This window comes from Lycium ferocissimum, unplaced genomic scaffold, assembly GCF_029784015.1.
Source record: "Lycium ferocissimum isolate CSIRO_LF1 unplaced genomic scaffold, AGI_CSIRO_Lferr_CH_V1 ctg4105___fragment_5, whole genome shotgun sequence".
NCBI lineage: Eukaryota > Viridiplantae > Streptophyta > Magnoliopsida > Solanales > Solanaceae > Lycium > Lycium ferocissimum.
In genome coordinates this window covers 1-61,645 of record NW_026725569.1, presented here as the reverse complement: position 1 = coordinate 61,645, position 61,645 = coordinate 1, and the positions used below count along the sequence as shown (strand labels likewise).

The window sequence follows — 61,645 nt, the reverse complement described above, 5'->3', positions numbered from 1 at the left end:
GGAATAATCATGATCTTCATGTCTCACCCTTGAAGGAACTAGCATTATGAGGTGAGACTATCAATGAAAAATAACATCAAGAGAAAACATATAATAAGGTCATAAATCTCATAAGGCGTCAATTCATATACTTTGGAATCTTTAAAAATAGTCATCATCCATGAATAAAATTGAGAAATCAAGAAATAGCTCAACATTCTTATATCGTCACTGAAATCATAACCTTGGGACCTTTAAACACAGAATCCTCATCATCATAATCATCATAGGAAAATATTCTCATTTTTTTTGGCATCATTGTCATCATGATAAAACGTGTCCATCATCATTGTCATAAGAGCTTACGAAATCATAAACCTCTGTTTTGGAAAAATACGGACATTTTGGAAAACATTTACGGGTTATCAGGAAAGGAATCATGCCTTGGGATCATAGACTTCTAACTTTTGAAAACAAGAAGTTACGGAAGCATTTATGAAATCGTAACATAGGAATCATGCCTTTGAAAGAAAGGGACGAGCCTTAACATACATGTTCAACCTCCTATTAGCTACGCTTATGAGTCCGAGCTCGTAAGTCTAAATTTAAGAGGATTTACGCTAACGTTAGCCTCTTTATCGCACACTTATTCCAAGTTTCAAATGAAACTATTCTATATTTTGCCGAAAAATCGGAAGAAAGATCTCCCCGTTTTATATGCCTAGCCCGAATTCTCAATTCAACAACCAACAACAATCACAACAATACCAACATTAACCATAATATTTCCAACTCCAAAATACTTCATAAACATCCCATATGGTGTTTGTCCCATATTTCCATCACAGAATCATTTTATAACAATTTTACAACTCTTTCTCCGTAAATAAGCCAAGATTAACGTTAATAGCAAGAGATTCATACCCTTCTTTCGATAAGAATGATATATCTTCACTCCCCCACCTTGATCTTAAGCCATAACGCGTTAATACACAATTTTTTAGTTGCAACTATACGCCGTCTGGATAGGGATTTGGGAATTATACCTGGTTTCGGGCTAAAAAGTTGAGCTTTGGAAGGTTGGGGAATTTTCTGGAAAATTTGAGGGGTTTTTGGTGTGTTTGGTGTGAAAAAAATAAGGGGGCAACCCCTTTATATAACGGTCCAGGCAGACCTGGACCGACATGAAATTCCTACAACGCGATCGCTCCCTCTTTGGGCGCGTTCGCGCAGGCCAAATTTTTCTGACTGCGCGTTCGTTCAGTAAAAAGGTCATAACTCTTGATCTGGTATCGTGTGAGGGCCCACGACCTATGGTTGGAAAGCTAATTCAATTATCTACAACTTTTATTCTTAGTGTTTTTCCAAATTCCGAACTTATAATATCGTTTTGGCCCCTCCAACTCAGATCATCCGAAAATATTTCCTTAAATCATCCTTTTGGAGGGCTTATGCCCATATTTGGCTTAAGGGTCCTTCTTAGGACTTGCTCAAATTTCCATGTACTTCTCATATATCTCTTCATATGTCCTTTATAAAAGTCCCGGCGTGTGGGCCCCACTTGGCTTACAGTGACAAGGGCTTTTCATCAAGCAACATATGGACCGACTCACCCCCTATGGTCTCCAAATGTCATACATATATGTGTTCTTATAATCAGATCATCTAATCCTCATCCCTAATCCTTGTATAACTTTTTACTCTTTTCCGAGCTCGTACCACGCCGTACGATCTTGTAGAGCGAAATTTTCGGTGTAACACCGCGTTCATGCCGCGCAGTAAACAAGGGAGATGGATCGCACCCATAAGTACGCTTTGCTGATTGTGCAAAGAGCACTCCACTTGTTCCGGAGTTGCAGTTCAACTTGGTATGATTCTTTTATGTATATATGGGCATGGAGGGTCCTGTCCCGTCCGTATTATGTTACGTATTCCAGTAAAGGCTCGTAGACAGATATGTCCTGATAGACGTTCTAGGGGCATCTTGGTTATCTTTGTTATATCATTATCTTTGGTTGTTACATCTTGGAAAATTCGAGTCGTTTGAATCATGAGTAGACTAACGCGAGCCTAAGGTAGACATGAAGTCCTTATGAGATTAAGGAGAGTATTTGATAAGTTTAAGTGCGTACCATAAGATTTTGAAGTCATATGAATCGGTAGGATTAAGTTCGTCGAAGGGAGTAGAATGTGAGTCATGTTTGGGAAGATTTCACAACAATTGAGTTATACTTTGTTTAGTAATGACTTGAGGAGGAGCTATAGGGCCCCTTAGATGGTTAATGAAGTGTTATATAAGTGCCAAGAAAGTTCCATAAGGATTGAAAGTCAAACGAATCGAAGGGAGCAACTTATCGGAGGTGAGCAATTTGACGGACCGTAGGGGGTTTGACGGCAGTCAAATGCGGAGCTCCACCGAAAAAACGCTCACGAGGCACGCTTAGTCAAGCTTTAACGGTCCATTTTGGCCGACCATAGGAATTTTAACGGTCCGTCAAAGTGGGCGTCAAAATGCCCGACGGGTTTTTAAGTGACGCTTTATATATTTCGTTTTACCTCATTTGGATTCTTTATTTTCCCAAATCAGATCCTAGAGTTCTCTAAAACCCTCTCTCCAAGTCTATAAACTAATCCAAGCTAAATCCAAGAGAATCAAGAGATTTAAGTGCTAAGAAGCTTGCCAGGGTTTGTGAAACTCAAGATTTCCTTTGGTGTTGATGTTGGAGACTTCACTTTAGTGGAGAAAGTTGTTCCAAGACTTGTTCTTGAGTGATTAAGGTAGCGATTAAGGTAAGTTTTTACATCTCTTGCATATGGTTAAGGTTGTTTGATTGTTGTACCATTTGGTTGAAGGAAGAAAAAGTGAAAAGAGAGTTCAAGTGTGAATTTGAGGATATTATGAGCTATAAGTTAACTTGAATTATGATTCTTGGCGTGTTATGAGTATAATCTTGATGTGGGGTGGTACTAATGATGTTGAGGAAGTGTTGTATACAAGTGTATATGGAGTTGTGTTGAAATTATTATTATGAATGATTATGAAAAGGGGTTGTGGGGATTGAATAGAGCCTAATTTGCATGAAGTCTCTTGATTATGGTATTATTAATAATGTCGTTGTTGATTGGGAATTTTCTTGGAATTCGGTAGAAGTAGATGAAATAGGGGAAATGCTGCCCAATTTTCGCTAACTCATGAATTATACTAGTTTGAACTTAAGAGTGTCTTTGAGACCTAACCTTGGTATGAACCCTCTTGAATGTAGATTTCTTGGGCTTCGGAGGTGAACATTAAGTAGTAAGAAGACATAAAGGTATGTAAGGCTAACCTTTCTTTCTTAAGGCATGATCCCATTGTTGTATACCTATACCTGAAATCCATAATGTCTCCCATGATGACTCAATTCCTAGAAGCGCTAAGGCTCATAGTTCTTGATGCTCTTATGATATCATAGATCCCATCCTATGACAGTTGATCATCTAAGAAAAGATATAGTGATAACAATGATAATGATGTTACTTGGGTATGAATAATACCGAGTCCCATTGTGGCTGGGTATGCTTTACACTGAGTCCTATTATGGCCGGGTACGTTACACACCGAGTCCTGAAAAGGCCGGGTACATTATAATGATGATGCTATTTATATATGTATGTATATGTATATGTATAAAAGGTCTTCTTTAAAGAAAGGGGTAAGTAAATACAATGAACGTCTCAAGAGGTGTAAATGGCTTTCCTATCTCATGACTCTTCTATCTCATGTTATCCTTCATACTTTTATCATGTTATTGCTTGTGCCTTGCATACTCAGTACATTGTTCGTACTGACGTCCTTTTGTTTGTGGATGTTGCGCCATGCCCGCAGGTGGATAGGGAGACAGACTTGATCCTTAGGCTGCTTTATCAGAGATTGTCTAGAGGAGCTCCATTTGATTCGGAGCTGCAGCCGTTGATACTATTCTTTTGTGCATTTATACGGGTATGCCGGGGCCGGGGCCGGTCCCGTTGTTATGATGTTACATGCTCTTTTCTAGAGGCTCGTAGACAGTCATGTATAGCTAGATATCTTTCAGCCTTGTCGGCTCATATTTTGTATATCATTTTGATAGCCTTGTCGGCTTGTGTATATATATCTATGGGCATAGTTGTTGATGTTGATATAAAAGTGTCTTAGCCCGATGGAAATTGTATTATTGATGCATAGAGATTATGAGTTGACCATGTGGCTCACCTAGATATGATTGTGGAAGTATGATGAGAGGTGCCCAGTGGATTAGCTCCAGGTGCCCGTCATGGCCCTCCGGTTGGGTCGTGACATTAGTAGCCTTGACGGCTTATATATTTAGGTTCAATTTGATTACGTGTATATATATGGCATCTATTAGTTAGCAATATGGTCCACTCAGGTATGATCATGTAACGCATGCATGTCATGTAGTGCTCGATAGGTTAGCTCCGGGTGCCCGTTATGGCCCTTCGGTTGGGTCGTGACAAAATGTCTGAGTTTTTTTTATGGTGTGTTGTGCACTACACTTATAAACAGGAGGCTGCAGGGCATTAAAGAAGATTGTCCTTCTTTCTTATCTTAGATCGTGCGTTAGAGCTGTACTAACAGGATTTCTTTCTCATGACGTATTGCGCTTTCAGATATGCCTGTGATATGAAGAGTTTCATCTAGCCAGAGAGCTAAGATGGTAATGGGATCAAGTGTGAGTTACTCTATTGAAGAGGACCCGTCCGAGATTGTGCCCTCTGCTGAGGAAGATCCGTCTGAGACCAGGATGAGTTATCCTCTTGAGTGTCCCCGACTCCAATGACATTAGGAGAGCTGAAAGGAGCCCTGGTATCACTAGGACCACCAGTTCTACCGCTGGGCCATACTGGCCAGGAGGTGGAAAGAGCAATACAGTTATCGACATAGCCGGTGGCTTCCCAGACTCAGCACCTTACCAAGATACTAGATTGTCATAGATCTTCTGAGGGATTGAGAAGTCCGCAGTCTTGGAAGTGCGTTAATCAGGACTCGCCGATTTTTACAAGACATGATACAGATGAGGAAGGTAGACAGTCCAAGAGGAAAAGAGTAGTGGATAATTACTAGAAACCACCAAACGGCAGCAGGCCGCAAGGTTATGGCCAGCAAGATAGGTTATCCTCACAGTCGGTGCCGGATTAGGGCCCTCAGGTAAGGCCATGGCAGGGGTTGCAAGCATCAGAATCCCAGGGCCAGAGTAATTAGGTTCAGATGAGGCCTCATCGCAGTCAGTGTGGCCGGACACATGTCGAACTATGTCATTTGAATATGGGAGGTTATTTCTGGTACAGGAGTCAGTGGCACCAAATTCGGAGATGTCTGAGGAGAAACGGTCGAGGGAATCAACGTGAAAACAGAGGTAAAGACTGAGTTCCTGGACTAGGTGGTGCTTAGGACCACATTCATGCCTCGGCAAGTCATCAGGACTTGAAGTCCTCGCAAGATACGATGACAGGTACATTGATAGTCTGTATATATAAGGTTTACGTATTGGTAAATCCGGAGTCTGATATGTTGTACGTTGCTCCATTTATTATGGGAAAGTTTGATAGAGCACTAGAGTTATTGAATGAGCTGTCTTTTGTATCAACACCTGTTAGTGAGCTTGTCATTGCTAGAAAGACTCAGCAGGGTTGTTCAGTAGTTGGTTGTGATCGTCAGACCTTAGCAGATCCTATAGAGTTACAAATGGTCGATTTCGACGTTATTATGGGTATGGATCGATCAGTTTCTGTTCATGCTAATGTTGGGTACTGGACAAAGATTGTTATGTTCGACTTTCTAGGGGAACCAGTTTTGGAGTGGAAGGGCAAAACAGCGTCACCAAGAGTTAGATATTTTTCCCCGACTCAAGGTAAAGAAGATGATTTCAAAGGGTTGTATCTATCATATAGTTCGAGTTCGGAAAGCAGAAGCGTAACAGCTAATTCTTCAGTCTGTTTCAGTGATTAATGAATTCGCAGATGAACTTCCAGGAATTCCGCCAGAGCGTGAGATTGACTTTGCTATTGATGTACCACCAGATACGCAGTCGATATCTATTCCCCCTTATAATATAGCCCCTGTTGAGTTAGAGAAAGTAAAGGAGAAATTAAAGGATTTGCTCGAGAAAAGCTTCATCGTACTCAGTACTTCGTCATGGAAAGCATTAGTGTGGTTTGTAAGGGAGAAAGCTGAATCACTGAGAATGTGTATTAATTCTAGGCAGTGGAATGGGGTGGCGATATAGGACAAGTACCCACTTTAGAGGATTGACGACTCATTGGATCGTTGCAGGGTGCTAGATGTTTTTTCGAAGGTATATTTGAGATCGGGTTATCATCAGGTGAGTGTCAGGGAGAAGGATATTCCGAAGGTAGCATTCAGAGCAAAACATGATCATCTTGAGTTTCTCATTATGTCGTTTGGGTTGCCTAATGTGCCAGCAATGTTCATGGATTTGATGAATAGCGTAATCAGACCCTTCTTAAGTTTGTTCATGGTTGTATTTATCGATGACATTTTAGCCTGTTTTCAATCAGGAATGGAGCAAGCAGATCATTTGCGTGCAGTACTTAGAGCCCTCCAGGATTGGGAGTTGTATGTGAAGTTCTATAAATGTGAATTTTGGTCAAACTCCGTAGCATTTATGAGGCATATGATATTAGACAAGGGCATTCAGAAGGTAGGGTCCGTACAGATTTTGCCAAGACCCACGACACCGACAGGGGTTTGTAGTGTTCTGGGTTTGACAGGATATACAAGAGGTTCCTAGAGGCTCATCCAGTACCACTAAAGAAGTTGACTTAGAAAGCAGTTAAGTTTTAGTCGACAGACCATAGTAAAAGGGGGGAAACAGGCCCACAAGGATAAAATGGGTATTTCAAAAGTGAAATCGGTAACCCAACGTTCTAGAAGTTCAATTCCACTATTCAATTGCTAGATTAACTCATGAATAGGTCAATTACATCATTCAAGTCAAAACCCCAATTTGGGTATAAATCCTAACTTTCAAACCTTCAATTTCATCAACAATAACGGGAGATTCAAGACTATTAGTTATTAAATCATCAATATCCATACTTAGATTAGTCAAATCTACCAACGATTCTCATTTAGGAAGACTTAAACTCAAATAATGAAGTAAACATCAAAACCTATCTTTCCTCCTAAGTTCTATAGAGATTCTAGCATGGATTCAAACTTAGGGAAAGATAAGGGAATGGATTCAAGGTTAGGGAACTTACCCACAAGAGAAATTAGCCAAGAACTCTCCAAATCGCACCAAAGGATGCTTAGAAACAATAAATGAAGTAATAGGAAATGAAGGTATCAACTAATCATTAAATAAGAAACGTGCAAATCGTCATCCGCAATGCAGATCCCCTCATCGCGGGACCGCCACGCAGGTACCCTTTCATCGCCACGAGTCCGCCGCGTTGGCCCGCCGTGGCGACTCTTAACAATCCCATCACTCTCACCGTAGCGGACCAGGGCCTCGCCACAGCGGGTCAGCTACAACGCATCTAGTGCCGCTACGATGGACACCAGACTCCAAAAAATCCTGGTTTTTCATTATCTCAGTCTCGAAATCCGACAATCACTCGAGACCCCCAGATACAAATCAGACACACATTCATACATAAAAACACGTTGTGGACTCACTCGCAGTCTCAGAATTTCCAACAAAGGTCTGTTTGACCGGGTCAACACCCAATGGCCAAATACTAACTTTCCAACCAATAACCCGAAACGCTCCCAAGTGTCTTGGGAACCGAACCGAATATCCCACCAAGTCACAATCGACCATCCGGACCTCTCGAAATCGACAGATTTCCAAAAAAGGTCCGTTTATCCAAAAATCAACTATTGGTCAAACGTTTTTCACTTTAAGGCTCTATTTCTCATAAGACATCATAAATCTCGTCCGATCACCTCGGGAACCGTACCACCCATCCCCGCGAGTCAAAACCGTACTAATAGGGATCAAGAAAGCGTCAACGGGGGTAATTGGGTCTAAAGTGCAATAACAAGAGTATAATAATTTTGAAAGAAAACAATAGAATAAGTATCCAATTGAAAAAAAAAATACTGGTAATTAAACTTTGTATTGTATAAAATTGGTTGTATAAACTTATCATCTAAATAAAATAGTCAAAGTAATCTCATAATCTCCAATATAAAAATTTGCTCAAGTATTTACAATTTAGAGCACTTATTCTGACTTTATTTGAATGGGGTAAAAATATCTTATTTAGAATAGTTCAAGGGCAAGATTGACCATTTCACTTTGTTCTGTAACAACAGTTTGTAGTTAGAGTATTTTCAAGCAACTTGACTTGTGGGGATGATATTTTTGAGTTGTTTGGCTAACATTGAAGGCATTTTCGCTCCAACAATGAAATAGAGGACAAAACTGTTCTATTTCAAATAGATCAGGGTATTTTTTTTTTCCTTAAATTAAAAAAAGGGCAATATGAGGAGACAAAAAAAAGGTTGTGGGGGTATTTTTGGGAAGACAGAACTTTTATAGAAACTATGTCTATTCGGGGTAAAGTTATGCACTTCTGTAGTATCCTATAGAACTATGCCGGACAAGTGGTGAAGTTATGCCTTATATAGAAACTATGCCTTAGTTCTCAGAGGATAACTTAATTTATACAGAATTATGCCTTAAGACATAACTTTACCCTGAATAGGGATGTATTCTTTTGCCGCAATTTTTTTTTTTTTTTTCCTCAATTGGGTTCGAACCCGTATCGGGGATATTTTGATAACTTTTTTTAGCCGAAGGACAAAAATTAAAAAGCAAAGAATTTGAGGACAAAAAGTTAAAAGGCCACCCCCAGTAAGAACAATCGTGCAAATTGCCCAATTAAAGACTAAATTATTGAAGGTAGCCGTAGCTTTTTTTTTACGATCGTTTCTTTTGGGGTGGTTTTAAATTTTCGCTTCTTCCAAATTGTGGTCTTTAAATTTTGCCCTATATTTGTATTTTAAGTTGTTCTTCGCTTAAAGGGCGAATACATAGTTCTCGTTCGAACCCCCGCTCAAGATAGAAAAAAAATTTCGCAAGGCAGATCGGGGAGCAGTCTGCCGGATCCGGCATACAATCTTTACAGGAAAAACTAAGTTGTACGCCTGATGGCGCTAAAGAAAGTCTCGCCCCGCTATGGGGTAATTTTCCAAGACATAGCTTAGTTATGCCTTGTAAGGTAATTTTAGTTAAAAAGTAATAAAATTATGCCTCGTGTTAACTTTCACTTAAGTGCATGGATTTGCACTTATAAGGCAAAGTTTAAGTTATACTATGAAAAGTTTCGCGTTATGGCATACTTTTAGTTATGTTTTGGTACATTTTTAGTTAAGGCATGTTAAAAGTTTACCTTTAAAAGTAAAAAAAAAAAAAATATATATATATAAGGCAAGGTACGCCCGACATGAGAAAAAGTGCCGTCGGCCAGATTTTTAGTTAAACACAACTAAAAGTCTCCATTAGAAGAGATAACAAAATTTAAACTTTGCCTTATAATACAAATTTTATTGAATTTTATGTTAAGGAAAACTATGCCCATACGTATATACTTTTAGTTATGTTTTATGGGGGGAGAAAACACTTTTAGTTAAGGCATTACTAAAATTTTACCTTGAAAAGTTAAAAAAATATATGTATATATGCTTCAAGGCAAAGTCTGCCGGAGGGGGCATAGCGAAATTTAAACTATGCTTTGCAATTTTTTTAAAAATTTTTGATCGAATGAGGTTCAAACCCTAAATTTAGCCACAAGAAAAATTTAAAAGATTTCAAATATGAAAAAGAAATTTAAAACGCCCCAAAAGAAGGCAGTTTCCTTGTTAAAGAGGCCAACCTGGCCCATCAAAATGACATCCTTCCATTGTCATGACTTTTCTGAAGTTGTGGGTCTACAATAAAATGGACAAAATATAAATACAAACAAATAAAGAAAAGTTCATTGTTACTTCCGTTGAGATCTTCTTTCAGCAATTCTCGAAGCATTATTATTCAGATAAAAAGGCGAGTTAGTTTCTCTACTCAATCTACTTATACTTCTTTCAATTCGGTTGCTATGCATATGATTATTAAAACTTGCATATTTTTTCAAATATTGGGTCTATGAAATCAAATAAAAGTAGCTCCCTTGCAGGTTTAACTTGACATTATTAGCGATCAGCTCCTTTTTTATTTTTTATTTTTATTATATTTCCTTTTTTACTGTTAAGTATTCTGTAATTGAAGGGTTTGAATCTGAAACTTTTAGTTTGTTTTGTCTGTTTTCACATCAGAGTCGTTAGCAAATGTATAATTTCAATTTAAGTGTATTCGTTTGACCGGGCACAAAGTTTTAGGAATAAAAAGATACTTTTGAATCTTGTGGTCCTAAATTAAAGATGTGTGTAATGTACTGAAATGTGCTTTGAATCTTGTGGTTTTAAATTTTCCATGTAGGACGTTTGAATTGTCAACTTACCAAATGTCGAAAGAGGGACTCTTTTAAGGACAGATCAAAAGGAAAGTAAGACACTAAATTGGGGCGGAACGTGTGTATCTTTAAAGATGTTCTCTTGATTTAATTTTTCAACTGAGTTTCATATATTTGTTCTAGACTGAGTGCCTGCTTGAAATAGGAGTAAATAAGCTGGTTCTCTAATTTTGTTCTAATATGAACATCTTGATGTTACGGGTTGCATATCCGTGTAACCTTGTATATGAATTTTCTCAATGGAAAGTATATGAATTTGCTCCATTGATGCAATTATTGGATACAATTAGATTGGAGGACAACAAGAAAGACTCATTAATCTAAGCAGCGAGCAATGATGGCATTTTCAGTCAACATATGTTATAGCCTGGTTAAAAAAAGGGATTTATAATAAGTTCGACCATGGAAAGCAATATGGAAATCAAAAGCACCTGTTAGAGTAGCTTATTTTGGTTGGATTGCAACAAAGGAAGCTTGCTTAACTTAGGAGAACTTTTATTAAGAGAGTAAGTATTCTATGTAATATGTGCTACATGTGTGAAGATGAGGCACAAATAGTTGATCATTTAATTCATCGCAAAGTGGCAAGTTTTTGTTGAGAGCTCTTCCTAAACATATATGATGTCAGTGGGTGGCCTTCAGTGTAAAGTGTTTGTTGGAGACATGGCATGATGGCAACACCAAACAATGGCAAAAAGACAAAAGATAGCATGGAGAAAAATTCCTATGTTTCTGAACAGTATAGTTGGAAAGAAACATGATTTGCTTTGAAGGGAAAAGGCAGCATGAATCCAGGATTAAGAATAAATTCTTATTAAATTTGTATTGCTGGTGTAAAAGACATGTTATGGAAAATATGGAACAACATACGGATTTTCTACTGGAGATAGGAGTATTGTAGTTGCTTTGTTGTGGTAATTGTCGATTTTTGTGATTTTGCACCATATTGGTTCCTTTTAGTAAAACTTATCTTATAAAAATAATATAAAGGGTATTGTTTCGAAGCCAAGAGCAACTAAAAGAACCTTTCGAAGCTACACGAGAAAAGAGTCTCCTTGCCGCAAAGCCAATAGCAACAAAATAAACATTTAGGTATACTTTACCTTATAAAAATACTAAAAAAAAAAAAAATTTAGATGTGCCATTTTAATTAGTTTGATGGATAGATACAAGCTCATTCCGATCAGACCATCTCTGACAAAAGCCTGATGGATCTTGCAACTTTATAGGAAGTATCAATTACATGGTCATATGCCATTTCAACTTTCCATCTCCCTTTTTAATTTTTGTGATAGTACTAAGTGTCACTGACATTTAATGCTGTGATTTTGGTTTGGTCCCAGCACGTGAATTTGGTTGACCTAGAAGTATGATTCTGGCAGTTGTGGGCATACTATCCCATTTGCGACAAGTGCTGCATCAAGTCTTTTTTTGTAAATCATCTTGGAATTTCTATGAACCTATTTAGAAATAGGCCTATAGATGGTTAGATGCTTTTCTAGAAGGCATGTAGCATAGATATAGGTAATATCAGGATGAGTGCTATAAGGTAGAACAAAATGCTATAAAGTAGAACAGAAACCATTGGTTGTTTTAAATGAAAAGTCAGAATTTAGATGAAAGTGATGTAAGAACAAATATATGTCCCTGCTCAGTAAAGAGTTATCCCTGTACATTTCTAGCTAGAGAGAAATCGAGTTTCCTTCAGCTATTAGTTTGAATCTGTAGGGTTCCAAGAAAAGGTGTATTTTCTTGCTTGGTTGAGAGTTAGAGTTGTGATGCTCACGGCCGAAAACTTGAGAAAGAGGAGGATTACATATTTTTGTTTGTGCTTTATGTGTAAACACTTGGAAGAGGATGTGGATCATCTTACTGCATTGTCAGGTAACACCACAGTTGTGGTGGGAGATCTTAAGATGATTCAGGATACAATGGACCATGCGGGGTACTATGAAGGATGCACTATTCAGTTGTCCCTTTAGAGGATGGAAAAGATGATGCCAGACATGGGATGTTGTTTCATTAGCACTCACGTAGACAATATGAAGGAAGAGAAATAAGGAGTTTTTGTAGAGAAAGAGCTTGATATTGTACATTTGAGGAATAACCTCATGTTTTTATTGTCCTTTTGGTGAAGCCATGAAGTTCCCATTTCTATAGAAGATTGGATATCTTTGATAGAGAGTCATATCTTCCTATATATTCTCTACTTTCTTGATATGCCTCTCGTATACAGGAGTTTTTTGCTATTATTAATGAAATTAGATTTTACTCGATTAAAAAAATGTCCCTTATAAGGTTAGTTTAGAACAGATCCAGTAGTTACTGGAAATGGCCAGTACACACACTTATATCTCATCTAAATTTTGAATTTTGTATGAAATTGCTGAGAGTCTTGTGGCTTTAGTTTTTTTCTTACATAACTTACAATTTTAAAACTCACTTTTTTGTTTTTGCTACCATTTTCTTCCTTAGTTGTCTGTCATATAGCTGTTGTCAATGAACCAATGAGGACTGATCACAGTTCTTGTGAAAATTTATGCTACTTTTTGACTTAGTTTCCCTGCTTGTAAAATGATTATAATTCGGTTATTTAGCAAAGATGATGGAGATAATTTCTGGTTCCACTTTCTTTTAACTTAGAATAGATGAGAGAGACTAGAGATGGGATGAAGGCTGACAGGTTTTCAAGATCCGCATCTGCTGACCCTGCTCCGCTTGTTCTTGACATAGATGATTTTAAGGTGATGCCTCTGATATCATTTAATGTGATGAAGATTATGCCAGCTTAAGCTTTAAGGGTCGTTTGGTACGCGGACTAAATTATCCTGGTATTATAATCCTGGGATTAATTTATCCCATCTGGAAGGTGGGATTAAAAAAAATTCCAACTTTGATGGGATAAGGTAGGATATCCCAGGATTAGTGTTGGACTTCATTTTATACTCTGTTTGGTACAAGGTATAAAATTATCTTAGGATAAATTTATACCTTGTACCAAACAGAGTATAAAAATAATACCAAACTTAATCCTAGGATATCCTACCTTATCCCGCACACCCAACGACCCCTAAAAATTTGGTAGATAACTGACAGCAATGTGCTTTACTTACTAAATGCAGGGGGCGTTCTCCTTTGATGGCTTGTTTGGTAACTTGGTGAATGAGATATTACCTTCTTATCAAGAAGAAGAATCAGACTCCGCGGAGGGGCATGGAAATGGTGTTGGAAGTGATGCCCTACCAAATGGGAACTTGCGAACACCACCAGATGCGGGAAAGTCAGCACAAGGACTGTCAAGGCCCCAATTCCCTGAAGTTGATGCTTTATTATCCTTATTTAAGAATTCTTGTAAACAACTGGTTGATCTCAGAAAACAGGTATAGTAAAGAAGGAAAACAGGTATATGTGTATTCAGTGAGGTAATACTGTTTCTGAAGACTTCTATTCTGATGCCCTCATATTTGATCAAAGATTGATGGGAACCTTAGTGATCTTAAAAAGGAAGTCGCTGTCCAAGATTCAGAGCACCGGAAGACACTTTCTGAGGTTAGTGTATTGAATTCAGTATTGTGGTCATTATAAGATGAAGCTATAGTTCAGTTAAGGGAAATATTTTTCTGGAAAATTGCTTTGGGACAAAATGAGATTGATCCACTTATTTCGTTTGTTGTCTCTTTCTTTGCTTTATACTTTGAGAGATTTCCAATATCCTTCATGCTACTTGAGCTGCTTTTTACCTAGATAAAGACCTCAAGCTTAACTTTGTTGAACATTGCAATGTGCAGCTGGAAAAAGGTGTGGACGGCTTGTTTGATAGCTTTGCACGGTTGGATTTGCGTATATCCAGTGTGGGTCAAACGGCTGCCAAAATAGGAGACCATCTACAGGTGTAGCTGCGTAATACCTTAGTTGTTTTTGGAAGTCTTGTAAACACTTGTTTTGATACTTAAGGTTAATTTTGTGTGATGTTTATAGGGTGTAAATTGGTTAAATGATAGTGTTTCTTTATGGTCAAGTGCAACTTGGTTTTTCATTCAGAAAAATATGCGTCCCCTTTTTTTTTTTTTTTGGAAAATGGTAATTGGTATTCTTCAGCATTATGGAGATGCTGGGGACCTTTAAAAGAAAAACAAAGAGAGAAATACTTACAGAGATCCTAATAATTCTACCAACTGTTTTGTTTCCTCTATATCTTTTTCTTTACACAAAAATAAAGATACAATACAATTCCACTTAACCTTCTGAATGGAATTGGACCTATCTTCAAAATTTCTACTATTCCTTTCTTTCCACACTGTCCACCATATGCAGTGTGGGATTATCTTCCACCATGCCTTCCGACTCTTACTTCCCCCTCTTCTAATCCAACAACTTAGCAGATCTGCAGTATGTTCAGGCATGGTCCACTTTGTTTCTGTGAGACTAAGAAAGATGGCCCAAATTTGTGTTGTGAAGCTGCAATGCAAAAATAAATGGTTGTTGGTCTCTTCTGTTTTCCCACATAATGAACACCAAGATACTACAGTCATTCTTTTTTTCTTCAAAACTTCATGTGTCAAGCAAGCCCTCCTAGCAACCAACCATGTAAAGCATTTTACTTTGGTTGGTGCTAAGTTTCTCCAAACCTTTCTCCACAAGCTTTTGCGCTTGTTGTTTTGCTGGTTGCTTTCCATTTTGTAAGCCCTGCTAACAGTGAAAGCCCCATCTTCACTATGTTTCCATTTCAATGAGTCAGGTGCATTGTTGGTGCCAAGAAACATCCCTATTTCTTCTAGCAATTTGGCCACTCTTATGCCAGGAAATATGCGTCCACTTTTACGTTGATTTTCTTCTACTAATAATAAAATGCCTACTTTTATGAATAGAAAGAAAGAGAATCTTTTTCTTAACTCCATAATTTCCTTCATGTTGATCTCTTTTCCAAGCTGTTTGAGACTATGTTATCACCGAATGCTGTTACTATGTTCAGAATACACTGAATCTCTTCTTGTGTTCAGAGTGCAGATGCTCAGAGAGAAGTTGCTAGTCAGACGATAGAACTCATAAAGGTAAACTTTTCATGACTAACTTCTCGGTTATCAAAAAAACTTTTGACCAACTTACTGCATGCTGTAAAGCAGTTTCTATCCTCATCTGAGAACTGACAGTATTAGTTGCTTTCATTTGATAGTACTTGATGGAGTTCAATGGCAGTCCAGGAGACCTGATGGAACTTTCTCCTTTATTTTCTGATGATAGTCGTGTCGCTGAAGCTGCTTCGATTGCTCAAAAATTAAGTAAGATCCATATGCTTCCTCGATATTCTCATGTTGTAAACATCACTTGCTTCACCTAAATTTCGTTTTTCATGATTGTTTGAGCTGTCAAGTGTCTTCACTCCTTATGTTTATGACCTAGTAGCCAATGTTTAAAGTAAGGAAATTAGCTGCTTCTTCGATTTAAGCCTTTATGTCAGCGTGTCATTTGGCTTTTATTTGTAATTTTAATTTACAGTTTATACAGTAGGCTTTAGATTTGGAGTTTTATAGCCGTGTCCTGGATGCAATCTCTCTATTCTCTATCTTGGCTTCATCCTCTTTGTTTCGTGTTCAGTTCCCTTTTTTCTTTAATTCCTTTTTTTTCCAGCAATGCCTAGAGTAGCCTGGACCTGAGTCCTCTCTTTCCTGTGTAGACCTTGGATTTAGATATTGTTTTTCCTTGACTAAGCAAAGCTAACACACTGTTTCTCCTGAGGTTTTCATGTCATAAGATCTGTATCTCTGTAATTTAATCTCATAATCATGGAGGAGAACATCAAACCATTTTGGCCGCGGCCATAAAATGTGTAATGGCTCGCATTCTATAGCTGTTTCCATTACCGAGGGATATATCATACGTATGATAAATGACATAGTAGAATAGCTGACGCGAATATCCTGCTGCTTGTTTTCCTTTTTAATCGGAAACAGCCTCTCTACCTCCACAAGATAGGGGTAAGGTCTGTGTACATACTACCCTCCTCAGACCCACTTGTGGGATTACACTGGGTATGTTGTTGTTTTGCCTTTTTAAGTTCTTTTTTGAGGGCTGGGAGGGGCATCTGAGAATGCTATGATGTAGGAGTTGGATTTTGCAGGTCCAGGTCAGTGACCAAATTGTGTTAATCGCTGAACATTTTCATTAGTGCTCGTATTACTTTAGACCTAGGTTTTTAATATCTTAATTATACTGATGCATGCACTTTACATAATGTTCTTTTCTATTTGAGGTTTATCTTATCCTTCACTTACGTGATATTCCTCTTTAGATAAAAGAAATGGACTTGATACTGATTTCTTTCTTGGTATAAAAGACTCTGACAATAGAGTCGTTGCTAGCTGCAGTTACATTCAATAATATTCTTCTTTTACAGGGATCTTCATGTTAGGACTTCTTTTCTTCATTTCCCTGGATTTTTATGAAGAGTTACATGTCTTTCCACATACATACTTTTTTAGGATCATTTGCTGAGGAAGATATTGGAAGGCAAACCATGACTGTCTCATCAGCTGTCGGTAATGCAACTGCGAGTAGAGGACTGGAAGTTGCTGTTGCCAACCTCCAAGAATACTGCAATGGTACATAATGAGCAACTTATTTCTCCATCTACCACTTCTACTTTTTGTATTTTGTTAGAGCTGTAAGAGAGACGTTTAAGGAACTCAAATCCTTCAATTGCTGTTCTCCTTAATAAATGCAGGAAGCATTTTGGTAAAGAAACAGGGTATCTGATTTAACTCCATACTGTTGAATAAGTAGAAAAAGGAAGTAAATCTATCACTAGAAACATCAGATATGAAGCTTCAAAACGTATCAACAACTTTTTCAGTATTTCTTGAGACAAGCACTTACTGACTATATGGTGCAATACTTTTAACTGTCCCAAGTTTTTTTTTTTAATCACTGAGAAACCTGTCTGGGGCCAATCGAAATTCACAGCACCAGAATTTCTGGGATAATGGGCCCGCCCCTCTACCCTCTGCACCTAAATGCTGGACTTGGTTCGCTTGGGGCTTGGCGCATGGCCCCTGTGAGCTTAATTGGCAAATACTTTCCGAGTTACTCTAGTCTTTTTCTAAGAAAAGTGTTTTATAGTTTGTTTTGATGTTGGCAAGGGATGTTTGGTGCGGCAACTTGTGAAAGCTCCAGTTAGGTATGCCAATGCCACTAGCTCACTAACCTAATCTGAGTAGCTATACTCATACATAGTTCCAGTTTTAGTATCTTAGTTTGGCTGTGGTATACTCCCACGGGTAAATTACTAGAGATCATATCTCATGGTCCAATTTTATGTGATATCATTAAGGTCTTAAGAAGTCAATTCGAATAACATTTTTGCCGGTTGTTGCAAAAGGAAATTTAAAGTATTTGAATTCTTGAACCCCATGATTAGTTGTATAAAGCATTAGAATTTGTTGAAGAGTGAAATATATTAGAACCTCCCAAAACCTGAAATTTATATCATAACTAGGGATGGAGGGTGTATCTTGAAGAGAGGGAGAAGTTGTTGAGCCGCAAGTTCGAATTTTATGAGGATAAGGTAGGGATAGCCTAGTGGAAAGGATTCTCCACCTCCAACTTTGAGGGGTTGGGGTTCGAGTCATGAAGGAAAAGAAGTAGGAAAGCTAGAGGGGGTTTGTGAGGGAAGGAGTCAGGTTTACCATGTGTAAAAAGAAATAAAAAGAACGAAAGAATTTCATGAGGTAGCTGTGGCCCGCGTGTAACTTCTAAATAACTTTCTTCCTTGCCTTCTTACCTACAATTAATAGAGTTTGCTTTCTTGTTGGAAGACATATTAAGTTTTCTTCTTATTTGGGGACTGTAGAGTTGGAGAACAGATTACTGTCTCGATTTGATGCGGCTTCACAGAAACGCGAGCTGTCTACAATGCGGGAATGTGCTAAAATTTTGTCACAGGTAAACCAAGTAAATTATGTAGAACTATAGTTTTGTTCCTCAGGTCAAATCTCCATATGTAAAGTTCTATGAAAAAGCGGGATAAGGTGCAGCTGATTATGATCTAGAAAAAATAAAGTGAACGAAAAACTTGGAGCTTTTTGAGAGTGGTTATTAAATTTTTCATTCTTGATCCTGTTCATTGCTTCCCTTTTGAATGCCATCTGAATTTCCACTGTGTACTTAGAATTCAGTATCAGATTCTAGATTATATACGTTCAGAAATTTTTCTGCTTTTGACGTATTAATTGTGGAAATCAGTTTAACAGGGGTACCAGTGCTATGCAACACTATGTGGGATTGTGTCCAATGTTCGATGTGGAGGTCATGAATGCAGATGCTGAATTGGTTCTTGGAGATCAGGGTGCACAACCCAGCCCTAGCAATGTTGCGCGTGGTCTTTCTTCAATTTTTAAAGAGATTACAGGTTATCAATACTGAAATTGATCTGAATTGAAAAGTGGTTCTCTTTTTAATGCATGCCTCTTGACACCTTGGATTTAATTTCAGAGACTGTGCGGAAAGAAGCAGCCACAATAGCAGCCGTTTTTCCTTCCCCAAATGATGTAATGTCAATACTGGTTCAGGTATTGTTGGATTACTACTGACATTGTGCTTGAGGTATTTTAGTTCTTGAATTATCTTCTTCTGGTGTGATGGTGCATGGCAGTAAAAAAACAAGCTAGCTCAGAATATGGGCAGAGTAATTTTGCTAAGTTTTGTCTTGTTATATGACTAACATACCACTTTCTGATGAATATTCACTGATGTTTCTGAACATTGATGCCTATTAATGTTTTGAGCTTCCTCCAATTCATCTGCTATTCTCTATTGATTCTGGTGTTGCCGTTCAAGTAAAATGTTTGCCGAATGCGTCATTGCAAGAACTGTATTGTGAATTGTGACATAGTGACTAATCCGTGATGGTTGTTCAGCGTGTTTTGGAGGATCGTGTTCCAAAGCTTCTCGAGAAACTCTTACTGAAACCGTCTCTTGTTAGTCCACCTCCCATGGAAGAAGGAGGTCTTATACTAGTGAGTAACATGACAAGGAATTTTCTTCTATTGGTACTAGCCATGAATGGAAAAACTGAGCCACTAATTGATCCTTTCGGTGTTCACTTTTGTGCATTCAGTATCTCAGATTGCTAGCCGTGGCATATGAAAAGACACAGGAGCTTGCTAGAGACTTACGCGGTGTTGGGTGTGGCGACTTGGATGTTGAAGGTAGAAATGATTTCCATCATCTCGTCATTGCAAATATCTGTTTAAACTTCTGATTGTATAAATGTTATGGAACCTCCTAGTGTAGAATACAAATATCTGCATATAACTGCTTTTCATTTGGACAAAAATTGCTCCAAAATAATATTTTCAGGATGCATTTTTATGGAGACATGTACATGCCCCAACAAATATTATAAGTGTCTTGACTCTGAAATCGCTTTATTAACTAAGATCTACAACAACAACAAACCTAGTGTGATCCCACAAGTGGGGTCTGGGGAGGGTGGGTTGTCCGCAGACCTTACCCCTACCTTTGCGGGGTCGAGATGCTATTTACGATAGACTCTTGGCTCAAGAAAAAGCGTTCTCAAAAACAGGTTTTTGAATATACAAGAGTTAGAACTATGATGAAAAAAAACTATGATGAAAATATTGAAGAAAGGAAAAGTAATAAAGGGACTAATGTAAAAGAAACAACAGTAGTAATAAAATTGAAGAGCAGATAATGCTAGAATGATAATAATAATGCAGAAATTAGGGCTGTAATGAATCTATAAAGCGCTACACAAGCAGGTATTGCTAATGGATGTGAAAAATAAGATTTAGCTCAATTCCATCTTTCATTTTTCTTGTAAAGAGGGATTGAAAAAATACTGAAGATTGCAGAGAAACAGTTTAAAGATGGCAGAAGAATAAGCAGCTAATCAGTTTGATCTACTAGGCTGTGAAGAAAGATGACACAGAAGTCCTTTCTTTTGATGTTTCCTTCTGGCATAAAGGTGATCAATTAATTGAACGGGAGGTAGAAGCAAAAGAAAGAAGACTATGTGCAACTATTGAATGGGGGAAAAAAGAAGGTAGACAATCAAAAAAATAAAAGAGGGTAGAACAGGGTTAGTGAAACTTGGTAGTTTACAGATTGTCGAAGGAACTACCACCCAAAGTTATAAATCAGGTTGATGACAGAAACAGAAGTCTGGGACAATCCCACTTTCGTTCTTTCTATATTTTCTCCTTTCTTTCCAAATGTAATCTGTTAACTAGCTATTGATAGTAGGAAAAAAAAAAAAAGATAAGAGAGAAGATATATTGATGAATTGATGTTTACCCTAACCTTTATCCAAAAAAAAAAAATAAAAAAAAATTGATGAATTGATGTTTTGGTAAATAAACAAAACACCTTTTATAGGTGTCAACCATGCTAATACACAGATGATATTCGACTAATGCAGGAGTATCGTAAGAACTTGACACTTCTGTTATTCTAATTCTAACATCCTAACATTTCCCTTTAAACTCAAAGTGGAAAAACCAAGTTTGCTTATTATGAAAATATAAAGTACATAATCAACAATACATCTACCCAAGACCTTTCTGGGAAGTTGCTGGAGAAGTCATGATTATTGTATACTTTGTGGATAAGGTTTAGTTGTCGGAATCTATTTGCTTGGACTCTTCAAAATACTTGCCGCACCCGTGTCCACACGACATGGGTGTGGGTAGGGGATCCTCACCGGATTTGGTCAACTTACTTTTGGTGCTTTGACTGCATCAACGACCGAGAAGTATAGATTGATTGGGTATCGGTTTGATTTTTGGGTTTGTGTCACATAAAAATATATATAGTTATGTAAAGTACGAGAATGTTTTGTTATTTCACCAAGATATTTTATGAATAAAATATTAGGTGTTTCGTAAAGAATTAAATTTCGTTCATTCTAGTTCAATAGCTTTAATTAATTGAGATGTATACTTTATTTAGTATGTCGTAATATGCATTTATTGGCCGTATCCCAGCAGCCACATCCGCACTCGAATCCATACCTCCCTGAATCCTAAAGTTTATGTGATGAAGAATCCGACCTTTAGATCTGCACCCGTATCAGATACCCACACCCGAGTCCGTGCAACTTAGGTAGGAATCTTGTTAAAAGTTTATGACATAATTATGGTTTGGAAAGAGGCGGGTCCCTGGCAGAACACTTATCAGAAAGAGACGTGGTATTACCAAAATGATCATCGAAGAAAATGCATATACTTCCAGAAGGGTCGGGGAAAAAGAGCATGGTAGGCCGAAATGTTCACCGAAATTAAGAGTGGTGCCACTAGTGTGGTAGCAGTACCAAAATTAAAAGAGCAAATTCTTCAAAAGCGAAAAGGGCAAAAAAGGGTCAAAGCGTATTGGAGCTTTAAGCGCAATCAAGCCATAAGCTAACTTAGAAAAAATGCAAATGAAGAAAAAATAGAAATAGAAATGTAACTATAAACACAAAAATTAGTTATTTGGACAAAGAATGGAAAAACTATAGTTAAACTGTATATATATGATGTTGTGCCCTTAAATACAGACCGCTGTCGGTGAAGGTGCACATACCTTAGCACCTTGACGCCTATACTAAAGCGCCAATTAAGCAAGGCAAAGCATACAATTTGGGCTTCACCTGGCTTCAGGGCTTAAGCGCGCTTTAGGCTAGCCTTTAACAACAACGTAAAATAGTAGGAAAATTTTAGTCAGCTGACTTGCTCGGTAGACTGAAGATACTTGGATCTCTACCTAGATCATAGAGGATTGATATCATATTAGGAAATAAGAGAAGAAGATATATAAATGATTTGATGATTGGATAAATAAAAGGTGAACCTCTTTCGCCTTTATTGGGGTCAACCATGATATGCTTATTTCCAATGTTGGAGAATATCTTACTTTAGAACTAGTCATTTCTAGTATTCTAAATTAAGCTTTGATATTCTTACTTTGAATGCTAATTATTCTATTTGCTGACTTAGTTATCTTAAATTAAAATAGAACTAACTACTACGGAGAATATCTGGATGTAAATATCAAATCTAGAACCCAACCTTTCTTGTTATCCTATCATTCCATAAAGGCACATAAAGATTTGATTGGTAAATCAATCATAATTGCACTGCAACACTTTTTGCTCTAAATTGCTAAGTCAAATGGCAAGGTTGTTCTCATTACTGGATAGCAGAGTATTGACAGAAGAAGAATCAATCAGGAAGGCAGCAATAGTTATGGAGTATGAGGAACTTCTCAAAAATGAGGAAATTGCATGGAGACAAAGATCCAGGACCCTATGGTTGAAAGAAGAGGACAACAATACAAAGTTCTTTCACAATTCAGCCAATGCTCATAAGAGAAACAATTTTATTGACCATCTGGAAGTGCAAGGGGAAACCATTGTGGAGCCTGAAAGAGTTAAGGAGGAGATCATATTATATTACAAGAAGCTTTACACTGAGACAGAGAACTGGAGGCCTGCTGGGAATCTGATTAACTGTCCCTCAATAACAGCATTAGAAAAGAACAATTTACAAGCCAGATTTGAGGAACAAGAAGTGTATAATTGCTTGAAAAAGTGTGCTGCTGATAAAGCTCCTAGCCCTGATGGATACACCATGGGATTCTTTATCAAATGTTGGGAAATCCTGAAACAAGACATCATGGAGGCTTTTCACAATTTTCATGACCAAGACATGTTGAGAAGAGCTTCAATGCTACTTATATTGCATTAATTCCCAAGAAGACAGGGGCAAAGGAACTGAAAGATTTCAGACCTATAAGCTTGATATGTAGTTTCTATAAGCTTTTGTCTAAGGTATTCACTGAGAGGTTAAAAGGGGTGGTGGATAAGCTTATAGATTCTCAACAGATGGCTTTCATCAGAGGAAGACAAATCATGGATGCTGTATTGATTGCTAATGAAGCAGTAGATTCAAGAATATCACAATAAGCCTGGCATTTTGTGTAAGTTGGATATTGAGAAAGCATATGATCATGTTAACTGGGAGTTTCTACTTAGAATCCTCAGGCAAATGGGTTTTGGGGAAAAATGGATCAGATAGACCAGGTTCTGTATATCTACTGTGAAATTCTCTGTCCTAATTAATGGAGCCCCTGAAGGCTTCTTTGATGCTCAAAGAGGAATTAGGCAAGGGGATCCCCTATCCCCGTTTCTATTCATTTTAGCTATGGAGGGTTTAAACAACATGATCAAGACAGCAAAAGTAAATGGATGGATCACAGGTTTTGAGGTTTCCACAAACAATGAGAGGAGTTTGGAGGTGACTCATCTCCAATATGCGGATGACACTCTGATTTTTTGTGATGCAAATGAGGAACAACTAAAATATTTGAGAGTAATTCTGGTACTTTTTGAAGGCATCTCAGGACTTCTCATCAACTGGGGGAAAAGCCATATATATCCCATCAATTCAGTCCCTAATATAGAGCTTCTGGCCACAATCTTGGGAGGTGAAGTATGTTCTTTACCCACTATCTATCTTGGGATGCCATTGGGTGCTAAATCAAGGTCAAAGAACATTTGGGATGCAGTTTTGGAAAAGTGTGAGAAGAAGTTGTCTAGATGGAAAGCACAATATTTGTCTTTGGGAGGCAGGCTCACTCTGATCGATGCAGTTCTTGATGCCCTTCCAACATATATGTTATCCTTATTTCCTATCCCCTTAAGTGTAGTCCAAAGACCGGACAAGCTCAGATGGCAAGGAAACAAGGAAAAGAAAAGTTATCATTTGGTTAAGTAGAAAGTTCTGATCAGTAGTAAAAAAATAAGGTGGTCTTGGTATCAAAAATTTGAAGAATCAAAGTAAGGCTTTAAAATTGAAGTGGCTGTGGAGGTATGCTCAAGACTCACAATCTTTATGGGGAAAAGTGATCAAATTGAAGTATGGGGAGTTGGATTTTTGGGCTACTAAGGAGGTAAATAAACCATATGGTGTAACTGTCTGGAGATCGATCAGAGCATGGTGGCCTTTTTTAAAGAGCCACTCTGTTATCAGAGTATATAATGGCAACAAAACAATTTTCTGGAAGGATATGTGGTTGGGAAACAGAAGTTTGGAGGAGTTATTCCCTGATATGTTTGCTCTGGCACAACATCAGAACAAAACAGTGGCTGAAATGTGGTCACCTCAAGGCTGGGAGTTGATCTTACGAAGAATGATGAATGACTGGGAAATACCTGGACTAGTTGAGCTTTATAAACATTTAGAGTCTTTCCAAGGGCTGAAGGATGGGGTGGACTATTTGTGGTGGACTGGGCATAACAAGGGGCACTACAAAGTGAGTCCAGGCTATAAGATCATGAACATGACTGAGCCACAAAACTCTAACTGGCCATGGAGACAAATCTGGAAAGTTAAGATACCTCTTAAGGTTGCATGCTTTACATGGTTGCTAGCCGAAGAAGCTGTTTTGACACATGAAAACTTGAGAAAGAGAAGGATTATATTAGTTTCAAATTGTTGCTTATGTGGGGAAGCAGCCGAGACAGTAGGGCATCTGTTTTTACATTGTAGAATTATTGATCAGCTATGGAAGATTTTTATCAATCTCAGAGGCATATCTTGGACAATGCCTAGCAAGATTGTTGACACTTTTTCTAGCTGGGAGGAGGCTGGGATTGGGGCCAGGAATAGAAGCTATTGGAGGATCATTCCAGCATGCATATGGTGGACAATCTGGAAAGAAATGATATGACCCTACTAGGCACACCTCGCTTGAAGGCTCACATTGAAGACCAAGGCATGGGACTCCAATCCATTCAAGCTAGGAGGATGACCAAAGGAGCATTGGAGACCCATGGAGAGGCACAAAAGCCCATAAGAAGGCCTATGAAGTATGGAAAGTAGCTTGGAGGGGAATGAAAGAAGAAGCTACAAGAAAGAAGGCCAACACTGAAAGTGGCTAGAGTCGCAAAGGGACAGAAATGCAAATATGGCTAGACGTGCAAAGAAGGGCCATGGATGCAAAAGGGTCACAATTGCAAGCTTGAGGATTGGATGATGGCTATATGTGCAAGAGGAGCCTTTTTCGGATTTCAAGCCAACATCCAACTAGCCAAACAAGGCCCTTGCCTCATTAATGGCATTCTTGTAATAACTAGCCTAGCTACTAGCCTAGCTCTTAAGTCTCTTAGTATAAATACTAGACTTAGGTTATTTTCATCTTTAGATTATGTTGAATGAAGAAAACTCTTATGAGAGATTGTAGTTGATAGTCTTAGATTAATATAGATTGTTTGGTTGGTTAACCAAGTGTTGCTTCCTAGTTGTGAAGTGAATTGCTTATTTCCATCGAATTCAATGTTGCTCATTTGAGTTGTTTGTTGATTCGAATTGCTTAGGTTCTAGGGTTTGTAAATCCGATTGGAAGGGTTAGGGTTTGATATACCCTTTCTTGTCCATAGATTTCTTGCTCTTGGGTCAAGTATCTATCCATCTATCCTCTTCCATTTCTACTCTTCTTCCACCCTTTATTTTGATTTTCTTGTTCTTTGGTTGTTCTAGAGTTTCCTAGGTAGAATCGTATCAAGAAAGGAACTCCAGATGTTTTGAGGATAGAAGTAGAACTCTACAGAAGATCAAGCAAGACTGTATGTTGCTATTTTGTTTTTGGTGTACAAGGAATCCCTCTGTAAATGCAAAATCAATCTTAGAAGTTCTTGACTCATGTTAGGATTTTACTTTCTTAGCTTCTTAGTTTTCTTTTTTCTTTTGTAAAGGGGTTTTCAGTACTACCTAAGTACTGGTCTATAATACAAAGTTGTTACCTGTTCAAAAAAAAAAAAAAATTAATACTGTTTAAATATAGTCTCAATAGAATCAGGTGCTGTTTCCTTTGTTTCTGTTATGCTTGATGGTGTCTTTGGTGTTTGTCCATTGCATTCTCATGTCGTTTTTCTTTTGGTTACAGGTTTAACAGAATCTCTGTTTCTACCCCACAAAGACATATACATTGAGTACGAGCAGGCCTCTCTTAGACAACTTTACAAAGCTAAGGTTGGTACGGTCTGTCTCTTAGTGGTCTATCATCTCAAATTTAGGACATATCTCCGTCTAATTGTCTCTTTCCTTTTTGCTTTTTTTTCATCCTCTAACTCGTAGAAGAAAAATTTAACAAGACACTTGTACACCAGAGGTAAATTACTCCTGATATAACATGTCTGTTAGGGGTAAGGTTTGCGTACAGCCCACCCTCCCCAGACCCTACTTGTGGGATCACACTGAGTATGTTGTTTCTTTCCAGTATTTTATTGGTTATGAGGATATATTAAAATAAACTGGAGATTGAAGTGCTATAAAGAGAAAGGGAAAAGATTTATGGACTGGCAATTTGCTGTGTTAGCTGGTTGTGGGAAGCTTGGAATTATTTCCTTGCAGAGCCCAAATAAGCTGCTGTCGGATGACTTTGGGTGGATTCTAACCTAATCTATTTGTATAAAGTACTGTACATAGCCGACTCACTTACGTTCTTCTGAAAACCATTAAGCAATCTTGAACTTCTGGAGGTACAATGCTAGCAGAAAAAGATCATTATTAGTGTCATGAACTTGCAACAAGCTGCTGAACTCGGTGTTTTTGAAGCTTTCAACCAATAACTTATCATTATGTTGAACACACTTTGCAGATGGAAGAGCTTCGCGCTGAAGTCCAGCAATCCTCTGAGCCATCTGGGACAATTGGCCGCTCAAAAGGCGCTTCAATGGCATCCTCTCACCAGCAAATTTCTGTTACTGTGGTGACAGAGTTTGTCCGTTGGAATGAAGAAGCAGTATCTAGATGCACTTTGTTCTCATCACAGGTATATGTGACATATGTTTCAGGGTGTTGCAGGGAGCTACAACTTACTCTTTCTTGGGATGCATATACCTCTTGAGGGTGTTGGGCGCAGCTTCTTGATTTAATTAGCTTAGGTGGAAGATCCAAGAAAATATATATTGCACTGAGCATGAATGCTTAAGCGAATGCTACAGAATTCACATGTGGCTTTTTCTGTTTGACTGATTGTCTAATGAATCTTGACAGTGATTTTGGAGGGGGGGGGGGGGGGGGGGTTCAGAGAGTGGTGGTTGTTTCATTTTATAGAGAGAGAGAGAGATAGAGGGGCTTTTCTTCCTCACCCATGTTGCTTTTTAGAGAAAATTGCTGTAGAAGTGGGAAAAGATACCTGATACTTGGATAAAATGTAATTTTATTTGTTTTGTTCTTTGTAGAAAAACTGAATCACGGACAGAATTTAGTTGTTTCTATTTTGTTTTGAGCTCTTATTTGTTGCGAGGATTTCAGTATGGCTTATCTGTGTATTTGGTTAGAATCATATTTGTTCTATATTTCGCCAGACTGTGATGTTGAAAGGATTTTCCTGCTAGCTTTATCTGTATTACTGTTAACTTTGTTGATTTTTATGTGCACATAGCTCTGCGTTTTGTTAGAATGAAGTCAATTAATTAGCGAACAGTTCTAAAGAAGACTAGTATGCTTTATCTGTACATGGTCAACGGCACTTCTTCTGTGCTGTTTTTCTTTTCTTTTTCCAATACAGATTTTACCTTCTCAAAAAAGAAAAAGACTAATACGTTTCATATTTATTGTTTGTCCCTTTTGTCGTCAGCCTATTCAAACAGTTTATGCGACATCAAAAATTAGAAAGTTTCTGCGCATTTTTAATGTCCTTTTGAAGCTGTCATGTTCTCAATATGCAACAGGCAATGTGAAGACGATGTTTTTTATGAGGAATAAATAATCAAGTGTTATGCTGTCTGTTTCCTGTAGACTGGCGTGATCCTTGTCCTCAGACTTTGATATTGATCTAAATTGGTTCATTTCAGAGCTACAGAATTGAACTAATTACTTGTAAATTTGTTTGTACAGCCTGCTGCAATTGCTGCTAATGTAAGAGCTGTTTTTACATGCCTTCTGGACCAAGTAAGTTCATTATCTTTCTAGTTCAAAATTTGTTTCTGCTGGAAGTATTTACATTACCTTCATCTGGCATTTGGAGTATGTAATTAAATATGACTTTTTCGGGAAGTTGAGTGTAATTTCATTGTACATAGATATCCTTTTATTTCTTCCGCTTCTCGGAGATTGGAATTTATGCATGGATCATTCTCTATAGAACTACCTTGCATTGGTAATGTAACATATTCAATGAGGGAGGAAAGTTTTGCCATTGTTCTCTGTCATTTTTATTTTTACGTGGTAGTTACCTGCCTTATTCCATCTTTTGCAGGTGAGTATATACATAACTGAAGGTCTTGAAAGAGCCAGAGACAGTCTCACTGAGGCTGCTGCTTTAAGGGAAAGATTTGTGCTTGGCACTAGTGTTAGTCGAAGGGTTGCTGCTGCAGCCGCTTCCGCGGTAATTACTTTGGCATTCATGTCTACTACGGTTTGGGGTTTACGTAAATTTTCGTTGTAGATGATTATACATTCACAGATTAGCTGATTTAAGCATATCATTTTTGGTAATTAGGCAGAAGCAGCAGCTGCTGCTGGTGAAAGCAGTTTCAGATCTTTCATGGTTTCTGTGCAACGCTGTGGGAGCAGTGTGGCTATTGTGCAGCAAGTATGTTGGTTTGATGCTAGTGGACTAGTGTAAATCTTTGTTTTTGATTAGAGATATAACACAATCTTGTGTTGTACTTTTTGTGTTCACATGAACTCCTTTTCTTCAGTATTTTGCAAACTCTATATCTCGGCTTTTACTACCTGTGGATGGTGCGCATGCTGCTTCCTGTGAAGAAATGGCTACAGCTATGTCAAGTGCAGAGGGTGCTGCTTATAAGGGGCTTCAGCAATGCATTGAAACTGTTATGGCAGAGGTCTGATTTGTGACATTTAATCTTGTTGTAGGGTTGTGCTAGGCTTTATATGTGGGACTTGACCTCATTAGTACAATCACAATGGTCACGTCTACCAATCTTTTTGAAATTTCCCCGATTCTATTCTGTTTCCTTTCAGATCAAAGTTTAAGTTTGATATCAGGTTATACTTTCTTTGACTGTTCTCAGGTGGAACGCGTACTGTCAACTGAACAAAAAGCCACAGATTATCGATCACCTGATGACGGAATTGCCCCTGACCATCGGCCAACGCAAGCTTGTTCAAAGTCTGAACTAATTCAAGCTTTACTTATGCCATTAGAATAGAAAAGTTATAGTAATAAGATGATCTCTGAAAGGATATTAAGCTGCCTATTATTTTATTGGCTTTCAAAAAATCAAAACACGCCATTCTCAATACATCAAGAATGTGTTAAAGTACTAAATTTCTGATGCTTAGTATTGGCCTTTCATATATTTTCTTGTCTCTCTTTCTCGTAACACATCTTAAGACTTCTGAAATTTTTGTTATTTCTGAAGGATATTTCCTGTATTCTTATGGCTTCTCCCTTTGCCAGAGTTGTCGCTTACCTTTCAAGGGTGCTTGAATCGGCATTCACAGCACTGGAAGGGCTTAACAAGCAAGCCTTCCTGACTGAATTGGTATATTCCTGTTCTAGTTTCTGCATATATTCCTGTTCTAGTTTCTGCATACTCTTATATCCTAGTCTGACCCCATAATGCTGGCAATGTCCTCTGTGTTAAGTTATTTTCCTGATATATTGGCCCATCTTATTCTGCAAGTTACGCTAGGTGATCTTTGGCCCTACTGCTTAATTTTTTAAATTTTGGGTTTTATTCTTTTTTTGTTGGTCTTATTTACATGGACCACGGTGGGCGAAGGTGTTAAAAGAGGGCAGGTAGACCTAAAATAAGATGGAAGGGAGTTGTCTTGGAGGACCTACAATCTGTGGATCCTCGCAAACTTAGCGAAATATGGGTTCAATGGAAGAAAAAGATCTATTTAGGCGATACCTGTTAATTGATTGAGAATATGTTTTAGACATGTTAACACCTTTACTTTAGGTCCTATGCTCTCTAGGAGTGGTTTAGCCTTTAAGATATTTATACGTTTAAGAAATATAAACAAATTCTATAACTTTTTATTTGTATTTGGAAAATATTGGCATGAGATGAGTTTAAATGAGGTAACATGGTAAGTGAAGGTTCATATAGCCGACCCAACTTGTTTCTGACTGAGCCAACTTGTTTGTAATAGTTGTTGTTATTGTTATTCATGTTATTTACCTGAATCTATTAAGATGGCGTTAAACATGCCATAGCCCGTAACTCTAAATTCCTAACAAATGGAAGCTTCAAGTGGATTGAGCCGCTGAACATGCATTTTAAAACAGAAGGAGAGAGTTACTCTCTGCCACCATGGTATTGTTTTTGGACTATCGTGAACATGTTAATATTTAGGCCGTCTACAGCCGTTTTTCAGCTCTGTCCACAATGTGTTGTGTTGCATTCATCAATTCAGTTGATTACATTATCTGCAATTTTTTCAGTTTGTAGTTATTATTCTCAGAATCAAAACTTCTGGTAACACTATGGTGTATTTTTTTTCTTTTAATAGGGGAATCGTTTACACAAAGGCTTGCTTAATCATTGGCAAAAATTCACCTTCAATGCAAGGTACTTCCTTTATTTAATGCTGTTATTGCTGCTTGTTTAAGTTGTAAAACTGGAGTCTCGAAAGTTATAGTGAGTTGTAGGATCCATGATAGGAATAATTCCCTGCCTAGAGTTCTAATTCTGATACTGTCATTTGTATCTGCGAGTTTGGAAACCCATCGGCCAGCAAATATTTCTATTGCATAGAGCCAAAAGAGAAACTTCTGATGTTTGTGTCATTCCAACATTATAGAAAATAAAGAAAAGTAAAGTCTCTTTTTGATAGATTGTAAACCAGATGGGAATCTAGTTTCATGAAGTTCAATTACTGTGATACTTTTGCTAGTAAGATTAAGGACATGAGATTACCACCTCCTCCTTTTGTTTTCATTATGACATCAACTTGTCTACTGATGCTTCAAGGATCATTCTTGGGTTGAGAAAGCAAAACATTTTGAAAGGCACCCTCATTCATTAACAAGGACAGCAACAAACTTATACAACTACGTCTCAAATGCAATTTGGAGTCAGCTACATAAACCCTCACTGATCATGTTGCTCAAGTTAAGCTCATCTTAGTCCGATATTATACAAGATAAAAATATAATTAGAAATATAAAGTACTTATTCTATTTCTATATACATTTTACTGGCATATAAATCTCTGACATGATTAAAAGCATCCTTGATGACTTGCAAGCAATCAAGGTCGTCAACAAGTGAGATTCCATCTTTTTAAAATATATATATTAGCTACAACTAAATCCTAAGTTAAGTCGAATTCTAGATTATCCTTTCCTTCTTCATTTGGTACCATATACTATGTCGAAACCGTCACTATCTCTCTATACACATGACCATTTAGATCTCCCCCAGTAATAATCTATTGGTCACTTGGAATCTTTTGGATCGAGATGTTTATATCTTCTCAAACTTTAGTTTTTGCTTCCGCATCTAATCCTTTTTGTGGAGCATAGTTACTAATGACATTGATTGTCTCATCTTCTTGTACAAGTCCTAATGAGTTAATCACCCAACTCGCTTTAATAGGCGTCATATGAATTCAGTTTGTATCAAATGATTTTCCATAAAGGACATTACTTCATGCCATTTCGAGATTGAGTATTCTATTTTCATTTTGTACTGATTTCAAAACTTAATTCTCCTTGTTAATGTTAATATATCTTTTTACTAAATAATTATCTAAATTTTTACATCGTATTATTCTCTCTGTACCTAAGTGGACGACAAACGTGATATACCCATTCCACATATCTCCATGCTCCAACTTAAACTGTAGAGCTTAGAGGTATGCAATCCTCTTTTCAGAATTTAATATGTGTTTGGAGTTGTACTATTTCCGAAAACGAAATTTGCATTATCCTTAAGCGGATACTGAACTGGTTGATGAACTTTCCTCCTTTTCTTTTCCTAATTGCTGTTAATTTACTGAGAAATCCCCGAGGGCCAATGGCGTACGGTTCGGAATTCGATGGATGATGGGCCCCGCCCTCTACCCTCCCCTCCTAATTTATTATTTGGTGTGTGTGTGCGCACCTGCCTGCGCGGCTTCTGCAACTCTAGTGTTTTCCTGAGAGTGAATATTGACTGGGAGAAGGTACCTTCTTAAGGGTCTTATCACCACCAACAATTGGATTAATCAGCTATACTTCAACCATAAATTAGTTGAGTTGGTTACGTGAACCATGTTCACATTCTGCTCTGTTTAGGTGCTCTTTCTCACCCAGGTGCAATGCGACGGAAATCCCTGTTCATTTAACACTATGCCCAGGTAAGCGGATGTAGCACGCGCCTACGTGAATGCATCTGAACAAATTTAGTAATTAGAGATTTACATTGTTTGACTATTTTTGTCGACCGTCACCCCACCCACATCACTCCTCCTCTATCCGATTTTTGCACCAGCTACACTTAGTGACAGATTTTGCATTACAACCAGATATCAAACCAAATCTGACTGTCACCTTTACCACTTGAAATCTAATAAATTTGTAAACTGTTTTGACAATTCATTATGGCTTTCCACAACCCTATACTATGGGATGTGGAGATAAGTTTGCTAAGCCGTCCTGGAGAGATGTACTGTATTTTGAAGACAATTAGACTTCTCCATATTTTCACTGGGACTTCCCTAAAATGAAAGTAAAAAACTATCTACAGTTCATGCACCTGGGATGGATAAATAAAAGATCTTTATGTTGCAAGTCAGTTTTCTTATAGCCAAGTCTTATATTTTACATTCTATGTGTGTTGAGCAGATGCTTATATCTGGTCTCTTCTGTGGCATACATCTATCTTCTGAAATCCTTTGTCCAACTGTTTCGGTCACATATTCTGATAAAAACAGTTTCCGCCAGAATCTTTGAGGCGGCTAGTCTACTAGGCTCTACAATCTGAATGATGTTAAGTGGTTGAAACTCTGGATATATGACAAAAATTCTGAAGTCTGACTGGAGAAATGGGAAAATTGGAAGTAAATTATGTATGTCAAACTCAAATATCAAAATATCTGTTAGTCAAAGGCTTGTGCAGTTTCTTCACTAAGGAAAGTAAAGAAAAGAAAAAAGGGAGGTCTTGCATGCATGGGGTTTGATTAAGCATGAGTTTTATATCATTATTTGGTACCATTGAAACTATGTATATCAAGATTACAGGGAAACAAGTACTAGCTTCCAGGGCTTTGGTTCAGGGATGAAGGTAGTACAACGTGGAAGTATGATAGGCGTATATCACGAGTTCAAATCATTAGTAAACCAAGTCTGATGTTTAAGTGGAGAAGGGTAGAGGGTAGAATCATATAGCTACTGAGTTCCGAAGCTGAAAATAGCAGATTTCTCAGTCATTAAAAAGGAAGTACTAACTAGTGATTTTTTTTTTCTTGTATCAGAGCTACCTAGTGAAGTATTTGTTGCATATTCTCTTATTTTTCTTAAGTTGTAAGGTAGGCCCTAATCCAAGCGGATCCTTTACTCGGATTGATCCTTGTTTGCTGGGTGCTGTACATTTTTTTTTTTTTTTTTACAATGCTAAGTAAAGCCCCTGTACACTCAGTTATCTAAAATGACTATCACACACTCTTTAATGCGCAATTCTATAGAAACTCAATTTGCCTCATTGTTTTATGACTTGATCAGTCACTCCTGATGTTTCTTACCTGTTATTTGTCTCTTTCTGAAATAGGAATCATGGCAAGTAGACACGTGTTCGTGCTTACTTGTATATTACATAATTTTCCTCTTGTCTATTGTAGTGGAGGATTGCGTTTGAAGCGTGATATAACAGAGTATGGGGAGTTTGTTCGTAGTTTCAATGCCCCTTCTGTTGATGAGAAATTTGAACAGCTGGGCATGTAAGTTGGTAGTTTTATGAAAAATTGCATGCCTTCCACAAAATATGACATCATCCTAATTTCTTGGTTTATCATCTTTTTTCCAGCATGGCAAATGTGTTTATTGTTGCTCCTGAAAGTCTTTCCACACTCTTTGAGGGAAGCCCGAGCATTAGGAAAGATGCACAGAGGTAATTATTATGTTGAAGTACTCTTGTGTACTGTGAATAAACAGACTGTTTTCCTGTAGATTTTCTCATAAAATTAGATAGTTTTACCCCCATGTATATCATGTGTTTCAACCAAGGGAATTCTGTTATATCAGCAGTAAGATGCTAGAAAGATCTGATGATATCAATCTTAGTGGGTCCATTTATGAGTTCATTGTCAATCTGTTAAGGCTTTCAGAATTGTATAAGGACTTGATATTTTTGAATGCTTCTGTTCTTGGATGTGATGAATATTCTGTTGTCTGTGAACTCAGGTTCATTCAGCTTCGGGAGGATTACAAGAGTGCAAAACTTGCAGCGAGACTTAGCTCCTTATGGCCTAGCTCTAGTTAGAACCAAAGTCGATGAGCTTTTACAATAGTGGTGAGCTGGATAAAGCTATGCAGTTGTATTGTGAGGGCTTTTCCACCTCTCATACTTGTCGTCTTTTATCTGAGCTCGAAGATAGAGAAACATTGCTAGTTCAGAGTAATTCATCCTTGGAAGTTGTTCATATGCAGCCCCTTCTGTGGAATCATCATTTATTGTTTTCTTCACTTTCTGCTGGTGTATGTCTTGAAACTAGATATTTAACATGCGTAAACTTTTGCTAATTGTGACAAGTGTGTTTATATGTTAGGTGTGCAGTTGTTGTATTGTTAAAAGTAGGTGAGAGAAATGTACCAGTTTTACTGTTATAGATACTGTCCTTCCTACACTTCATACTTGAAGTTGCAGTAAAGGGATCTTCTTTACCATGTGCAGAAATTTACGGATATGCATGTTCCACACCGGAGTCTAGCCTATTAACTTGTGGTTAAATCTCTACTGATCTTCCTAAAGGAAGATAAAAATGTTAAAATGAATTTATGCAGAAAATTTTATGTCCTTGACAAGCAGTGGATAACAGAGCGCTGAATCTTTTCATAAATTAATGGGACTCACAGGTATTAAGAGCACCAAAGAAAAAAATGATTTACGGAGATATATGAAAATAAATTTATATTGACAGTAACAATACTACTCAAATTCAAATAACGGTCACAAAATCTTTACATGATATATGACCCCTATATATTAGAATCATACTAGTGTCTTTATTTTTTGTATATGAAAGTACTTTACTAGAAATGGAAGTGGGGTAGTAAAAACCAACAAATATTTGAGTAAGGTTGTTATAGAGGGGTAATTCTCCAACAAGTGTATTGTTATATCTTTGGATATTGATGTTATAAGCAAAAAGTTGTAATAGAAAGATAAAATATAACTTAAAAAGTCTACTCAAAATAAACTTGGTTGTTGTAGTGAAATGTTGTTATAGCAATTGACTTTTATAAAGAGGTGTGACTATATCATAAGACCAGCCAAAATTATGTGAAAAGATGTGAAAACTTTCCAAACTTGATTTTCATTAGACGCTCCTCGAATAAGAAAAATATTTTGAAATGTTGTTATAGCAAGTAACTTTTATAAAGAGGTTTGCTGTATTATAAGACCAGCCAAAATTATGCGAAAAAATGTTAAAACTTTCCAAACTTGATTTTGACTAGACGCTGCTTGAGTAAGAAAAATATTTAATCTGATTTTATAAAAACAATTTGAAGTAGCTAGATCTAAATTTCATTATAAACATACCGGAAATCCATTCAAAATATTCCTAATAGAGTCCAAAGATTGTTATAGGAACTTTAAACATATATAGAGAGCATTAGCACTTTTTTCAACATTGCAAAATATCTTGTTATATAAAAATAAGGAGGAGGAGGATATTCCTAATAGAGTCCTAAGATTGCTATAGAAACTTTAAACATATATAGAGAGCATTAGCACTTTTTTCAACATTGCAAAAATATCTAGTTATAGATATTTTATAAAATCTATAGGAGGAGGTCAAACCAAAATAATTATTTATACATGTGAACAAGCTGCGTGCACAAAAGAATGGGGGTTTGTTATGCTAATTGTCTTGTTTTTTAATGGTCATTTTCAGCCTTCTAGATGTAGTTGCATGCATTACATAATTAATATTCTTTATTGTAAAAATCAGTCGTTTGGACCCTGTAATTTCATTGTTAGGTAGTCCGGCTCGTTTATGCACATACTCCAGGATTTTATTTTATTTTTTGGAAAAGACATACTCCACTTCAAAACTTTCTTTTTGTATTGCGTATCCTGCGGATAACATAAAATAAACGGAAAAGGGCCGAATATATTCTTGTACTGTCGAAAAAGGGTCAAATATACCCCTTATTATACTTTGAGTTCAAATATACTCCTACCATTATATTTGGGCACAAATATATCCCTCCACCATTAAAGTTGACTAAAATGAAAATCACATGACATAAATATTTTAATAAAGTAAATACTATGTGGCATGTGATCTCATTAGCCTTATCCAATTTTACCCCTCCCTTCCCCTCTCTCTCTCATCCACCACACCTCCCCTGTACTACTACCGAAATTGCCAAAATCAAGGCCAGCGTCCAGTGAAACAAAAACAGGATAATCTAAGCAACTACTAGTTTGATTGGATATGGTTTGTAAATCCTATCACTCCCTTTCTGTAATTTCATTTACCCTGTGGGTATGATATAAGTGATGTTCTTACAAGTAAAATTTGGGTATGAACTATACGTGCAGTGATGCTCAATACATGTTTTGTTCTGTATCTTTAGCTTAGTAGCAGTTCAAGATCCCCTTCCTTTTTTCTCTTCCTTTTTCTCATTTAGCTGATGCTTTTTAGAAATATTTTGTAATAGCAATTTGCAAATTGGCTTTTTGAGCTGTAAGAGTTGAGAGTTTGTGAAAATGGTGGTGGGCATAAAGACGGTAGTAGTAGAGGAGGAGGTGTGGTGGAAGAAGAGAGGGAAGGGAGGGGTAAAATTGGGTTAGTTAGTGAGGTAGCATGTCATATAGTATTTACTTTATTAAAATATTAATGTGATGTGGGATTAACCTTCACCTTGGTCAACTTTAACGGTGGAGGGGTACATTTATGCCCAAAGTAACGGTAGGGGTATATTTGAACCCAAAGTATAACGAGAGGCAGATATTTTGAACCCAAAGATAACGAAGCAGATATTCGGGCCTCTTTTCCACAAAAATAAAATATGGATATTCCTTTTTTCATTTCAAACTCATTATGTAATGCATGCAACCACAGATCGGTTAGTGCTAGCCATGGAATTCAGTAACAAAACAGTTCTTATCTCTACATAAAGCTAATTTAAAAATACTCTTGCAGAAAATAATAGGGAACAAGAACATATAGATATGGCTTTTACAGGAATATGCAAATATGCATCAACCAAAAGGCGAAAGATGACAATTCAAGCAAAAGAACATATTATATAGACAAGAGATCTAATTAACTGTAACCACCCGTTTGGTCGTTTAGGTTTTTTAGCCCGTTTATCCCTGTTGACCTTTCGCCTAACTTCATTAGAGTGTTTGACTCATTCCTGAGGTGATCGAGTTGGTTTTGAGGAATTTAGAAGCCTTTAAGTTGAATAAACGAAAAAGTGTTGACCAATAGTTGACTTTTGGGTAAACGAATCTTTTTGAGATTTTGCCTGCTCCACTAGTCCCAAGGTCGATTATAACTTGGTAGTGGGGATGTTGAGTTCGTTTGAGGCACTCGCAGATGTTTTCAATACACAAAGCCTTAAATTCCGAAATTGTCTGCTTCATTAAATCGAGACCAGAATGGTTTTGTCACGACTCAACCAGGCCGCGACGTGACCCGATACTCGTACCGAGGCACCCCTTACCTTGTATCATACTCTTACTACTAAGTGGGCCATATAAATTATGTCGTTATTTATTTACTTAGCATTATCACCAATAACGTTATTCTGTACAAGTACTAATAAACTTTACTAATTTAATATACATCGGTGGGGACAACCATCGTTAGAAAGCATCTAATTATACACGTCTGTCTACGAGCCTCTAAACAAAGTACGTATATACATAAGAAAGGCCGGGCTCTGCCGTGCCCGAATATATACACCAAAAATAGTACCAAGAAACTGAGGCTCCGGGACAACTGGAGCGCTGCCAAAGTGCTGCTGATGGAGCTCCTAGGGATCAAGTCCGTCTACCTGCTCACCTGCGCGGCATGAAACGCAGCGTCCACCAGAAGGGACGTCAGTACGAAGAGTGTACCAAGTATGTAAGGCATGAACATAACATAATAACAGGAGCAGAACATGAACAATAGCATAGTAAAACAGTACAAGAGATGGGAGTAAAGACATGACTATAACTGTCTGCCCCTGAGGGCGGAATCATGCATGCTTACTTTTACCCTTTTTATACATACATACATAACCTGCCTGAATCATATGACATCATAACCTGTCTGAATCACATAACATCATTAGCCCGCGTCCGGGGTAATCATCTCGTGCCGCCCACTACGCGTGTTCGCCCATGTCACCAAGACCCCCCCCCCCCCCCCCCCCCCCCCCCCCCCCCCCCCCCCCCCCCATGGTGTATACATATAGCGTCGCGCTTGCGCGTGTGTCCGGCCCGGCCATATAGGCGCGGTGTGATCATCTGTAAGCTGCCCGCCTTAGCGGTGACTGCCCGGCCATATAGGCGCGGTGTAACTACCACATATTAAGCATGCATAAGAGCCCAACCAAAGCTATAACTCTATCGAGTGACGTAAAGTCGGAAACCTCCGATTACATTATGGAATATTCATGATCGTCATGCCTCACCTCGAAGGAACTAATATTATAAGGCGAGACTAGCAACGAAGGATAGCATGAAGATAAAACATAGCATAAGATCATGAACCTCATAAAACGTGTATTCATACATCTTAGAGTCCTTTAGAAGAGAGTCTCAACAAGAAACAACATTGAACTCAAGAACTAGTTCATTACCCTTATGTTCGTATTAAATCCTTAACTTAAGACTTTTAGACGTGAAACCATTCTTATCATTGTCGTCATAGAAATAATCTCATTAAAATAGTTATATTACTCATCGTTTAATAGACGGGACAATAATCAGAATTTCCTTTGAATTCTACTCCGAAATAGGTCAAACGGAACAATAAAGAAAAAAAATAAATCCGGGAATATTGGGCCCACCTCAGGACAATTGGGGTGGTGTACATAATTTATGTACGTTACATTTCATGACGTCATTAATGAAAATTTTAAGGTAGTCGGATCCTATTTGTGCAAGTTCTAGATGTTTAGACAATTGTCCATCTATTCTTAGAACATTTAATTCCATTCTATTAAATGAGAAAGGGTCAAATTCAATCTGAGATTTCTAGGAATAGGGTCGTCCCCGAGGCCCGTATCCAAACCTAATACGTCTAAAACATGCCAAAGAAGGAAGGTGAAGCTTTACATACCTTTTTCCGCTTCTCCCCCTTCTCCAAATTCACGTTCCAAATTCGCCAAAATTTACAATTTGGTCACATTTACCAAATGTTAATTGGAGCACCTAGAAGTTGAAATTTAAAGTAATCACTTGTCTACCGAAATTTCGGCAGCATTTCCCCTGTAAATACTCCATCCCGCCAAGTTCAACTTGGCCAATTTCAATCAACAACAATCCCGGAATTCAACCCGCCAAATTATCAACAACAATGCCAACAACCATACTAACAATTTCAATGACCAACCCAAAGTACATTCTAACAATTCAATCAATATACATTTTTTTCAAAATCTTCCAGCCCCAATAAAACAATAACAACTTAGTAATTTACGCATTAGCAACATCATACTAACAACATTATTTTTCCATACATGCATGAACATCATATTTAATTTACATACTCTTCCAAGACAAGCCTCCAACTACTAATACTTTACTAAGCTCATTAGGCTCTCATTTGCAATATAAAATCCACAACACAACAACCAACATACCAAATAAAATTAACTCATTTTCCTCCACATCACACCACAACTACACGGCTACCACATACACAACATTCACGGCCAACATCATGTATACACAACTACAACCTCTCCAAAATTATTCAACTTCCATTCTCAACATAACCTCCACAACAATAACAACCAACACTAGATAAAATAATTAAAACATAATTCCTACACACACATAGGCATGCACGGCCATGCACCTATATTCTTGTTCTCCATGAATTTTATCCATTTTTTGTACACTACAAATACGCACCAATATCCATAACATATAAAGAAAGGAGAAGAATGAATCCTTACCTTCTTTCTTAGCTCCCCAATTAATTAAGACTTGTAACTTGCAAGAATATGAATTTCTTTTGTTCCAAGAACCACTCCACCTTGCTAGGAACCCTTCAATTGGAGTAGTAAGTAATTTTTGAAGAAATTTTTATCAATTTTCTTGGCAATTTGTGCACTTGGCCGAATGGCCTTTGAAGTTTTCTCCTTCTTTTTCTCTTGTTCTTGTTTTCTTGAAATTTCTAGAGAATTATGTGAAAAAGATGACTGTCATCCTTTTAACTCACCATTAACCATACGTGGGCTTAAGCCCACCACCATGTTGGACGGCCAACTTTGGCCCAAATGATCAAGCCCGCTCTTTTTTTTTGTGTCCTACAATTCATGAAAAATTATTTTCCAATTCCCAAATTTACCCTTAGCCTTCCTCCATAATTCTGCGAGTCATATTGCGAAATTCCCTTTTTGCCCCTAGCCTTTCTTATTATTTCCACTTCCAATTTCTTCATAAGCAACTCGTATGCTAAACAAAATAAAAATATGACCTTGATTGTCATCTTCCCGCGATTATCTTGAATTTTCCAAACACACAAAAATGCGGGATATAACAGGTTTTGAGGGAGATTTTTGGGATTCATCTGTGGGGGTAAGTTCCCTACACTCTTTTATTGCTTTTATCATGTTTTAGCTGTGGAATCTATGGTAGAAACCATGAATTTGATTGGGGATGTTGGACCATGAACCCGAAAATGATTTTTGAACCATTTTCTATCTAAATCGAGTTTTGTTGGGAAATTTCCTAGTTTCTAAACATCTAATCGATGGATAACTAGTTCCTAAGCTTGAATTCTTCTATTACACAAGGTTTTTGGTTATGAAAAATGAAGGTTTTTCTCTAAATTGGGGGTTTTGATGAAATAGTGAAATTGCTGCCGAATTGAGATTAGTTTGTAATGAATTTTGGTATTTTGACTCCCTAGACTTTGGGTAAACCGTTCTTAATGTAAATTTTTGATTATGGCCTTGTGGGCCGGGGTCACCTTTTAAGGTCTTTTTTATTTGGAATCATGGCATTAAGGGTATCTTTAGCTTCGTAATCTACTGTAGATTATCTAATTGATAGACTTTGATCATTAGGAAGCTATTCAGAAGGAAAAGGCTATAGTGGACTAGTTCGTCTCACCGGTTTGGCTTTCGAGGTAGGTTACGGCTTACTTATTGGTTAGACTTCGATTACCGGAAGATACGTATGATAGATATTGATTTCGGAAAGCATGACAGTGGCTTTGCATTGTGAGGTGATTCCAACTATATAGTTGGTATTGACAATCAAGTAAGTGGCTTCGTTGTCAGCGGTTAGATAGATGGTGAAACTGGACCGCTTCATCTCTATTCCTCGATATCTCATCATTATCCGAAAGGAGACAACGGAATGTATCAGAACCAAAGATGATTTTCATGGCAAGTTTTTGCTGATCCACTTACATGAAAGAAAGTTTTGAGGTTGATTTCAGATGTCACATCTTTGATGGACATAATGGACTGAGAGCAAGTATCAGGAAATCTAACCGATGATGTTTTCATAGAGCGTAGCCTCCAAGGTCTTTTGTGGCAAGTAGGTTTAAAAGCAGAGATTGTGGAGCTCGCGATCCGAGGTCTTTACCGAGCGAGACGAGTGTTCGTGATCCAAGGTCATTTACCGGAGCTTGGTAGTGCTCATGTCCGAGGTCATTTGCCGAACGAGAGTACACGTGATTCCCCGCGAGTCCCCAATGGGTCACGTTTCGAGGCATTGCCCTTTAGCACGCGCGTACGGATATGGAGAGTCGCTTGCCAATAGACGATACATCTACATTCATTCATCTATTCTTGGATGTTTACTTGGCACTTTATTCACTTCATCTGATTGACATGTGTTCGAATATGTTTCATGATTTTACCTAATTGCTTATCTTATATGTTCAGTCTATTAGTTTCTGTCTATTTATATGTGTGAACTAATCGTTCTCGGCCTATGATACGTACAAGTACATGTGTTTGTAATCATACTTCTATTGTTGTACTTTTTCTTGAGTGCAGAGTTCGTTGCTGGTTCTACTTCTCGACCTCGTGAGTGATCTGAGGCCCCTTTGTCGGAGATTCGAGGGTGAGCTACTTGCCTGATCTGCAGCCTGGAGACTCACCTTTCACATCAGGGGCGGATCCACCCTTTAGGATGGGAGTGGCATGGCACCCCCTCGATTAATAAATTTTTAAATACTTATGTTGTAATTTTCTTAAATTAGGTTAAATATTTGATCCTGCCACCCCCAGTCGTAAATTAGATAAAGGTGCCATGGCTGGTAGACACAGTTTGAATCTATTTTGAACATTTTTCGACTCCCGTTTTTCTGTGCACTTTTTAGTTCCTTTGTACTAGTAATTTCCTTTTCGGCCCTCCCAATTTTCTATTTATCTTTTTATTATTTATATTTGCATTTCCTCTTTTCTATTATTTTATATGTGATCTTTAGCGAGAACACACAAATGGAAACTTCAAAATCCCTTAAATTAAGCATTTCTCTTAATCTCAAATCTGTGAGTATTTAAATTGAAAAAATTGGGTCTCAATGGGAATTTTGAGTTGATATCAAAATTCATTTTTTTTTTTAATAATTTCTTTTGTTTATTACTCCCTCCGTCCATGTTTACTTGTCTATATTTGACTTGGGACACTCTTAATAAGCAATATATAAAATGAGAAATGAATTGGAGTACTTAATAATAAGGATAAAATAGGTATAAAATGGTAAATTATGTCTTGGTTTTTCAAACTATATAACTTACAAGTAAAAGTGGACATATATTTTTAGTATAATGAACAAATAAAAATGGACGGAGGGAGTGTATTATAAAAATTTATGCTATTCTATAATTGTTAAATTCAATTTAAATCACTTTACTACTTAAATTGTGATGCAAATTTAGTAAGCACTGCTTAGAAAAAACATGAAATTTATGATTTATTTTTGAAAACTTGTAGTTTATCTAATTCTACATTTACCTATGGGGTGTATTTACCTATTGAAGAGTTTTTCTATTATTTTTTCTTATTTTGATTGGTGTAATTCCCTTATTGAAGATGTTATTTTACTTGTGCAATAATAAACATACAAGATGCAAGTCCCTTGGTGAAAATATTGATTTTACTTTTGCTGTTAGTGGGTGTTAATGAGTGTGATTCTTTGTTTAAGATGCTAATTATGTTCGTGTCTTGATTTTTGATATGTAATTTCATATTTGCAAATAAAAATTAAAAAAAAAAAAACTATTAAGTTGACCTGAATAAACTAAAAAGAGCTGGACCCGACCCAAATATACGTTCCAAATAAGATATACATTGAAGAAAATTGTGGCACCCGCTACCTTCAAATCCTATATCCGCCGCTGTTTCACATATCTGTCTTTTCTTGCTCCGAGACTTTATTTCTTAGTATTTGAGACTTGTATTATTCTGTCAGACTATGCATTTATTAGTAGTAGCTTTTGTACGAGTCTGACCAGGTTTTGGGGTTATATGTATTAGTACTTCCGCACTGAATTTATTTATATATGTTGAGACTGTTAGTATGGAATCTGTTTATTTCCGCATTGTTGAATGTTAACTAAAATGAGATAAAGCTTTAAGGGAGGGTTCGCCCACCAAGAAGGATAGTGTGGGTCCCCGCACGAGCCACGAGTTGGATCATGGCATTAACCAACCAATTAAACCTAAAGATTAACTTCAAGTTCTTGATTGATCAACTTATTCTGGCCTTTTCTTTCAGAGAGCAACACCAAAGCTGTTTCTAACTTTCTTCACATTTGAAACGAACTCCAGGCATGAACAACTAAGCACTGGAAATAAATCTATGGCAAAAGTCACTTGGAAGTGTTCCAGTATATAGTAAAATTTACGAGAAAATGTCTGCTAAATCAGGCCTACTATGTTTAACGCTAAAAGGCTACTTCACTGATCCTTTCCTTAGAGGAGAATATCATCTTTAAACTTTACGTTGGTCCTTCTCTACTTCAAGAGCCATCAGCCTTTCTCAAATGAGTACTAAAGTGATCCCCCCGTACCTGTGAGGTGGTGAGCATTATAAAAAAAAATGGATTCAAATATAAACTCAAAGACAGTGCAAACTTTTTAACTCCCTAATGCTTTCATTTGGTATAGAGAGAGCTGCCAAATAGAACTCATATACAAAGATAGATCTTTTCACTTCTATTGTTCCCTCTCCATCTGAGGACACCCAAATCTATTTATTTATTTCAGTCATGAAAACATTTCATCCAAATTTCTAGTCTCAGTTGCGGAAAAAGTAAGTGAAAGTTGTCTAAAGATAAAATTCTTGAGCTTTGTGAGTAAAAAAAGGGAGCACGTCTATGGCCTCTTTTATCCATTACCATTTTTAGCATATACTGGTTTAAAATTTCACATTTATGTCCATAAACGCTCAATAAATTAAAAACGCAAGAGTCATCGGAAGGTTAGTCTAATGCCAACCAACCTAATAATTTAGTTTTATAATTAAAATACAGACTCATATATCAAAAATTCATTCAGTATGGAAGCATGTAGTGAGTCCATTCACAAATTTGAACATACCTCATCCTAAGTATTTAGAGAGTTTTCCTTGAATCTATTGTCATTCAATAATTGTTTTAGCGGCATTAATTGATGTTGCACGAAGATCATATAAAGCTTGTTACAGCACACTGCCTTCTTCCTTTCTTACCGTCCACAATTCCTCGTTGTCTTATTAGAAACAGAGCTACATGTCAACAAAAGGTTAAACATTAAGGCCTTATGTCCTCTACCCAAAGTTAAAAATCTTATGATACAATTTTTTGGAAGGTTCAAATTCTGATACAGTTATTTTGAGAATTACATAATGTTTTTTTTTTTTTCTTGTGGACTTCAGGCAATACTTTTAATCTGAACTTCCTTATTTAGTCTTTGGGACCGTAATTGTTAATTATTTATTTTGTGAATTCTACCTTGTCTACAGTCATCGGGAGCAACCTGAAAGACATTCAAATAAAATCTAAATTTCCCCAAGTGAAAGATCTCACATGAAAAATAAACCAACTCGAAGCAGGAGTCCCAAACATATAAAGATTTATCAAGTTTTTTTTGTTGGAAAACGACTAATTAAAAAAAGATATCACACAAAAAAATATCTACTCATTTTAAAGAACTATAAGTTATATCTAATTCTTCTTGTCAAGAAAAAGTTAAAACAGTAGTAATGCTACTGTAGAATTACACATGCAAGCAAATGAAATACCGTTCTCAAGGAGCAATAAAATTAATTCTAGAAACACTTAACTGGTAACCCCTTCTAGACACTAGGACAAGACATTTAGATAAAAAGCATTCAGTTTCATTAGCCTAGCAACATCTGCCAAAACGATCAACTCTTGGGAATAATCTCTCTTCACGACACACGAGTCTTGCTTAAGATGTTCCATTGAAGACATTTTGTGGAGTTTCAATTAACATCCCTCTTGGAAATCTCTAGAAAAATTGATGATGTGAGCTGCTGATGACACGTCAATCACACATGTTTAGAAATGCTCAAAATAAAGTTATTTTATTATAATTTGATAGTGTGTGTATAGATAATGCAGAAAGTACAATTTAAAAGAGCCATGTTCGTCCCACCAGAGTGTCATTTCTGTACTATAGTAAAGTAATAACAGATATTTTGTATTCACATATTACAAGCACACACCTAAGCCAATTAAAGTTGGGGACGTTACATCAGTTCAGGGCTCAAGGATATCTTTGGGAGTTTAAGCTTAGCATCGACGGTGCACGGATTGCAGAGTGGATTTATTTGGTCTTCTAAAGTTTAAGGTAGGATTTTTAGCATACAATAGAGGACGTTGGTTATGCACAAAATGTTGCAAATGAATTCACATATGAACTTCTAATTATATTTCACAAGCTAGCTAGCCTGGCACTTTTTTTATTTTTAGTTAAGTGTATGAAAAACAGGATTCATGCTTCTGAAAACATAGAGATGATCATCCAACCATGAAACATAGGCGTGATATTCTTACCAGTTATCATCAAAGAATAGGCCATCGTGTATATACAAGAATGAACTCGTACACAACACATGAATGTTATAAGATATGATCAGACACCACACATGCATGGGAAAAGAAGGTGGAGTTAGGTAATTAAATCAGGATATAGGTTGGATTCATAAGCACTATTCAGAGTCTCTGAACATGTATCCGCCAATTTTGTCTGTTTAGGAACCTTATTAAAATGAGGCTATATTGCATCTCCCGGGAGTATAATAGAAACAATCACATTGGTTTTTGAAAAAAATTATCTGAACAAAACTCGAAAGTAATAACCGGTTCTGAGATTTTCAGAACAATTATCAAAACAATAAAAGGTAATTTACTTTTCATTTTCTTTTCACGCTTGTTAAGAAAACATTAACTAAAATGATAATTTGACTAAATTATTCTTATTTATTGTTTGATCTCAATTTAACAATCCCTCCGTTTCTAAAAAAAATAGCGTCTTAGGCTTTTCATTTTGTTTCAAATAAGTGGTGCTTTAGAATTTCAAGAATAAATTGATCTTATTCTTCCAAAATTAGCTTTATTTACATAATCAAGAATTATTAAGTAGCTTTCTTTTTCTAGGCATTGATTAGGTGTAAGTTAGTAAAAAACATCCTAATTTGTTTATGTATTAGTGTCAATGTAATTTTATGTTTTTCTGTGTGCATAAGCTAAAAGCGCAACTTATTATGAAACGGAGGGAGTACTACTTTCTTTTTCACCACACTAATCTCCCTCTTCATATATTGACTAAAGGTAAAGATGAAAACTACTCCCTCCATCCATTTTTACTTGTCTTGTATGCTAAAAATTGATGCCCGCTTTTATTTGTCCAGTTTGAAATCAAGAGATAATTTACCATTGCATAACTATTTTACCCTTATTATTAATTATTGAGTTGAAAACTTCAAAGAATATGTTTGACGACTGATTTCAACTACTCATGACTTAGTAATAATCAAGGTAGGATATATTAAAATTTGCAAATGAATTCTATTTATGTCTTGTTTTTTTAAGGGTGTGAAAAACTAAATGCTTCTGAAAACATAGAGATGATCATCCAGATTCGGCGTGATTTTCTTACCAGTTATCATCAGAGTTTGAAAAAAATAACAAAAGCTAAATATAAAAAATATTGTTGTCTCTGGGAATCAAAACAAGGTGATTTGTATAGAATATATTTTCAAACAAAAAACAGTTGATTATCATTTCGCTTTTGGATTTTGTGCTGATCCAATGTGCATGGACTTCTAATTCATGAAGAGAAACGCAATACACTCAACAGCTAACTGCAACTTGCCATTTGTTCTAGAGACTTACTTCCTATGGAGGTTTTAGAGGGAAAGGTATTTTCCTTTATCCATACTATAAACGACACAGAATTAAATATTTATCAGATATTAGTAAAAAAAACACTCAAAAATATCCCTCTACTTTGGATATATATCCTCATTCTCGCTCCATATATTGACAAATACCCCTCTCATCCTTAAAGCTCCCAAAATAACCTTGCAAAATTATTTTTTAAACCAGCCCGACCCAACTAAATAATAACCCATAAGATCCTTTCCAACTCCTCAAACTTAGTAAATTACATATTGGGGAATAAGGGGATTAAAATTATTATTTTATTTAAGGGTTGGATCGAAGTTTAAATGATGGTGATTTTCACTTAGCGAGTTTAAAAATTAAAATAATCTTATTTTGAAAACTTTTATCAGATTTTGTTTTTTTGACCCAAAATAAGTTCAACAGATATTTTTAGCTTTTTCCAAAGTAGGTTTTAGAGGGAAAGATTTTTGACCCTTTTCCTATTTTATTTTCCGTTTTTTAAAATCTTTTTTGACCTTGATGTTTTTGTGACGTGCACGAGCCTTAGGTACGTAAAAGCAAAGTCACTTCGATGTCCCTTGTATTTCTCAAATTCTTTGCACATTTATTCAATTTCATGTAAATTTGAAGGTTGAAAGAAATACAACAAAGATTCGTAAATCAAAGTTTTCTTATAATGAAAACCAATCAAGATTCACCAGTCAGAACAATTTGTAAAATAAACTAAAACTGCATCCCCAAATTCCAGCGCACTGCTTAGTGCAATATAGAAGCACCTTTATATGTTATATATTTTAAGACATAATGCCTTTGGCATTTAAAAAGAACGACAGACGAAACAAAATTCAAGCTCTAAGGTTAAGGAATTGTGAATTACTACATACATTTTCTTTCTTTCTATTCTTTTGGGAGCACATCCCTTCATAGTAGGGAAAAAAATCAATATATGTACGATATGGGAGAATGAGTATATCTCTTCCCACTAATTCTTCGTCAAAGAATCCACGCCAATGAAAAGTATAGCCTTTTTTTTCAACTGCTGCATTCCGGCACAAACCTTAACAGGGCAACCCCCAGAATCCAGTATGTCGTGAACAGATATTTACTTGGGCGTAGGAGGATAATCTGTATGTAGTCTAGAATAGCTGGAAGAAAAGGCTAGTGGATCCATCACCAAACGATCTTAGATCAGCCGGTCTGACCAACGCTCTGCACAGAGGGCATGTTCTTTCTCTTTCAAACCTGAAGAGAAGGTAAATGAAGCCTTTTAGTAATTACAAGACACCAACTGTGGTAGCAATATTTAGATGTAGGTGTTCCTCCACATTTAGATGATGTATACAGTAATAAGCAGCAACCACGATATAAAGCAAAGAAGTCAGTGATACATGGAGGGGAAATACAATAAATCGATAACCATTCATCTCTTTCTGACTCAGGAACTGCAATCAGCTTTTTTAAATGAAAGTGGGAATCCGCAAATCCATTATCATTCATCAGTTGTTATTTCAAGAATTATGCATAAAATCACTATCTCGGTTATCAAACATGTAAACACTGCTCTCTGTGTCTCCTTTTTTTTCCTGATTTTCGTTATGTGCATCTACAGTTTGCACAATTGATAGACTAGAAAAGAAACAAGGACAAACATGATGTATTTTGAGGTGAAAGTCCACCGCAGAAAGAAAAAGATACCTTCAGTTCTTAAATATCTAGCAAAGAAAAGAAATTCACAAATAAAGTGGCAAAAAATATACAGCAAGAAAGATAAAAGTATCAGCAAAAACATCAAGAACAATTAGGCCAACTTACAAGAACAAAAAGGAAATCAATTGCCAAGTTATCCATGGTCCGCAAACATAGGAACAGGTAAAATAGATGTTAAAATCAAACAAGAACAAACCCCGCTTTGGACTTTCCACGCTTCCTCTTCCGATAATTTGCAATTATAGCATCAAACTTGTCTATCCAAATATATTGTAATAATAGCAGACGGGGGAAGTTCTAAAAGTAAATCCCTAAAGACATCCCCTGCTCTAGTGTTATAATACTCAAATTCTTGATAATCGGTTAAAACAGTTCCTGGTGAAAGAAACTACGGTGATGAATTATACACTCGGGTACACTTTACAGGGTGAGCCGGTGATTCAATCATAAAGATATTCCAATAAATGAAAAACACAGTTGCTCTGAAACCCAAAGGAACTTTAGGAGTAGATGGGAGTTGATGGACTATCAATTGATTTTAAAAAAAAAAAAAAAATTTGGGTAACTATCTATTGAATTATTTATCTGACACGCCTAAGCATTCATTATTATTTCGATGGGCATTCCCTAGATAAGAGCTCACTAAAAAAAGGCATGGCTTTCACTTACTCCTGCTACTGCTTTTGTTATGAACTAACATTACTACCCTGATTTCAGCAAGTTTTCTGAGTTGACAACATTTTGGAGTACTGCAGACATTTTGTTAGAGAAAATAGTATGTAAAGCACTTAGTAATGCAATTATCAACTAAAGAGGGTTTTGTGAAAACAGTGCTTCAGAGATACTTACCATTCTGAGACACAGTCTTCACAGAAGATGTGTTTGCAACGTAACAAAATTGGTGTATGCATCTTCTCCTGGCAAATAGCGCACAGATCACCAGCCGCATGCACCTGGATACACATTTGCACAAGGTGTTTCAAATAAAGCTCGAAATTTATGAGAGAACAATCGTCTCCTGAGCCCGCAGCCGCCCCCCCCCCCCACCCCACCCCACAACCCCCCCCCCCCCCCCCCAAAAAAAAAAAAAAAGGTATCTTACTATCACTGCCTCTAGGAAACATACAAATTATCCTTCCAGGGTCCAGCTACTTCTAGATATAGCTACCGGTTGAAATTAACAAATTACTCGAGGAATAGCTAGAAAAAGAGAATATTCCTGAAATTTATAGCTTCAAAAAATATAGCGCCACTTCAATCCATTCATTCATTTAGCTTGTATCATAAAGATCTACCCGCTTATATTAAGCCAAAGACAGCTTTATAAAGTATTTTTAGCTGAAATTATTTATTTTCTGGAGACATCCTAGCTTTAGTCCAACAAGTACTTCCGAAATCATACTCTCCACTCTCTTGACCTGGACATATAACAGACGAAATCCAGAAATGTAATCCTCTTTACGTAACTGACACAAGGCCTCTACGCAAAAAGGTTAATATCTTTGGATGCCCTCCTTGTCCGGATGAAGAACAAGACATGGAATGGCCATTTCCGTGTTGAACAATTTCATCTGCTTGGAGATTCACCGTTAACTTTCCTTACAGTTAAGCTAAATGAAGATTTTAATCAAAATAATAATATGCACCATTTTATGTGAATTTAAGAAAAAGATGAACACTTCTAAAACTTGTAATCTTAAACATGCCACAACATTTGTGTGGCTACAAAACTTGTGAAACTTGTTGCCTTAAACATGCCATAACATTTGAGCGGATATAAAAGCTTCTCATTAAGATAAAATGAGAAGTGTAAAATTAATTGTTTCCAAGTATAGAAATGCGTCATTCTTCTTGGAACGGACTAATAAGGAAAGTGACACTTCAACTAGAATGGTGGGAGTAACTTTATTATTGCTCCTTTGTTAATGCAAATCCTGTCAACATATTTTGTTCCCATAGATGTTTACAAGCCTTTTTTTTTTTTTTTTTTTTTGATAACCAATGTTTACAAGCCATATGTGTGTGTGTGTGAAGGCAAACAAAGTGGAGATCATTGAACGTAACTTAGTGCTGGTAATACAACTTCAATATATGAAGTTGGAAGCCTTGGAAAAAAACTGAACAAAAAGCGAAAACTGGTCAACGAATGGATTTGCTCCAGCACTCTATTGAAGCGAGGAAGTTGAAGGAAAAGACGATGAAACTTCTTATCAAACCAAAGAAGAACGAAAATAATAACCACCCTCAAACAAAACCCAACATTCTCCATTAAAGGTGTGATAATGAGTATTTGTTCAATTTCTAACAACTAAAGATTTCAAATATCTGGCATCTCTTTGTTGTAAATATCATAATTGCTCCGAAGCGTAAGTGTTAAGAAGAAGGGTGCCAGTAACGACATGATACCTGCTCAGGTGTGGCATGAGACCCATAATGGACTTCTTTTCTTGACAATGCCTTCAAAGCAGTAAAGAATGATTTTACCTAAACAACATGAACTGAGTGGTGAGTACGAGGAAGAGCAGGGGGAACCAAGGCAAAACATATTTTTCAAAAACACGAAGAAGATAGAAGTAGGGTAAGGAAGGGGGAGGATCCCCACAAAAAGCTTAATATCACTAAGAAAGGAAAAACAAGATTTGTTCAGCAGAATACAATCAGTTCCAAAAAGACCTTACCTTCTCAACAGTTGAGGTAAGCTTGAACGTCAAGTACAATCCTGTTGTCAGTGATGAAAAAAGGCTTCCGTATTCTTTATTGAGAAAGAATCTATACCAGACAGGAGTTGGTAACAATGCACGGTATAACAACAGCGTGTACTCCACCAGAGTCAGCATTTGGCCCTACAAGACCAACAGAGTTCACTTTTCTTGCAAAGATGAATGGGAGAAAATGACTAAATTAACCACATAAGAATCTGCTTTATAGACTACCTGTCTACGGAAATTGTGGCCCCTGCCATTCTTGTAATACATGAGCAGCACCAACTTCAAAACCATTGCTGCCTGCCGCACCATCGTATCTGGAAACAACAATAAATGAGGATCAATCCTTCTTCCACCAAAACTTTAATGTAACAGCTTTACACTCCCCCAAAAGAGAATAGAACAGCCTGTATATTGCATAATAATACGTGAACAACAGGAGAAGCATTAGGCAGGTCAAGAATCATACCGTTTACCAGGACAATGAAAATAGCATGCCAGAAAGGTGGGATGGCCTTCGGAGGAACCATAAGTAATGGATAGAAAAGGTCATCGCTGCGATACCACCAGTAGATTCCAATAACATGAATCACAAAAACCACAAAATAACCAACAAGGACATCTATCTTTCTCTCTCCCTGCAAAAGTCAGAATTCATTATGGCAGGATTCTGACTGTCCCTTAATCTTTGTACCAAAGATAGATGAAAATGAATGTAGCATAGAAAGTAAAACAAACTATATTTCAGCAAATGGAGCGCATATTACACCTTTAAAGCTGTCTGCTTTCGAAGAATGTCATTTGACTTGAACATGATGGCAGTTATCCAAATTGTGACAAAGAAACCTGCATTCCAAGATTAGAGATTACAATGAAGAATGTGATTCAGCATAAACGGAGGGGGTTCAACAGTTCCTAACTAATTTCATGAAATTATCATTTCTTTATCCTGTAAACTGTCCTACAATCTATAGCTCAATTGATTGCAGTTGTAGTACATAGAAACACCAGAAAACAATTAAAGAAATCTATCCAATGAAGCTTGCTGTAACACCAAGACCTGATATGAGGATACGAAAGCATCTAATTAATGACACTAGCGAGTTAATCCCAACCTTCACTGCTACTCGCCTAGGCACTCAAAAACTTGCAAATGCTGAGACCAACAATGCAGCTACTCATACATTATTATTGAAGTTACTATGGGAACAGAAGACTACTCAAGTTGCTCGTTCAATGCGTTTGTATTCCTTCTAATCTGCCACAGCATACACATTATACAAGAATATGACTGCATATCACCCAAAAAATTACATCTACACCTAAAATATTGAGTGGATCCTATTTTCAGTGTACATTACACAGATTCTGTAATTTGTGATTGAGAATTGCCGTTCAACCCCTTTAAAAAAATACAACATTGAAGGGTATAATAAAACCTTATATCCGAAGCCTATCAATTACCAAAAGGAAAAAATAGCACCGGATTCATAAAAAATTAATAGGATGCTCAGCCTCACAACTCATACTCAGATTTCTCCTTTTCTTTTCGCGTAAGCAAAAACAACATTATCAAAGTAGTATCAAGACGAAATCCACAAAGGGTGTGTTCAGTATGAAGGAAATTAATTTCCAATTTTCTCATGTTCAGTTGGTCAAAATGTTTTGGAGAATATTTTCTCTAAAAACAGTTTTGAGAAAATATTTTCTCTAATGGAAAAAACAAGTTCCTTAAAAAATGAGGAAAATAACTTCCTACTAAATGGTAAGGGGATAAACAAAAGTTCCACAAATGGCGTTCCACATTATATATATATATATATATATATATATATATATATATATATATATAATAAAGACACATGTTTGCCCACCCCCATAGCCCTCATCCCCACTACCCCACCCAGTCACTCCCCTACCCCCACCTCTCATAGTATTTGCCTAGATTTTTAGGATAATATTTTTTGCTTATATACCAAACACAAGAATATAAATAGAAACCCACTTATTTTCCTGAAAAACATTTTCCAAAAAGATATTTTCCATGGAAAACATTTTCCTTCATACCAAACACACCCATTCTTTTGCTTTGAGAGTGGAAAAAGAATGTACCTTGCAAATGCTGGCGGATGAAAACAAACAAGAGAAGCAATGAAAATGGTAGAATCTGCTCAATCCACCTCGCAACTTGCTGCATATCAAACCTTCGATACGACGAATCCATATTATTACCATTACCATCATCATCATCTTCACTTACAGGTACAGTAGACGCGTCCACACCAGAACCCCTCTCCTCTACAACACCACCCCCTACCCCTACCCCACCATCCATCACCGCCACGTCATCATCTTCCACGTCAGCACCAATTATACTAATTGAAACCTCCCCATTACTAGTGGATTCAGTGTCATTTGTAACAGTAGTATTATTATCACCTACAAGAGGGTCCGTTTCCGAGTTATCCGGGTTATCGGGTCTGACCCGAAATAGCCCGGAATATTCTAACAAAGTCGAAACTGGTGATTGAAAGAACCGTAGTGGTGTGAATTCTACTCCAAATATCGTCGAATTTGAACTTGCAGAAATATTTGCATTCTCAGAATCATTCAAAGTGTCCATTTAGAAGGGGAAAAAAAAGGTGTTACAAAGAGTTTTGGGTAATTTTATTGATCCAAGAATGGTTTTTTTTTGTGGGTATTTCTTGGAGATGAAGAATAGGATATGTGAGTTTTCTGACACACCAAGAATATCAGAAATGTTCAAAGGAAGCAAGATAGAAAGAAAAGTCAGATGAGTGAGAAAGCTTAATATTATAAGTAATATTTTACCTAATGAAAGTGAAAAAAAATTGATATTTGGATACTGACAGGGAAATAAAATATCAGGATCTGAAAAAAAAGGAGTTTTTAACAATAAAGTGGGGTTTTAGGAGAGGGAAAAGAAAGTGTGAAGATGAGGCATTAAACATTAACGTGTAACGTAATCTTTTTTTTGTTTGTTTGTTTTATGATAAAGAAATAAAAAGAGCAAGTGTGTGTTTTAGTATGTTTTTTTTTCTTTCACTATCAAGGGGGTGTTTGGTATGAATGAAAATGTTTTCCAGGGAAAAAAGCGAGTCATTCACGTATTTTCTAGTGTTTGCTGGTATGTAAGTGGGAGTGGGGGTTCAGGGGTGGGAGCGGTCAGGGGCGAATCCAAATCTTCAAATACGGGTTTTCAAAAATCCAGTAGATTTTGGTCGTACTCTGTATATGTATTAAAAATTTCATTAAAATCTTATAAATATTTGATGTGAACCCAATTATTATTATAGATTAGTTTGAGATTAATGTAAGAATCCATAAACTTCAAATTCTAGATTCGCCTCTAGCAAGAGTGGGGGGTCAAGGGGTGGGAAAGGGGGTGTTTAGTGGTAGGGGAAACAATGAACTTGAAAATCACCCATGAAACTTGTTTTCTTCTATTAGAGAAGTCATTTCTTTTTTTTTTTTTTAAGAAAATTGTTTTTACAGAAAAAATATTTCTTAAAATATTTTGACAAATCAAACATGAAAAAATTAAAAAATATTTTCTGTAAAATCTTTTCCTTCGTACCAAACACACCCCAAGTGTGTGTTGAATAGGACGCGGCGCAGAGGTATACAATGACGGTGCGCATCTTGCAACTTGCTCGTTACGTTAATACTGATATTTTTCTTTCGTGACATTAATACTCATTAACTTCTAGCATTTTCAAATACTTGAGTTTAATATATTTCAAAGAATGAAGAAATGTTAAAACAAAAAAAAGTCTAAACTTATCCTTGAATGGGGCAAAATTGGCTGAAATTCATCATCCATTAATTGTTAAGGTCAAATATAAGTTATAAACCCTTTTCGTTACAAAACTAACATATACCTATCCTTTGTCGACTAACGAAAATATTTAGGGACTGATTACTCCGTCTGTTCACTTTTGTTTGTCCAAAATTCTGAAAATAGGTTTTCACTTTTACTTATCACTTTTAAAGATATCAAGATAAAACAATTTATTTTTTCTATTTTACCTATAGTATTAATTACTCACTTTAAATCTTTTTTGAAATTTAATAAAAATATGCACCAATTAATATGAGTACATTAATAAATTATGCACTTTATTTATTTTTTCTTAAATAGCGTGAAAAGTCCAAAGTGAACAATTAAAAGTGAATAGAGGGGTAATTTCTAATCTGGTTGACTTGCTCTAGAAAATTGTCATTTATTGGCTAAAATAAACCAGCGTTTTCAAGACTGGCTTTTCCCCTTTTTTTTTTTTTTTTTTTTTTTTTGTCTTCTTTTCGTTTCTCTACCATTGTTCTTTACTTCTTCTCCACACAATGAAATTTGTTATTCACGGCATTGGAGGTTATCATCGTGGTTGTTGAGAAAGTAATTAAGTAATTAAAAGGATGTTCTTTCTAATAGTTAAAATTTCTAAATGAGATGATCACAAACTTCAATATAATATCATAATAGTAGAGTTCTTGATTTCAAGTTTCGCCGCCGCCCATTATCAAAAATAAAAAATAAAAAAAAATCACGTGTTAGACTCATGAAAAATAACAAGACTCGCATGTGAGTGGTGTGTTGAAAAAATAATTAAGTAATTAAAAGTGTATACTCTGTCTTATGCATAGGTCACGTTTGGTACTCAAGGTGCACTACTCTTCCCACTTTTTCTTCATCCTAGTGTAATAAGTAGTAATGTCTAGGGTTCCGTGTCATCTCATTAATTTCTTTGTGTATCTGGTACCGTTTCGCACCATTTGTTGATCATATCGATCTTTCAATTCATTCCACAACTCTACTGAATTATTAATACATTCTGTACTATAAGAGAATTTAGGATCCAAGACGTCACCATATCGTCACACCTTTTCTATTGTCGCAGCTGAGTAGAGTTGGATCTAGTTTCTTACATTCTTCATTGATAAAATGTAGTTTGTTTTGGGCGATAGGGATTGCAGGACGTTATTCCATCAAACGGAACTAAAACTAGCACTGTTTCTGGATTATCTGAAGGATGCATGTAGAGTGGACTGCTTGGATTAACATTCAATTGTTCATTTCTGGTTGTGTTGGTGACTTGCTCGTCTTATTCGATTGTCATGATTTCGGACTTTGATCAATGAGTTTTAGAAGCAGAAACTGTTAAAATTGAAGACAAAGATGAAGTAGATACTCAATTCAAGAAGAATTAGCCAGGAGAAATATAATCAACTACATACGTCAATTACAAGATGCTAATGGAAGTATATCTTTGAGATATTTTGAATGGGAAAGTTGAGTAAGGAAATCAGATTAATGAAAACAGAGAATGAGACATGTGGTTGTTGGAATTTATTTTAGAAGTGTTCAAAATTTAAAAGCACATTTTTGAAAGACACAATTTATTGTGAAAGGTGTTACTCATTCTTTAAATGATATACATATTCATTGTGAAAAAGTGTCATCTAATATTAAGGGGTACATCCTTTCTTTGGAAAGGTGTGTTAGTTATTTTCTAAACCTTATAAATAATAGGTATGCTATAGATTTCAAGCACTTAGGTAAAATTTCAGCAACACAAAATTCCGGCAATACAAACAATCCTTGCAGCATAAAATTATGCATTATTTCCTCTTCATTTCTACAAAAGCGGTTGAGAGATTAAAAGGATTTTCCAGAACTTCTATTTGAGTGCACATTAGAAGATTCTGAGTGATTCATTGTATCTTGGGAAATCTACTACAAGACAGCGCTATCCATAGCGTGTCCAGAGACGTCTCAAGCACTTTAGTGGCCTAAAGCCAAAACTTATTTGGAAGCCTTAAATTTTGAGATGCAAAGTTATTAATAATATTTTTATGATATAGTTCTTCTAATAATTTTTTTTCGAATGACAATATAGCCAACTCATTTAATCTTTCTTGAGAAGTGTTGATATTAGGTAAGATTTTTTAACTTAAAAAATTTCTTTCCGCTTAGGCAAATATTATAGGAACAATTAACATTATTTTATAAGAAATATAAGCATTTGGAAAAAATTGAGTTTTAAAATTGGATTGAATATGTCGATTGTCTACTTTTACCATTTCTCTTAACACTTTTAATTTAGAAAATAAGTCTAAACCATCAATGTCAAAGTGAATATTATATTTTAAGGAACATTTAAGATTAAGACAATATCTTTTTAAATTCTCTTCCTCTAATGATTTCTATCTTTTACCACTAAAACTGTAAATTCTTGGAGAAAGAAAGTAAAAAAATAAAAATAAAAAAGTATGTAATCTTACGAGAGAAGGGTAAAGAAAAATTGTGACTTAGATAAAATAAGGGAGAGAGTATAAAATTTTACAACTATTACTTACCATAATAATCATTCGATCTGGTATTGATGGTTTATTCACAAATATAACAAAACTATCTTTCTTTTTATATAAAAAAGTCTACTTTTCTACAAAAAGTACTCAATATTTTTATTTAAAAAAATTATAAATATATTATTTCTAAAAGACGGAGGGCCCCAGATTTGGGGGTCCAAGCAAGTGCTTTACTTGCTTCATATTAGAGCCGGCACTGAGTGTGTTTTGAACAGGGTTTTCCAATTTCAATTATATTTTATCTTTATTGTTGTGACTATATTTTATTTGTCTCTTATTTGTTCTTCTTAATGTGATCATCTCTAATATTATCCAACAGTGGCTAGAATTAAATGTGTGGCTTTGATAACATATCAAAACAAACAATCGCAAATTTGACTGAGCTCAAGATTGAGCATCAATGGAGGAAAGCTAGAAAGCTTTAAGAGAGAGCACAAAAATGGTAATCGACTTCATTGTTGAAGAAGAAAAATGGGAAATGATTTCTTATTAGTTACTTTCATTCCTGATGTGGCGCTATATAAGTACTGTTGTGATCGAAATAACAAGGTGTCATGCGGAAGCTAATAAGTGCAAATCTTGAATGGCGAAAAATCAGACAACAAAGAAAATATACTAAAACGTGCATAATAAATCTAATATGATTTCGTCAAATGACCTACATATTCAAAAACAAATTTAAAAAACATAGAATCTATTGATGAGAGAATAATCTCCCCCTAAACAAGACTCTTTAATGACTACATTTTGGATGCTATTGTGTGTGTTTTGTGTGAGAGATGGATATTTAATTTATAGAAGTCCGAAAATTTTCCTCCATGAAAGAATTATTCAAATATGGAAGAGATCTTTTTCACTAAGGAGACTTTTTCATCAAAGAAAACCTTTTTGAAATAAAACACAATTATGGCAGAATCTAAATAAAGTAGGAAATTCATGGCAAACTGTAACAAATCTCCCCTTGGCCTGAATTTTTTGGCAAAATAATCTTGATTCTCCATCTTCATCACTGCTACTTGTCATTGTTAAAAGTAGGTATGATTGAAAATTTGAGCCTTGTGCATTAAAAGTGAGTACAGGTTAAAACTGGAGCCTATGCGTTAAAAGTGAACATGGGTTAAAATTGGTCCAAGCATTTAAAGTAAGCAAGGGTTGAAAAGTTGAGCTCATACGTTAAAAGTAAGCATAAGTTGAAAATTAGAGCTCATGCGCTAAAGTAAGCATGAGTTAAATTTTATTTTATTTTTAAAAAAAATATGCAGCAGGAGGATTGTTGAAAATATGATTGAAAATTATCTCCACATGTAATACTCCACATATCTTTTTTTCTTGGACAAAAATATTCATTATCGTCAAGTTGTTTGCAAGTTGAACTGATCGACCTTGAACTTGTCTTCAACCTGGTTGAACCATTGACGATGATACCACTTGTTGGATCATTAGCAGAATCTGGCTCTGACACCACTTGTTGTGATTGAAATAATAGGGCGTCATGCGGAAGCTAATAAGTGCAAATTTTGAATAATGATAAATCAGACAACAAAGAAAATATACTAAAACATGAATAAAAAATCTAATATGATTTGGTCAAATGACCTACATATTGAAAAACAAATATAAAAAACATAGAACAGAACCTATTGATGAGAGAATAATCTCCTCCTAAACAAGAGTCTTTAATGACTACATTGTGGATGCTATTGTGTGTTGTGTGAGAGACGGATCTTCAATTTATAGAAGTCCGAAATTTTTCCTCCAAAAAAGGCTTATTCAAATATAGAAGAGATCTTTTTCACCAATGAAACTTTTTCATCAAGAAAACTTTTTTGAAATAAAATATAATTATGATAGAATCTAAATTAGGTAGGAAATTCAGGACAAATCCTAACATGTACAAATATCTAAATGAGTTAAGGAAATCAACTACAAGTTAGTGTCACTAATTACAACAAACCTGCAGTAAGTGTAACTAACAACCTAACAAACTATAACAATGTAACAGTAAAAAATAATTATCTAATCTTCAATATACTTATTCGCAGGAATCCTTCTACCATATGAAATACCTTAATTGTATCCTTCATTTATACTTTGAATTGAAGTTAGTCATACCCTTATCGTTAATTTAGCAAACTGGCTCTCATTTTCCCTTGACCCCAGCATAGCTCTAACTGAATTATAAAAATGTAATTTTAAATAATAATTAAAAACTGAGGGAAAATTTAATCTTTTTCCGAAGTATTCTAACATGTAGAATTCATCCAATCCATTCTATAATTCCATTAAAGTCAAGGGCAAGTATACAATAATTTGCTAATGACAAAAATATGAATATCCAAAAACTATAAGAGAGAAACAAACTAAGAAACTTAATTATATAAATTTGGACTGTTTCCCTATTTCAAATTACTTATTTTGAGAATCGCTAGCGTATATTCGATTAAGCAAGCGAAACAGCAAAGGTCAGGTCCTTCACAACTGGGTCAATCCCACCTAATGAGTCACCCTCTGATATATAGTACAAAGTATATTAAAAAAACACAATTAATTAGCTGGTATTTTTCTAAGTTTTTTTTTTTTTTTTCAAAAAAAATATAAACAAAGACATGTAATGAAATCAAATC

The 61,645-nt window shown here is 36.3% G+C and overlaps 2 protein-coding genes across 5 annotated transcripts; one reads left to right on the top strand and one right to left on the bottom strand.

The window, feature by feature from the left end:
* The first annotated feature begins 9,879 nt into the window (after positions 1 to 9,879).
* Positions 9,880 to 35,347, top strand: LOC132044278 (exocyst complex component SEC10b-like). 4 transcript variants are annotated; one of them, XM_059434759.1, is made up of 25 exons: positions 9,880 to 10,028; positions 13,143 to 13,238; positions 13,617 to 13,874; positions 13,969 to 14,043; positions 14,283 to 14,384; positions 15,495 to 15,545; positions 15,668 to 15,773; positions 16,974 to 17,093; positions 18,341 to 18,432; positions 18,733 to 18,898; positions 18,982 to 19,058; positions 19,407 to 19,505; positions 19,607 to 19,697; positions 26,434 to 26,519; positions 27,148 to 27,321; positions 28,392 to 28,445; positions 28,753 to 28,881; positions 28,996 to 29,088; positions 29,198 to 29,344; positions 29,534 to 29,631; positions 29,923 to 30,007; positions 30,984 to 31,042; positions 34,293 to 34,391; positions 34,478 to 34,561; positions 34,855 to 35,347. In XM_059434759.1, the coding sequence occupies exons 2-25, from the start codon at positions 13,143 to 13,145 to the stop codon at positions 34,931 to 34,933; spliced, it is 2,520 nt and encodes an 839-aa protein (XP_059290742.1). In that variant the 5' UTR covers positions 9,880 to 10,028; the 3' UTR covers positions 34,934 to 35,347. The 4 variants fall into 4 exon arrangements, with proteins under 4 accessions (XP_059290742.1, XP_059290743.1, XP_059290745.1 ...); XM_059434760.1 differs by having other exon boundaries at positions 9,895 to 10,032; positions 13,138 to 13,238; XM_059434762.1 differs by having other exon boundaries at positions 9,898 to 10,028; positions 13,138 to 13,238.
* Positions 35,348 to 48,874: 13,527 nt separating this feature from the next.
* LOC132044277 (uncharacterized) lies at positions 48,875 to 55,611 on the bottom strand. The gene is made up of 8 exons (XM_059434757.1): positions 54,747 to 55,611; positions 53,404 to 53,480; positions 53,104 to 53,272; positions 52,863 to 52,951; positions 52,608 to 52,772; positions 52,336 to 52,413; positions 50,779 to 50,882; positions 48,875 to 49,464 (listed from the first exon to the last, which is right to left on the bottom strand). The coding sequence occupies exons 1-8, from the start codon at positions 55,255 to 55,257 to the stop codon at positions 49,359 to 49,361; spliced, it is 1,299 nt and encodes a 432-aa protein (XP_059290740.1). The 5' UTR covers positions 55,258 to 55,611; the 3' UTR covers positions 48,875 to 49,358.
* Between the last annotated feature and the right edge of the window lie 6,034 nt (positions 55,612 to 61,645).

Excerpts from the sequence above, each read along its gene's own strand:
- LOC132044278 (XM_059434759.1), top strand. The coding sequence starts at position 13,143 with ATGAGAGAGACTAGAGATGGGATGAAGGCTGACAGGTTTTCAAGATCC. Across the intron at positions 13,239-13,616 it reads TTGACATAGATGATTTTAAG|GGGGCGTTCTCCTTTGATGG; the intron begins GTGATGCCTCTG and ends TACTAAATGCAG. Across the intron at positions 29,632-29,922 it reads CCAACGCAAGCTTGTTCAAA|AGTTGTCGCTTACCTTTCAA; the intron begins GTCTGAACTAAT and ends TCCCTTTGCCAG.
- LOC132044277 (XM_059434757.1), bottom strand. The coding sequence starts at position 55,257 with ATGGACACTTTGAATGATTCTGAGAATGCAAATATTTCTGCAAGTTCA. Across the intron at positions 52,414-52,607 it reads TTACCTCAACTGTTGAGAAG|GTAAAATCATTCTTTACTGC; the intron begins GTAAGGTCTTTT and ends CATGTTGTTTAG. Across the intron at positions 49,465-50,778 it reads GAAGACTGTGTCTCAGAATG|GTTTGAAAGAGAAAGAACAT; the intron begins GTAAGTATCTCT and ends CCTTCTCTTCAG.